Source organism: Gossypium arboreum, chromosome 8 (genome assembly GCF_025698485.1).
Source record: "Gossypium arboreum isolate Shixiya-1 chromosome 8, ASM2569848v2, whole genome shotgun sequence".
Taxonomy (NCBI): Eukaryota; Viridiplantae; Streptophyta; class Magnoliopsida; order Malvales; family Malvaceae; genus Gossypium; species Gossypium arboreum.
The window spans coordinates 64,619,388-64,691,476 of record NC_069077.1 but is presented as its reverse complement, the minus strand read 5'-3'; the positions used below and the strand labels follow the sequence as shown (position 1 = coordinate 64,691,476).

Genomic DNA, 72,089 nt, shown 5'->3' with positions numbered 1-72,089 from the left:
CATTTTGGTCATTTAGGGGTAAAATGAATTAAACTACAAAATTAAAAGCCAATTTTGCTCATCTTCAACCCCATGGTTGAATATAGCAAGGAGAAACCATGGCTAGGGTTTTTCAAGCTTCCAAGCTCGATTGTAAGTCCGTTCTAGCCTCGTTTTTAATGATTTTTACGTTTTTGGAGTCCCGGTAACTCGATTTAGCTTATGCTAGCAATAATTTAACCTAGGGTTTATATTTGGAAAAATACCAATTAGTGAAATTTGTGTATTTTGGTGTTTTATGATAGAATATGAGGTTTTAAATTATGTTAGACAACTTGTGCTACTTGGTTTTAAGCGAAAACTAGCAAAAGGGCTTAATCGGTAAAAATACCTAATGGTCATAAGCACATGTTAGAGTGAGAATTTGATGTTACCATAGGAGGGAAAAATGATCAGCATGTCATAAAACATAAGAAAATAGGCTGAAGTTTAATTTACGAGCTTTGGGGCAAAAGTGTAAATATGCAAAAATTTAGGGGCAAAACTGTACTTTTGCCAAAATATGATTTTGGGTCAATTTGAATCATGTGAATCCTAACTAGACTATATTTTAAATGATAGAGCAAGGAAAACTGAAATTCGGACTAAAATGGAGAAAATACCAAGTTGTGGACGAAATGGTAAAAGTAGCCATTTTCGCATACGAGGTAAGTTCATATGTAAATGTTGGTAACATAGTTTAAATGTTTTTATGTTATTTAAATGATATGATAATTATTATGAAATATTATACTCGTGATAATTGTTTGATAATATGTCAAATTATGTGATATACTTGGAAAATGTGAAATACTACCGAGTATCGGTATCGACATTCCGTAGGAGATGGTTGAGACACACGATTGGGAAAAAGGTCCCGTTGAACCTTAGGAATGGATTAGGATACAAGTGACATGTCACTAGGATGTTTGGGCATCCGAACTCATTGAGTTGAGTCGAGTTCACTTATGGATGCGAATGTCCGAACTCGTTGAGTTGAGTCCGAGTTCGAGAGATGTAACTGGGCATCCGAGCTCGTTGAGTTGAGTCCGAGTTCACTTATGGATGCGAACGCCTGAGCTCGTTGAGTTGAGTCTAAGTTCACTTATGGGCGGGTTAAATGGTAGCTTGGCTACATATGTGGCACTTATGTGCAAACTTTCCATGTATCCGAATTATATTCCGATGTGTTCAACGGGTAAAATTCTACTCAAATGGAGGAATACTCGAGATGAAAGGGATGTATTGGTAAGTGTTGTGAAATTAATACTTTGAACAGGTATGTACTTAACCCTCGGGTTGAAAATTCGATATAACAACAATATGGTAAGATGATAAATGAAAATGTGATATGAATGTCCCGGTGATGATTATGCAAATGATGTTTTATGTTTGCTTATATAGTTGTGTTACTTGCTATTTGCATGCGAGCTTACTAAGCATTTATGCTTACTCCCTCCTTTTCATTCCTTGTAGTGTTGACAAGCCAGCTCGGAAATCGGAAACGGTCGGAGGCACGCTCACACTATCCGTATACCATCTTGGCATAATGGCTTGTATATTTTGAGTATGGCACGTATAGCATTATAATCATTTTGTGTATATGGTCTTATGATATGGTTATTGAGTGGTATGGAAATGCTTGGTAATGATTAGCCATTGGAATGGCTAATGATGATCATATTTGGTGTTATGTATGCTAAATTGCTAGCTAATCCATGGAAACCATGAAATAGGTAAAATTTACCATAAAATAGATTAGACAGCAGCAATGACGCGAGTTTGAAAAATCACTAAAAATAGTAGAGATACAATTAGATGATGAATAATATATGGAATTGAAGAATTATGAGTCTATTTTCATATGGATGGAACAAAACAGGTATATGAGTTATATTTTATGAGATGTTTAAATTTTTGTGAAACAGGGCCAGAGCGATTTCTGGATCCCCTGTTCTGACTTTCGAAATTCACCATAAATTTTTCAAAGATAATTAGAAGTCATGATTTATATTTACAGATTCCTATTGTGTCTAGTTTTATTAGAAATAAACGGTATAGTCAGTGAAACTCTGTACAGGGAGATATTTGATTCGTAATACATAGAGGTCAGAGCAGTCAAACCCTGAAACAGGGGAGATTTTAACTAATAAACTGTACTAATTGTCTCGACCAAAAATTCTATAAAAAAAATTAGTAAATAGATATATGAGCCTATTTTTAGGGAAAATTTATGGAATTGGATTTCGAGTTCCGTAACTCGAGATATGAATTTTTAAGTGAATATGATGCAGATTGTTAGCTTGACTGAAAATTTTAAAAGTAAATTGTTTGAGCTGTTTAAGTAATGAATTAAGTCTATTAACACCTCGTGTTTGACTCCGGCGATGGTCTCGGGTACAGGGCGTTACATTTGGTGGTATCAAAGCATGTTTAGTCGGTTCTCGGACTAACCTAGCATGTGTAAAAGTTTAGCTATACATGCCACTGATCTGTGATAGTGTCATGTCTTCCGACGCGTATGAGTATAGTACCGTCTTATTTAGACAGGGTACTCTCCAACCGAGCTGCGCCGACCATGTTCAATGTTACGTGAAGGTATTTGAGTAAAATTATGATTATGATAAGTCTCGGTTTAGAAAAGTAGGAACAAAAAGTTTATGATACATATGTGATAAATATCCATACTTGCTTAATGCTCATATGATGTAGTGTATATGGCTTACTTGATAAGATGAACGAAATAAATAGAAAGTAGTAGAGGTATGAATAAAAGTCATAATATTATGATATGAATGAAAATGTCATTGTCTTGATTTGGACGTCGAATGTTGATGAATGCTAATGATATATAATTTTTATGAGATAAAGGATTATAATGAAATGAACTTATCTATGTTAAATTGTTGGACTGAATTATATGATTGTAATGATATGTACATGATGATGCACGAAATGAAAGTTGTGATTGTGATGCAAATATCTATGTTTGTTTGGTCTTATATGATGTCATGAGCATGAATTAATTTAATTAAATGAATGGATAAGTAAAGCTATCTAGAAAACATAGAATGTATGCATAAGTATATTGTCTAAATGGGACAATAGGAAAATTTGTGTAAGCCAACATGAATGTTGCATTGCCTGAATGAATGACATGATTTTGATGATGTTAATATAATGATGGAAGTTGTGTCATATGTGTATGTATAAGAAAGTCGAGTCAAAGGTCCTACAACCCCTCCCCCTTACCGAAGTGGTATGTATAATGGAATTTCATGAGATTTGTATTGAATAAGTTTCCGGCTGAGAACCCAAAGAGTTTAGTGATAGAATAATTATAAGTATGATCAGAGATTGAAAATGAGCTGATAAGTAAAGTCAGAGCCAGTAAAGTATCAGATTGATATAAAGATTATTGGAATTATGCATTGTCCCAGTTAGAGAAGGGATTCTCTTTGGTAAATCGAATTACTCAGGTGCAAGGTCGATAAAAGTGTAAATCGAAATTTATTCAAAACTGGCCTTCTTTAGTGAATGGTTTAATATGAAATTTGTGATGGCAGAACTAGTTGGGGAAATGATATTTGAAATGTGAACTATCTGAGTGTGATAGTTATGATTGGATGATTTAGCGATCTCTTTTGAGATGTTCTATGTGTTTACCCGTTCTCGAAATATTTCTATGGCTATTGATCTTGAAGAAATTCTTGTTATATGGGAATATCTTCTAATTCTGGTGTTGGATGAAAGCATTGGTAGTCTGACTGGTTTATAATTTATATTGCTCTATTTCATCAAGTATTCTATTTCATTTCGTCTGATAAGAATTGATGAGAGAATACATATGATATTATGATTCTGTTTCTTCTACTCGATGCTTCATCTTATATATATGTATGGGAAGATATATTGATCTTGTTATATTTGATTTCAGTGGGATTAAATGATGTTTTCTTTTGGACTTTCTTTCTTTGAAGAATTATCGAGTATTCTCGTATTTTCTCTATGAATTTGGTTTTCGATTCTCCGGCATAGTATCGTATCTTGGGTTTCTTTATCCTGGATCTCTTTATTCTAGATTTCTTTATTCTGGGTTTCTCTATATTGGATTTCTTTATTCGGTTTTCTTGTTATCTTTGTTCCATAATTTGTCAATTTTGACTCATGTTCGAAGTACGTTCTTCAGCTCGTGATAATCATGTCAACTATGACTATACTTCTAATTTGATCTTAGTAATGTGGTGATTTTAGTACTGGGATTTTTTCTAATTTCTATATAAGGATTTGACATTAGTAAAGGCATAGGTGATAAAAGCGCAAGTTTCAGTCGGTATGGTGAATTATTTATTTGAAAGATTTCATGTGACAATTATGTCAGGATTATTTTTTTCAAGTCTGATAATATAATTTCATTTTGTACAGATAAAAGAGTAAATAGTCTAAACGAGAAGTGTATATTTATTAGAAAGAGTTGGATATTAGTTAAAATCACTACGAATGATAAGGTTTTTGTCTTGTGAAAGTTGAAAAGTTTATTACATGTTGACAAAGTTTGGATAGATGAGAATATTGATAACCGAAGCATCTGAACTAGACTAGTCTACATTGAGTAAAGACTTCCTGACTTTCAGTAATGTACTGTTGTATGAATTGTAATGTGTTTCAAGACAGTGAGGTAATGTGATAGTTTAGAGCATTCGATGTTACATGAAATCGGAGTTGTTAAAGGGGTTAAAGCCGAACATTGGGATCTATCAAAATTATCCTTGTTAGTGTTGATATTGGGATGGAAATGAGAAGGATTATTCTTGAGGCCATATCAGAAATATTTCCATGGCGAAAAGAGGAAAACGTGATGTATCCTATTGTTAAATGTTTGGCGAGATCTATAAATCATATATGTATTGAATGAATTCCTACTCATCAGATTCATGGAATTTCAGGTCTCTTTGATTGTTGGATTTCTTGGAATTCCGGTCTCCATTAAATCATGTTGAGATTTGGGTTTTATGTCATGATATCATGGGAAACTGAGAAGGGTTGAAAATTTAAGAACAGTTGAGAGTTGAGACTGTAAGCTTTCAGATCATATGAGAAATTAAAGAGATGTATTGGAGGTACAACCTAAGTGAAAGTTCTTCGGCACCGAATATGAGATTAAGAGTGAAGACCACTTTTCTGGTAAGATTTTCGGGGACGAAAATCCCTAAAGGGGGGAGAGTTGTAATATCCTGATTTTGAGCCTAGTCGGAATAGTGGTTTCGTGACCACAAAATCTAAGATAGAAATAATTATTTTATGATTATTTTAAGGTCTATGATATGATTGCATGATTGTGTGAAAATTTCGTGAAGAAATTTTATGCATAAAGTGCTTAAATTGAAATTAGGGACTCAATCGAATAATTTGCAAAACTTGCATTCTAGAAGTTTCTAGTATGAAATTGTTTTGAAATATTAATTAGGAATTCTTAAATAGCAATTTTACCAATTGATAAGTCTATGGACAAAAATTGGACATGGATGGAATTTTTGGAAAGTTTAATAATAAGGGCATTTTGGTCATTTAGGGGTAAAATGAATTAAAATACAAAATTAAAAGCCAATTTTGCTCATCTTCAACCCCATGGCCGAATATAGCAAGGAGAAACCATGGCTAGGGTTTTCAAGCTTCAAGCTCGATTGTAAGTCCGTTCTAGCCTCGTTTTTAATGATTTTTACGTTTTGGAGTCCGGTAGCTTGATTTAGCTTATGCTAGCAATAATTTAACCTAGGGTTTATATTTGGAAAAATACCCATAGGTGAAATTTGTGTATTTTAGTGTTTTATGATAGAATATGATGTTTTAAATTATGTTAGACAACTTGTGCTACTCGGTTTTAAGCGAAAACTAGCAAAAGGGCTTAATCGGTAAAAATACCTAATAGTCATAAGTACATGTTAGAGTGAGAATTTGATGTTTCCATAGAAGGGAAAAATGATCAGCATGTCATAAAACATAAGAAAATAGGCTGAAGTTTAATTTACGAGCTTTGGGGAAAAAGTGTAAATATGCAAAAGTTTAGGGGCAAAATTGTAATTTTTCCAAAATATGATTTTGGGTCAATTTGAATAATGTGAGTCCTAACTAGAGTATATTTTAAATGATAGAGCAAGGAAAACTGAAATTCGGACTAAAATGGGGAAAATACCAAGTTGTAGACGAAATGGTAAAAGTAGCCATTTTCGCATACGAGGTAAGTTCATATGTAAATGTTGGTAACATGGTTATTATTTTAAATGTTTTTATGTTATTTAAATGATATGATAATTATTATGAAATATTATACTCGTGATAATTGTTTGATAATATGTCAAATTATGTGATATACTTAGACAATGTGAAATACTACCGAGTATCGGTATCGACATTCCGTAGGAGATGATTGAGACACATGATTGGGAAAAAGGTCCCGTTGAACCTTAGGAATGGATTAGGATACAAGTGACATGTCACTAGGATGTTTGGGCATCCGAACTCGTTGAGTTGAGTCCGAGTTCACTTATGGATGCGAATGTCCGAACTCGTTGAGTTGAGTCCGAGTTTAAGAGATGTAACTGGGCATCCGAGCTCGTTGAGTTGAGTCCGAGTTCACTTATAGATGCGAACGCCCGAGCTCATTGAGTTGAGTCCGAGTTCACTTATGGGCAGGTTACATGGTAGCTTGGCTACATATGTGGCACTTATGTGCAAACTTTCCATGTATCCGAATTATATTCCGATGTGTTCAACGGGTAAAATTCTACTCAAATGGAGGGATACTCGAGGTGAAAGGGACGTATTGGTAAGTGTTGTGAAATGAATACTTTGAACAGGTATGTACTTAACCCTCGGGTTGAAAATTCGATATAACAACAATATGGTAAGATGATAAATGAAAATGTGATATGAATGTCTCGGTGATGATTAAGCAAATGATTTTTTATGTTTGCTTATATAGTTGTGTTACTTGCTATTTGCATGTGAGCTTACTAAGCATTTATGCTTACTCCCTCCTTTTCATTTCTTGTAGTGTTGACAAGCCAGCTCGGAAATCGGAAACGGTCGGAGGCACGCTCACACTATCCGTATACCATCTTGGCATAATGGCTTGTATATTTTGGGTATGGCATGTATAGCATTATAATCATTTTGTGTATATGGTCTTATGATATGGTTATTGAGTGGTATGGAAATGCTTGGTAATGATTAGCCATTGGAACGGCTAATCATGATCATATTTGGTGTTATGTATGCTAAATTGCTAGCTAATCCATGGAAACCATGAAATAGGTAAAATTTACCATAAAATAGATTCAAACAGCAACAATGACGTGAGTTTGAAAAATCACTAAAAATAGTAGAGATACAATTAGATGATGAATAATATATGGAATTGAAGAATTATGAGTCTATTTTCATATGGATGGAACAAAATAGGTATATGAGTTATATTTTATGAGATGTTTAATTTTTGTGAAAGCTGGGCGAGCTATTTCGGATCCCTGTTCTGACTTTCGAAATTCACCATAAATTTTTCAAAGATAATTAGAAGTCATGATTTATATGTACAGATTCCTTATTGAGTCTAGTTTTATTATAAACAAACGGTATAGTCATTGAAACTCTGTACAGGGAGATATTTGATTTGTAATACATAGAGGGCAGAGGAGTCAAACCCTAAAATAGGGGAGACTTTAACTAATAAACTGTACTAGTTGGCTCAAACCAAAATTTCTATAAAAAAATTTGTGACAGCCCAAAATTGACCCTAGTCGGAATGTGGTTTCGGGACCACAAAACCGAGGCAGAAAAATAATTTAAAATTTATTTTGATGCCTATAATATGTGTATGCTCATGTATGACATTTTTGATGATTGATTTAGTGTTATAAAGGTGAATTTCACTAGAAAGGACTTAGTAGTGAACTTTGAAAGTACGATAGGGAAATGTGTGATGACTAATTAAAGCATGCATGCAAAACAATGGACTTGCATGTCAAATTCCCCTTTTTATAGGTGGTGGCCGGCCATGACCAAGAAATATGGGCTAAACATGTCATGAAACATGTTTTGTTGGGCATTAGGGAGAAATAATAAACAAATAAGCATGGGTAAGAAAAGAATGAAAAAAAAAAATGTGTGTGTGAGTGTGGTATCTCCCCCATTGCCGTGAGTTGTAAAGGAAGAAAGAAAAAAATTTGTTCATCCTTTCTTTGAGCCAAAACTAAGGGGGAAGAAGAGATTTTTGCTTCATTTTATTTGTTTAGAAGAGATCTAGAAGGAGATTTGGCTAAACTTGCACCAAGATTAAGGTATGTCCGAGGTTGTGTCATGAGATTCATGCATGTTTTAGTTGCCAACTTGATGTTCATGTTAGCCATGGTTCAAATCCTTGTTATGCCATGGAAGTGGTATTTGGTCAAAGTTGATATTGTGATAAAGCCATTGCATGCTAAGTGTGAAGCTTGATGATGATACATGCAATGATGGATTGTCTACTCTTGAAATTTCTTTGTAGCCATCTTGAGTAAGACTTTGAGTTTTCTTTTGTTTAACCATGATTGAAGTTGAAAGGGCATGATTGTGATGTAATCGGCCATGATGCATTCATGAGCATGGTTCATGCTTCTTGCATGTTAGTTAAAATTTGTGTTTTGGATGGCTATGGACACCTTGAAATTGACCATGCACATATATGTATATATATGTTTGCACATGATGTTTTGGTTATGAAGTAAGTGATGAATATGTTTGTTTAAAGAAGAAAATGTTGAAGAATGTTTGTGAAATTGCAAGTACATTCGGCCTAGAATACCTATGATGTGGAAATCTTGGAATTTATTGTTGATTTGGTGCAAGTATGACTAAGTATAATCGGCCATATGAGTGCTTGATGATGTATTATAAGTATGGAGCCACAATATGTAAAGCATTAACTAGTAAAATGCATGCTGTTTTTGTGTGGTGTTAAGTGTATAATTGGCCTCAAATTGGACATGTATGTTCGGCCTTAAGTAGCCGATTGATGGCCTTAGCTTTTCCTTGATGCTTGAATGGATTGTTTTGAATTGCTTGATGTAGTATAAAATGTGCATGACCATTGTGTACTCAAGCTAAAGGGTGGCCATATGACCATTTAAACTCCTTGTCATATTCGCCATAAGCTAGCATAATGAGGTATTAATAAATTAAATTTGTTTGAATTAGCTCAAGAGCTTAGAGGGCCACAATTGGACAAGGGAAGGAAAAGTGATCGAATAGCCGGAAAAGCCGTTCGACAACATCCGAGGTAAGTCCTCAAGAAGTGACCCTACTTGAATTATGTGAAATGAAATATGGATGTGTATTGATTATTGATTTATGTGTGTATGAGTATTTGAATGATACGGGCTAAGTCCCGGCGATTATGCTAGTGATTATATTTGTGTTTGAGCCTTAGTAACTGAAAATGAAATATGAATGTCTAATGATTATTGATGTATGTGTGCATGAGAAATTGAATGATATCCGGCTAAGTCCCAAGACGTTATTGCTGGAAATTATATCCGGTTAAGACCGAAGGCAATTGTGCTAGCGGCTACATCGGGCTAAGACCAAGGCATTCGTGCGAGTCGTTCTATCCGGGCTAAGACCAAGGCATTCGTGCGTGGTTATATCCGGTTGTATTCGAAGAAGCTTGGGCTGGAGGTGAGTGTTGGTTGCTGTAATGAATTCAATTGGTACGCTCGAAAAGCCCAAAGAATAAGGTATGTTTATCGTGCATTGGAAAGTCGACATGTTTGAGCAACATTCGCTCGATCGACTAACAATTTCAGCTATTGAATTGGTTGATACCTTGTGAAAGTATATAATGATGAAGTGTGAAGTAAGAATGATTATGTGAATGTGTATTAATGAAATGATGCATTTGGCCATGTGAATGTATTGCTTTAATTAAAGCTGATTTTATTCCTTGAGACTTACTAAGCATAAAAATGCTTACCTGTTGCTTTGGCTCTCTGTTTTATAGATTATGCTCGATAGCAATCGGATTCGGGATCATTAAAGTCGAAGTCATCCACACTATCAAAGCCTCCATTTTGGTATAAATTTTGGTTGAACTTTGAAATGGCATGTATAGGACTACCCCTTGCTGGTTTAAATATGTTGTGATGTATATGTATACGGCCATGCGAAAATGGCTCGTAAAAGTGAAGTCTGAACTTAGACTATTTGCGGTTTGTATATATATATATATATGGTGTCATGATGTGATTATGGATTGGAAATGGGAATGTTGGTCACATGATCAGCCATTGGTATGGTTAAAATGATCATATGTGAACCTATGTATGGCAAGACTAGTTGGTTCATGGAGACTACAAACTAGGTAAGACCTACCTTAAAAACAGATGCTGCCAGCTGCAGTGATGTCAATGTGAAAAATCACCAAAATTTGTAGGAATGGTATTAAATAGTGAATAAGCTATGTGAATGAACCTTGATGAGTCTATTTTCATATGGAAGAAACGAAACGGTCATAGGAGTTACTTGTTAAGAGATATTAAAGCTATTGTGAGACAGGGCCAGAACGGTTTCTGGGTCCCCTGTCGCAACTTTAAAAATTTACTATAAATTATCCAGAAAGAATTAGGAGTTGTGCCTTATATGTACAGATTCCATATTGAGTCTAGTTTCATTAGAAATAAACGACACCAGTATTAAAGCCCTGTACAGAGAGATATTCAAGTTGTAACGCGCAAAGGTCAGAGCAGTCGATCCCTGTAACATGGGTGACTTTAACTAATAAACTGTACCAATTGGCCCAACGAAAAATTCTAGAAATAAGTCCATGGAGGGATATATGAGTCTAAATTCAGGGAAAATTTACGAAACCAGTTTCCGAGTTTTGAAACTCGAGATATGATTTTTAAGGCGACGGTGATGCAGTTTTCCAGCCTAACTGGAAATGTCAAATTGGTGGGCAAAATATGTGGACTTGGCTTGTTAACCCCTCGTGTCCGACACCGGCGATGGTCTTGGGTTCGGGGTGTTACAATTTTATTGGTATCAGAGCCAGGTTTAGTCAATTCTAGGACTACCGTGATGTGTTTGGGGTCTAGCTATACATGCCATTAAATGATGAATCGATAGTGTGGTGATTTCTGACAATTTGACTTTGTGTTTGTTTATAGTAATGGATCCCGATCCCAACCGAAGCGATAGCTGATGATGTGGAGAGTGTGGCGCTGCTCGCGCAAGGGCAGGGCGGCGGACTCTCAACCTATGGCCAGCAATCCGAATGATGAGGCTAAGCAAGCCTTTTATAATGTGATGAATGAATGGTTTAACCAATACATTCGAACTAACACTACTGTTCCACAACCTCCATTCCCGACAAATGCAACCCAAGACCTACAATACCTCCGAATCGACCAAATAAGGTCAAGTAAGCCCCAATCGATAGGATTCGAAAACATGGGGCCACTTGAATTTAAAGCTATGGATGATGATGATGCCGAAGCGAGCTGAATTTTGGTTGGACAACACTATCCGGTGCTCGATGAGCTATCTTGTACACCGATGAGTGCTTAAAGTGTACCATCTCCTTGCTACGTGAGTCCGCCTACTATTGGTGGAGTACTCGACTTCGTGGTGCCTAGAGAGCAAGTGACTTGGGAATTCTTTCAAACCGAGTTCAAAAAGTATATCATCGAGATTCATCGACCAAAAGCGAAGGAATTTCTTGATCTTAAGCAAGGTTCTATGTCGATTCTCGACTACGAACGAAAATTTGTGAGGCTTAGCAGATGCAGCGAGAATGCATTTCATCCGAAGCTATTATGTGTAAACGCTTCGAGGATGGGCTGAATGATGATATAAGGATGTTCATTGGCATTCTCGAGATCGAGAGTTCGTAGTACTTGTTGAGCGAGCTTGTAAAGCGAGAAGAGCTTAGAAAGGAGAAACAAAAGTGATGTGGGAACCGGAGAATTCGAAGAGGTCCTCGGAAAGTCTCTTCAACAAGCATCGAAGAGATTTCGAGATGATGTGAGCCGGTCTAGAGGAGCTACGGGCTTTTCTAGACGAGGACGCGATCGACCCCCTGTGACCACACGAGTCACTTCGATCGCCAGTGGTGGAAATGATCGCCGAGAGAGGGCGAAGTGTCTGCATTGTGGAAAATGGCATTCGGGGAGCTGTTGGTTCCGTGATCGCTCCTGCTATAAGTGCGGATCGGTGGACCACTTTATGAAGGATTGCCCGAGGATGCTTGAACAAAATGTAAGTCAAAGTGGAAACCCGGGTGCTACCACTGCTCGAGGTAGGCCACCTAGAAATGTGGGCAATGTTAGTGGCGGTCGAGAGGATCTAGAGATGCTACCATCGATCCGAGGCTCGGGCTCTGCTAGGACTTATGCCATCGCGACGCCGAGGATGCTGCCTCTCCGGATGTCATTACCGGTACTTTCACTCTTTTCAATACTAATGTGATTGCTTTGATTGACCCTGGTTCTACTCATTCTTATATATGTGAAACCTTAGCATCCAAAGAAGACTTTGCCTATTGAGTCTCTTGAGTTTGTAATTCGGTGTCAAACCCTTGGGTCATTACGTGCTTGTCAACAAAGTGTGCAAGAAAAGTCCCTAGTGTTACGAGGTTCTTGTTTTCCGCGGACTTGATGCTTTTGCCGTTCGATGAATTGACGTTATTCTTGGTTTGGATTGGTTGACCATGCACGATGCGGTTGTAAATTGCAAAAGCAAGACTATCGATTTGAGGTCGCGAATAGCGAGATAATTCGGGTTGAGTCTACGGACTTAAAGGGTTGCCATTTGTAATATCGCAATGTTGGCCGGAAATATGTAAGAAAAGGGTGCGAAGCGTACCTTGCGTATGTGCTTGATGACAAGGAATCGTAAAAGAAACCCGAATCTGTGCTCCGTGGTTTGTGAATACCGGATGTTTTCCTTGAAGAATTGCCGAGTTTACCATTGTTCGGAAATAGAATTTGGTATCAAATTGGTACCGGTACCACTCAATTTCGATAGCTCCGTATCGTATGGCACCAACGGAATTAAAGGAGTTGAAAGCTCGGTTGCAAGAATTGGTGGATAGAGGTTTTGCTCGCCCGAGTTGTTCGCCTTGGGTGCGCCGGTGTTGTTTGTGAAAAGAAGGATGGAACCATGAGGTGTGCATCGACTATCGTCGACTTAATAAAGCGACGATAAAGAACAAATACCGTTACCACGTATCGATGACTTGTTCGATCAATGAAGGGAGCCTCGGTGTTCTCGAAAATAGATTTGAGATCGGGCTATTATCAATTGCGAATCGAGATTGGACGTACCCAAGGCGCCTTGAGCGAGATATGGTCACTATGAGTTCCTAGTGATGCCATTTGGGCTTACTAATGCCCTGCGGTATTTATGGATTTAATGAATCGGATCTTGGACCATATTTGGATCGATTCGTAGTCGTGTTCATTGATGACATCTTGGTCTATTCAAGAAATGAGACCGAACATCTTTGAACACACGAGGTTAGTCTTTGCAAATTTTACGGGATAAGCAATTATATGCTAAGTTCAGCAAGTGTGAGTTACGGTTAGAGAGGTTAGCTTCTTGGGTCATGTGGTATCTGCATCGGGTATTCGAGTCGACCGAATAAAATTTCAGCCATACTTAATTGGAAGCCTCAGAAATATTCGAGGTTCGAGCTTTTTGGGGCTTAGGTTATTACCGACGATTTGTAAAAGGTTTCTCAACGATAGCCACACCGATGACGGCTACTCCAAAAGGATGTTAAGTTCGAATGGACGGAGAAATGTCGAAAAGTTTCGATCAACTAAAACTTATTTGGTGAAGCCCCAATTCTAGTGCAACCCGAATCCGCAAAGAGTTTGTCATCTATAGTGACGCCTCCCTACTTGGGTTAGGTTGTGTATTGATGCAAGAAGGTCGAGTTGTGGCCTATGCATCGAGGCAATTAAAGCCACACGAGAAAAATTATCCGACCCATGATCTCGAATTAGCTGCCATCGTATTCGCCTTAAAGATTTGGCGACATTACTTATTTGGTGAGAAGTGCCATGTGTACTCGGATCACAAAAGTCTCAAATATTTGATGACCCAAAGAGACTTAAATCTGCGACAAAGACGTTGGCTCGAGCTGTTAAAGGATTATGAGTGGTCATTGACTATCACCGGAAAAGCGAATGTGGTTGCGGATGCCTTGAGTCGAATCGTTATTCACTCTACGAGCGATGAATGTGCACTTGTGCATTCGATCCGACGGTGTGTTAGTGGCTGAATTGAAAGCCAAACCATTATTGACACATCAAATTCGAGAAGCTCAAAAAGTCGACGACGAGTTGGCTACAAAGCGAAATTTGAGTGTGTTCGAACAAGGACTCGGAGTTTCAAATCGATGATGACGATTGTTTGAGGTTCAAAAGTCGTCGTGTGTTCCAAAGAATTGAACTCATTTCGATAATTTGAATGAAGCCCATTGTAGCCGAATGGCAATCCACCCGGAGTACGAAGATGTACAACGATTTGAAAGCGTCGGTTTTGGTGGCATGGTATGAAACGAGACATCTCCGACTTTGTTTGAGATGTTTAATATGTCAACAAGTGAAAGCGAAACATCAAGTGCCTTGAGATTACTTCACCAATCACGATACCCGAGTGGAAATGGGATCGAGTCACAATGGACTTTGTATCCGGACCGCCATTGTCGTGAGTAAGAAGGATGCGGTTTGGGTCGTGGTAGATAGATTGACTAAGTCGGCTCACTTTGTCCCCGTCGCACGGATTTTTCAATGGACAAATTAGCCGAATTGTATGCGTTCTCAGTTGTGAGATTGCACGGGTGCCTATTTCCATCGTGTCGGATAGAGATCCGAGATTTACCTCGCGATTTTGGAAAAAGTTGCAAGAAGCTTTGGGTACCAAGTTGCATTTCAGCACCGCCTTTCACCCCCAAACCGATGGTCAATCCGAGTGGATAATTCAGATACTTGAGGATATGTTGAGATGTTGCGTCCTCGAGTTTAGTGGTTCATGGGAACGGTATTTGCCGTTGATTGAATTCACTTACAACAACAGCTTTCAATCAAGTATTAAGATGGCACCTTACGAGGCTTTGTACGGTCGTAAATGCCGTACACCATTGTTTTGGACTGAGCTCGGTGAAGGTAAGATTTTCGGGGTGGATTTGATTAGAGATGCTGAACAGAAAGTGAAAGTAATCCGTGAAAGTCTGAAGATAGCCTCCGATCGTCAAAAGTCGTACTCGGATCTGAAGCGTAAGGATATCGAGTATCAGGTGGGTGATAAAGTGTTTCTCAAGGTATCGCCTTGGAAAAAGATACTCGATTCTACCGTAAGGGCAAGTTGAGCCCGAGGTTCATTGGGCCATATGAGATATCCGAGCGAGTCGGTCCGGTGGCATATCATTTGATTTTGCCCCGAACTCGAAAAGGTTCACGATGTCTTTCATGTTTCGATGCTTGACGCTATAGATCCGATCCATCGCACGTGATTAGTCCATCGAAGTTGAAATTCAAGCCAATATGAGTTATGAGGAAGAACCGATTCGTATCCTATCACGGAAGTGAAAGAGTTTGCGAAACAAGCGGGTTCCGCTAGTGAAGGTGTTATGGCTCAAGCACGGGATAGAAGAAGCTACTTGGGAAAACGAGAACTCTATGAAAGAGCGATACCCAACCCTATTTACGGTAAGATTTTCGGGACGAAAATTTCTTAAGTGGGGAGAGTTGTGACAGCCCAAAATTGACCCTAGTCGGAATGTGGTTTCGGGACCACAAAAGCGAGGCATAAAAATAATTTAAAATTTATTTTGATGCCTATAATATGTGTATGCTCATGTATGACATTTTTGATGATTGATTTAGTGTTATAAAGGTGAATTTCACTAGAAAGGACTTAGTAGTGAACTTTGAAAGTACGATAGGGAAATGTGTGATGACTAATTAAAGCATGCATGCAAAACAATGGACTTGCATGTCAAATTCCCTTTTATAGGTGGTGGCGGCCATGACCAAGAATATGGGCTAAACATGTCATGAAACATGTTTTGTTGGGCATTAGGGAGAAATAATAAACAAATAAGCATGGGTAAGAAAAGAATGAAAAAAAATGTGTGCGTGAGTGTGGTATCTCCCCATTGCCGTGAGTTGTAAAGGAAGAAAGAAAAAATTTGTTCATCCTTTCTTTGAGCCAAAACTAAGGGGAAGAAGAGATTTTGCTTCATTTTATTTGTTTAGAAGAGATCTAGAAGGAGATTTGGCTAAACTTGCACCAAGATTAAGGTATGTATGAGGTTGTGTCATGAGATTCATGCATGTTTTAGTTGCCAACTTGATGTTCATGTTAGCCATGGTTCAAATCCTTGTTATGCCATGGAAGTGGTATTTGGTCAAAGTTGATATTGTGATAAAGCCATTGCATGCTAAGTGTGAAGCTTGATGATGATGCATGCAATGATGGATTGTCTACTCTTGAAATTTCTTTGTAGCCATCTTGAGTAAGACTTTGAGTTTTCTTTTGTTTAACCATGATTGAAGTTGAAAGGGCATGATTGTGATGTATTCGCCATGATGCATTCATGAGCATGGTTCATGCTTCTTGCATGTTAGTTAAAATTTGTGTTTTGGATGGCTATGGACACCTTGAAATTGACCATGCACATATATGTATATATATGTTTGCACATGATGTTTTGGTTATGAAGTAAGTGATGAATATGTTTGTTTAAAGAAGAAAATGTTGAAGAATGTTTGTGAAATTGCAAGTACATTCGGCCTAGAATACCTATGATGTGGAAATCTTGGAATTTATTGTTGATTTGGTGCAAGTATGACTAAGTATAATCGGCCATATGAGTGCTTGATGATGTATTATAAGTATGGAGCCACAATATGTAAAGCATTAACTAGTAAAACGCATGCTGTTTTTGTGTGGTGTTAAGTGTATAATTGGCCTCAAATTGGACATGTATGTTCGGCCTTAAGTAGCCGATTGATGGCCTTAGCTTTTCCTTGATGCTTGAATGGATTGTATTGAATTGCTTGATGTAGTATAAAATGTGCATGACCATTGTGTACTCAAGCTAAAGGGTGGCCATATGACCATTTAAACTCCTTGTCATATTCGGCCATAAGCTAGCATAATGAGGTATTAATAAATTAAATTTGTTTGAATTAGCTCAAGAGCTTAGAGGGCCACAATTGGACAAGGGGAAGGAAAAAGTGATCGAATAGCCGTAAAAGCCGTTCGACAACATCCGAGGTAAGTCCTCAAGAAGTGACCCTACTTGAATTATGTGAAATGAAATATGGATGTGTATTGATTATTGATTTATGTGTGTATGAGTATTTGAATGATACGGGCTAAGTCCCAAGGCGATTATGCTAGTGATTATATTTGTGTTTGAGCCTTAGTAACGAAAATGAAATATGAATGTCTAATGATTATTGATGTATGTGTGCATGAGAAATTGAATGATATCTGGGCTAAGTCCCGAAGACGTTATTGCTGGAAATTATATCCGGGTTAAGACCCGAAGGCAATTGTGCTAGCGGCTACATCCGGGCTAAGACCCGAAGGCATTCGTGCGAGTCGTTCTATCCGGGCTAAGACCCGAAGGCATTCGTGCACGTGGTTATATCCGGTTGTATTCCGAAGAAGCTTGGGCTGGAGGTGAGTGTTGGTTGCTGTAATGAATTCAATTGGTACGCTCGAAAAGCCCAAAGAATAAGGTAGTTTATACGTGCATTGGAAAGTCGACATGTTTGAGCAACATTCGCTCGATCGACTAACGAATTTCAGCTATTGAATTGGTTGATACCTTGTGAAAGTATATAATGATGAAGTGTGAAGTAAGAATGATTATGTGAATGTGTATTAATGAAATGATGCATTTGGCCATGTGAATGTATTGCTTTAATTAAAGCTGATTTTATTCCTTGAGACTTACTAAGCATAAAATGCTTACCCGTTGCTTTGGCTCTCTTTTTATAGATTGTGCTCGATAGCAATCGGATTCGGGATCATTAAAGTCGAAGTCATCCACTCTATCAAAGCCTCCATTTTGGTATAAATTTTGGTTGAACTTTGAAATGGCATGTATAGGACTACCCTTGCTGGTTTAAATATGTTGTGATGTATATGTATACGGCCATGCGAAAATGGCTCGTAAAAGTGAAGTACGAACTTAGACTATTTGCGGTTTGTATATATATATATATATGGTGTCATGATGTGATTATGGATTGGAAATGGGAATGTTGGTCACATGATCAGCCATTGGTATGGTTAAAATGATCATATGTGAACCTATGTATGGCAAGACTAGTTGGTTCATGGAGACTACAAACTAGGTAAGACCTACCTTAAAACAGATGCTGCCAGCTGCAGTGACGTGAATGTGAAAAATCACCAAAATTTGTAGGAATGGTATTAAATAGTGAATAAGCTATGTGAATTAACCTTGATGAGTCTATTTTCATATGGAAGAAACGAAACGGTCATAGGAGTTACTTGTTAAGAGATATTAAAGCTATTGTGAGACAGGGCCAGAACGGTTTCTGGGTCCCCTGTCGCAACTTTAAAAATTTACTATAAATTATCCAGAAAGAATTAGGAGTCGTGCCTTATATGTGCAGATTCCATATTGAGTCTAGTTTCATTAGAAACAAACGGCACCAGTATTAAAGCCCTGTACAGAGAGATATTCAAGTTGTAACGCGCGAAGGTCAGAGCAGTCGATCCCTGTAACATGGGTGACTTTAACTAATAAACTGTACCAATTGGCCCAACCAAAAATTCTAGAAATAAGTCCATGGATGGATATATGAGTATAAATTCAGGGAAAATTTACGAAACCAGTTTCTGAGTTTTGAAACTCGAGATATGATTTTTAAGGCGACGGTGATGCAGTTTTCCAGCCTGACTGGAAATGTCAAATTGGTGGGCAAAATATGTGGACTTGGCTTGTTAACCCCTCGTGTCCGACACCGGCGATGGTCTCGGGTTCGGGGTGTTAAAAAATTAGTAAATAGATATATGAGTCTATTTTCAGGGAAAATTTACTGAATTGATTTCGAGTTTTGTAACTCGAGATATGAATTTTTAAGAAATTATGACGCAGATTGTTAGCTTGACTGAAAATTTTAAAAATAAATTGTTTGAGCTGTTTAAGTAATGAATTAAGTCTATTAACACCTCGTGTTCGACTCCGACGACGGTCTCGGTACGGGGTGTTACATGTTTAATCTGTCAGCAAGTTAAATCTGAGCATCAAGTGCCATCTGGGTTATTACAACCGGTTATGATTCCGTAGTGGAAATGGGATCAAGTGACCATGGATTTTGTTACAGGTTTGCCTCTGTCACTAAAAAAGAAAGACGCAATTTGGGTTGTAGTTGATCGTTTGACGAAATCAACTCATTTTATTCTGATTTAGTTTGATTATTTGCTAGATAAGCTTGTTGAGTTGTATATTTCAGATATTGTGAGATTGCATGGTGTGCCATTGTAATTAGTATTTGATAGAGACCCAAGATTTACATCGTGATTCTGGAATAAATTGCAAGATGCTCTGGGTACTAAATTGCATTTTAGCACCGCTTTTCATCTGCAAATAGATGGTCACTCAGAATAGATTATTCAGTTACTCGAGTATATGTTGAGATGTTACACTCTTGAGTTTGAAGGTACATGGGAACAGTATCTACCTCTGATTGAATTAGCTTATAATAATAGTTTTCAATCGAGCATCAAAATGGCACCGTACGAAGCCTTATATGGTAGAAAGTGTAGAACTCCGTTATACTAGTCTGAGCTCAGTGAGAATAAGATTTATGGTATTGATTTGATAAAAGAAACAGAACAGAAAGTGAAAGTAATCCGAGATAGTTTGAAAGCTGCCTTTGATTGTTAGAAATCTTATGTGGATTTAAAACAAAAAGATATTGAATTTGAGATCGGTGATAAAGTGTTTCTGAAAGTATCTGCATGGAAGAAACTGTTCCGATTTGGTAAAAAAGGGAAGTTGAGTTCGAGGTTCATTGGACCGTATGAAATCACCGAGCGAGTTGGGCCGGTTGCTTATAGATTGAGGCTACCATCTGAGTTGGAAAAGATACATAACGTATTTCACGTATCGATTCTTCGATGGTACAGATCTGATCCGTCCCATGTGATATCCCCTTCTGAAATTGAGATTCAATCTGATATGACTTACAAAGAAAATTCGATCCATATTTTAGCTTGCGAGATTAAAGAGTTGCGAAATAAGAAAATTTCTCTAGTTAAAGAGATGTGGCATCATCACGGTGTTGAAGAGGCTACGTGGGAGCCTGAAGATTCTATGAGACAACAACATCTGAATCTATTTAACGGTAAGATTTTTGGGGACGAAAATCCCTAAGGGAGAGAATTGTAACAGTTAGATTTTGACCCTAGACAGAATAGTGATTTCGTGACCACAAATCAAAGTCCAAAAAATATTTTAATATTATTTTCTATGTTTGTAATATATGAGTTTACATCTGTAAAATTTCTGTGATTTAATTTGTCTGTTTCTGTGCTTAATTATGAAAAAGGATTTAATCGCATAAAGTGTAAAAGTTTAGTGCTAAATGTTAAAGCACCTAATTGGCTTGGATTTTAAAATAAAAGTCCTTCCATGTCAAATTTACCATTTGTTTTAGTGGTGGACAAATATAGACATTAGTGGTTGAAAATTTATGTTAGCAAAATGGGAAAAAGTGATTAATAAGTAATATAATAAAATAAAACATGTTAATGGATGAAATGCTCATCCATACTTGTCGAAATTCAAAGATAAAGAAAGGAAATAAAAGCATTTAGGGTTCGGCTAGATTAAAGCTCAATTAAGGTATGGATTTTCGCCTGTTTTTGAAAATTTCCACGTTTCTGTGATCGTTGTTTCGTGTTCTTCAAAACCCATGTCTGAATTTCTGTTTCTGTTAATGATTTCATGAAATGACATTGTTGATATTATGAGTTTTGTGATGTTTTTGAATGAATTATGAAGGCTTTGTAGATATGTCATAAGTTTTGTCTTTGAGTTTTTGATGAACTCGAGCTATTTGGACTAAATTGTGAAAATGAGGTTTTGAAGGACTAAATTGTGAATTAAGCATGCTGTATGAGCTTATACAGAAGTCATGAAAATTCGGCTAGCCCTTGTTGCAAATAAATTTTGCATATGTGTGATTTTGTGAAAAAAGGACTAAATTGTCAAAGAGTGAAAATGTAAGGGCTAAAATGTAAAGTGCCCTAAATATGTGTATATGGATTAAATTAAATGTAATGAATGATTGAATGGATTAATTTGTATTGTATTAGATCAAGAACAAAGAAAATCAGACTTAGATCGGGGGAAGTCCAAAATAGTTGATAGTCGACTCATTTTATCCGAAATCTATCCGAGGTAAGTCAAATTACAATTACGTGTTAATTGAAATAAATTCTGTACATATATATACTGTAATCTGTATTGGATGGCCTTGAGTGCCAGATAAATATATTTAGAGTAAAGCATAATAATATGTTAATATCTAAAAAGCTCTGTATGTTTCTAAGAAAAGTTGACATTTGTCTGAGACATCGTGTAAGACCGTGTTTGGGAAAAAGGCCTCGATTTAGATTTACGTATAAGACCATGCCTGGGACATCGACATCGTATCTGATTTCGTGTAAGACCTTGTCTGGGACAGAGGCATCAATATTGAATTACATGTAAGACCACGTCCGGGACGTCGGCATTGTACTTGTTTATGAGCATATATATCGTTTCTGACCCATCTGATGATAGCGAACCAAAACTGAGTTTGAGTATATAAAATGTATAACCTATGCAGGTACATTTGTATCGTACTAAATTTCTGAATATGAAAAACTCTGTCTCTGTGAAATATGTATGGAAATGAAGCATGATATATATGCAAACAAAGGAACATGGTCAAGTTTATGAATTATTCTATGAAATGGTTATGAATCTTTATGATTGAATTGTACTTATATGCTTTAGTAGTTAGACCAATTTTATTTGGCTTACTAAGATCTTTGTAGCTTACTCTGTGTGTTTACTGTCTATTTTACAGTTATCGTAGTTACTGAAGGCTCAGGGATAGTTGAGGACTCTTACCACGCTATCAAACTCATTTTGGTACTCTTGAAAGTGAAAATATTTTAAAAGTATGGCATGTATAGGCTAGAAAGTTTTTGTATTAAGTTTTGAATTGTAAATATAGGTTATGCAATGAAAGTTGGCTATCAACTGGTATGTTTGTTTTAAGTTTTGGTATGGTTTGAATGAGTTTTGAATGATGATGAAATAGTTGTAATGAAGCATGTTTTGAGAATGAAATTGGCTGAATATTTTGTATGAATGTTGTTTAATTTGGCTTGTAGGAATAACCCAAAAAGGGGTGGCAATTTTGGCTTAAACCAAGCCTGATTGGTGCTACACAGTTAGAGCACATAGGCGTGCCTTGTGGCTGTGTAAGAAAAGCAGTATTCTCCTAAGAATCACACAGTCTTGACACACGGGTGTGTCATATGGCCATAGGCTAAAGTCAGTAGCTAGCTAAGTATCATACGACCATAGTACACGGGCGCGTCTATTGGCCGTGTGAAAAAGTCAGTATAGGACCTATTTTTCGTACAGCTGGTTCACATGACAGTATTTAGTGCCCGTGTGTAACACACAGCCTAGTCGTTCGGGTGTGTGAGTTTAACAGTTTGAAAGAATTGGTTAAGTTCTGAAAATTCTGAATAGGTTTGGTTTAGTTCTGACCTTTCATTAAATGTATGTTTTAGGTCTCGTAGACTATATTTAGAGATGATTTCCTATGAAATGATGTTAAATAATATATGTGATTCTGAATTGGTCAAAAATGTTCTGCCTATCTAGTAATGCCTTGTAACCCTAATTCGATGTTGGTTATGGGTTAGGGGTGTTACATTGGTAAGGTTAGATAAATTTATCTTTCCTGCAGATTTTCTTATTTTAGAATGTAAAGCTGATTATGACATACAAATTATTCTTGGAAGACTATTTCTTGCTACTGGCAAGACCCTAATTGATGTACAGAAAAGCGAGCTAACCATGAGAGTGAATGATCAGTAGGTTACTTTTAATTTGTTTGATGCATTAAATTGTGTAGATGAGAATGAGAAGCGTCACGCCATTGAGTTGATAGAAATAATAGTGGACGAATTCGCAAAATTTTGCTAATGGAAATTCTGAAAGTGAAGACGATTTGATGGAGCAATGTGACACAATAAGTTTTGAAGAGCTTGATGAATTTATGGAAGCCCAACAGATAGTGGATAGACGAGGGAAGAAATTTGAATCCCTAGATTTATCAGATTGATCTTTTAAACCTCCTAAATCATCTGTGGAGGAATCTCTCGTATTAGAGTTAAAGCCTCTACCACAACATTTGAAATATGCGTATTTGGGAAATAATAATAGTTTGCTAGTTTTAATTTCTGCTATGCTAACACCTGTGCAAGAGGATAGGTTGTTAGAAGTGTTATGACAGTTTAAAAGAGCATAGGGTTAGGCCCTTGCAGATATAAAGTGAATTAGCCCTACATTTTGTATGGACAAAATTTTGTTGGAAGATTGCCATAGCAAATCCATTGAACAGTAGACACGATTAAATCTAATTATGATGGAAGTTTTCAAGAAGGAAATTATTAAGTGGCTTGATGCTGACATTGTTTACCCAATTTTAGACAACTCGTGGGTAAGTCTTGTGCAATGTGTACCCAAGAAAGGGGGTGTCAAGGAAGTAGGTAATGACAACAATGAGCTCATACCAACTCGTACTATTACAGGATGGAGAGTGTGTATGGACTACCTCAAGCTTAACATGGCAACTAGGAAGGACCATTTCCTTTTGTCATTCATCAATGAAAAGTTGGTTAGATTAGCTGGTAAGGCTTTGTATTGCTTTCTAAATGCTTATTTAGGATATAATCATATTGCCATAGCATCTGAAGATCAAAGGAAGGCAATTTTCACATGTCCATTTCGTACTTTTGCGTTCAGGCAAATGCCATTCGAGTTATGCAATGCCCTGATAACTTTTCAGTGTTGCATGATGGCCATAGTCCCGTACATGGTGGAAAATTTCCTTGATGTTTTATGGATGACTTATTTGTGTTTGGAAATGATTTTGAAGATTGCTTAAGGAATTTGGAGATGGTTTGATGCCACTATGAAGAAACTAATCTAGTATTAAACTAGGACAAATGCCATTTCAAGGTCTATGAAGGCATTGTCCTGAGACATAGGGTGTGTAACACCCCAACCCCGGCCTAGACCTTATGGCCGAATCTGGCAATGTCACATTGAAGTGTTTTTCGTAAAATGTGATATCGTTGAAAAACCCTTTCTATATTTATTTATGTTGTGTGATTTTAATGATGATTTTAAAAAAAAAAAAAAAACATGTCGTTCATTTTAAACCTACTTCCTAATCAAAAGGTATTTACTTTAAAGACTTTTTGAATGTCAAAATATTATTTTACAGCGAAAGCTTTTTAAAACAATTACGTTCTTGCGTTTATTTTGTAAAAATGTTGTTTCTTTTTAAAACTCGTGTTCCTAAGACTAGCAGTTATAACCAAAGCAAATTAAACCCCAAATTAAGAATAAAATTCAAAGGGGCCTTATTACAAATAAAATACCCAAAAGAAAATTACTCAAAATTTAAAAATCAAATACGGAAGTACGTGCGGTTGTGTGGCCACCTTTGAGTCCCTCACAACACCAATCCACCAACGACTAGGGATTACCTGTACAGATAAACGGATGGGTGAGTTATGAAAACTGAGTGTGTAACCCTATAACAATTAACCAAACAGTGAGCTTATGCAGTCTGGGCCTAAGCCCCAATTCAATAATGGTTCAGTCTCAGTTTTGGCCTTAGCCTAGTGCAGTATCAGTATCAGTTTGGGCCAGAGCCCATCTCAGTGACAGTACAATACAGATATGCAATTAAGAGATCCTACTCAGCCAACCTCTACACTCTATCTCCGTCCAACCCTGCAATCCATGTGGGGATATAATCAACCCAGCCATCCCCACACTCCAAGTACTATCGGTTGCGACATTAGACAGTATTTGGAATAGAGTTGCCAGTACAGTAGACTTCCTCCAATCATAATAAACCCATCCCCATGCAACATATCATGCATCATTCATGTTGTGTCTTAATATCATACGTGTATACAATATGTTTAAAGTGGCAAGCTCATGTATAATCATACATCTCATAGAGCCATAACAGTCATTTTATCACACAGGGGCATAATAGTCATTTCATCGATTAAGGGTCCAGGTACACTTACCAACCCAACAGTAGGCAACTCGTGCAACCTTAATAGTCAAACAGTGAAAATGGGCACAAGGCCCATATTTGTGTGGCCTACATAGCCCAGAAATGGCCTTGGCCATGTGGGTTACACAGCCTAGCCCAATATTCTCCACACGTCCGTGTGGTTTACCCATATGGGGCCCACATGGCTCAATTAGGCCCAAAATACCCCAAAATGACCTCGGCCCATGAAATTGCTCATGGCCAGCCTCAATGATCATACACCCATGTTTAGGCATAATGACCACCACAGGAGCGAGGGTACGCCCGTGTAGCATCAACAGTCGCTTATTTCGACTTTTGCTGATCTACGATTAGGGGCAGTGTTTTTGCACACCTAATCTGATCTTTGATATGCAATGCTCCTGAGATAAACCACACCTAAAACAAATGGCAATTCCATGCCCAACATTAGTCACACTTAGGACCCATACCAAAAACAACAACAACAATCAAACTTCAGTTATGTTGCTTACCCCTATGGCTCCAAAAGATATAGCCTACGATTCTCCTTGCAAACCGAGCCCGATGCGATTTGATGCTATCAAATCAACATTCAACACAGCAGAGGATTAGGAAAATTAACATAATTAATGAAAGACATATTCCAAAACAATCGGGATACACTTTTCCCGCACTTACCAAAGAACTTACCAACCAAAAGTAGTCCACTATGAACAGAAGCAACCAACGCCAATTTTTCCCCTTTTTAAAGAACAACCGAAAGTAGAAGAGGGGAAAGGAAAAGTATTCGATAATAGCACAAAGGGAGAGGAACTACTAAGATTTGATTGAGAGAGGAAAAAAGAACAAGAAGCAATCGGCCAAGGGAAACCGATTGAGAAAGAGGGAAGAACATGAATTCGGCAAAGGAGAGAAAAGGTAACCGAATGTTGAGAGAACAAGAGCCAAAATCCAAAAGTGTTGAGAGGGAGAGAAGATGAAGTAATCGGCCAAAGAGGAAAAATCGATTGGAAAATGGGAATAATAGATATTTGTCCAAGCAAGAAATGCAAAGAAAGCAAAGAGGATGATTGATGGAAGTGCACATTAGGAAAACAACAAAGAAAAGAATAAGAAAATAACCGAAAAGGTCTATAACATATTCGGCCTCCAAACCAAAGAGTGAAAAGAACCAAAATGGTAACAGCCACCAAAATGGAGAGCAATTGACAACCCAAAGCCGAAATCTGAGTGTTGGGAGTCCAAAATAAATACCTAGGATTTTGGGGCGTTACAAGGTGTCACAACGAGGAACTGAAGTAGACAAAGCGAAAATAGAAGTGATCGAAAAATTGCCACCACCCACCAATTTTAAGGGTATTAGAAGTTTTCTAAAACATGTAGGATTTTACAAAAGATTTATCAAGGATTTTTTGAAACTCTCTAAACCCTTGTGTCCTTTACTTGAATTGAATAAACCTTTTAATTTAGATGATCAATATTTGTAAGCTTTCGAGGAACTCAACAAGTGACTTGTAGCAGCACCGATTTTGTAACACCCCTAACCCGTATCTGTCGCCAGAGTAGGGTTACGAGGTATTACCGATCAATTCACAACATATAGCATACATTTATCAAACATAAAGCATTCATTCTCAAAAATCATTCAACACAATTACATTGTCCCTTATAAGGGCCTACGAGGCTTTAAACATGCTTTAGAAGTGATTCAGGACTAAACTGATACCATATGAAAATTCTGGAAGCTTAGAAAATATTTCAACCATACAGGGATCTCACGCCCGTGTGAACAGGCCATGTACTTCACACGACTCCAGACACGCCTGTGTCTCAAGCAATGTGGAAACAGGGCATACATACTGACTTGTATCACACGGCCAAAGACACGCCCGTGTGCCAGGCGGTGTGAAAACTGGTGGGTATACTGACTTATGCAACACGGCCAAGACACATGCCCATGTGCTAGGCCGTGTGCCAATTAAGGGGGTTTACTAACTTGTACCACACGTCCAGTCACATGTCCGTGTATGAAACCATGTGAAGCTTACTGACTTCAATTCAATTTCATCACCAGGGAACACACGACCGTGTAACATGACCGTGTGTCACACACGGCTAAGACACACGCCCGTGTCTCTGCCCGTGTAGACACAACTAGGCCTTTGCAAGGCCAATTTGCCACCCCAACTTCAATGTACCTACACAAGTCAAAATGGTACCATTTCATAATACAATTAGGCAGCCAAAATCATCAACCAAATGCACAATTCATACCATTATAATTTCATCTATTCTAATTCTCAAATCACTACCATTTACTTAGCCAAATACATGCCAAAACAATATCAAACAATATGGTTCATTTATCATAATTCACTTAACCATTTTAACTTCCATAATATCTTGGTTACAACCATTCCAAAACAAACCAAAATAAGCCATCTCTCATGGCTATATTTATACAAACCAAAACATATACATTTACAAGCTGTTTCTAATAGTCAAACATACATCAATATTAACATCATTTACAAGACAACTCTTATGGCTATAATCACAACCAAAGTACCACATCTAGCCTATACATGCCATATACCATAAATGTATAATTCAAAAGTACCAACTTAGTTGTTTGATAGTGTGATGATGTTCCTGACGACTCCCAGATCCGAGCTAGCCTTGATTCACTAAGAAACATAGAAAAATAACATGACGTAAGCTTCATAGCTTAGTAAGCTTGTATGTGAATAACTTAATTCACTGAATAAATGCAAATCAACCAATTACACATGACAAAGCCTTATACACATTAACTACAAACCTTTCTCATGTCTATACAAACTCATCAAACTTTCACTATTTAATACTCAAATAGGTTCTGCACATACCTGTATCACCTCGTACTAACCTCTTTCTCAACCACATAATTTGTTTACCCGTTGAACCATTTGAAATAGAAATTAGATACTCAGGAGTCTCGTATGGTAAGTACCTATACCATTGCCCGTAGCCAAATCAAGGTAACTTATACTAAGAACTATTATCATGGCCCTAAGCCAAATCATCCGATATGCATGGCCCAAAGCCAAATCTATATAACTCGCACCCGAAGTGCTAATATCATGGCCTGAAGCCAACTCAACTTATCATCTAATCACATGACTCTAGCATCCAAATCTATTCCTAAAGTTCAACCGAGATTTCTAACTTCTCAATTCTATCGTCGAGTGTATCCGTAGATCGTATTTACAATTCATACATTAATGAAAACCTCATAATCACATTTTAGGTAATATCAAAGTATTTAACATACATTTATAATGAAATCATCACATACGAACTTACCTCGTATTCGGAATTGATGGATCGGGTCGACTACTCGATAACCTTGTTTTCCCCCTATCTAAATCCAAATTCTTTTTTTCTTGGTCTATATGAATTCAAAGTTAACTTATTTATTCATCTACTCTTTCAATTAATCCAAAAATACACATTTGGGCATTTTTACACATTAGCACCTAAACTTTCACATTTAATCAATTTAGTTCCTATTTCACAAATATACAAAATTCACACAATTCAACAAAACCCATGGTTGGTCGAATTATACATAGGTCCCTAGCAGTCCAAAACTTTCATTTATTTTACATTTCAACCACACAATTTGTACATTTCACAATTCAATCCCTTTTTGGCATTTTTGTCAAAAATCATTTTACAAAACTAATTTAACTATCAACAATGGCAACATGTTAAGTCTTTAACAATTTTGAAATCTAAGGTACGGGCTAGCTAGAATATGAAGCAACGATCTTAAAAACGTAAAAATCATCAAAAATTGAGGTGAAAATACTTACCAATTAAGCTATGAGTTGGCTAAACCCTAAATGCTCTCCCATGGATTCTTTCTCTTTTTAATTTCGGTGAAGATGGACTAAAAATGATGATGTGTATGTTTTTGTTTCATTTAATTTATCATTAATTAACTATTTTACTATTTTAACCTTTAATATACATTATTTAAAACACCTAAAATGTGTCCATATATGTCCACTAAGGTTTCAAATGGTTTAGTTACCATTTAAGGCCATCATATTTAAAAGCCAAAGCTATTTGACACCTTTAACTAATAGAACATGCAATTTATAATTTACGCGATTTAGTAATTTTTACCGAATTAAGCATTCAAATAGTAAAATTTCTTTACAAAACCTTCACACATGCATGCTATCATGTTGTAAACACATAAAATAATATTTAAATAATTTTTTGACAACGAATTTATGGTTTCGAAATCACTATTCTGATTTAGCCAAAATCGGGCTGTTACAACTCTCCCCCTTAAGGATTTTCGTCCCCGAAAATCTTACCAGTGAATAGGTTTGAGTATTGTTTTCTCATAAAATCCTCGGGTTCCCATGTAGCTTCTTCAACCCCGTGCCAATGCCATAATACTTTCACTAATGTGATTCTCTTCTTTCTCAGTTCTTTGATCTCACGAGCTAAAATTCGAATCGGTTTTTCAGCAGATGACATATCAGACTGAATTTCAACCTCGATCAGGGGAATGACATGTGAAGGGTTTGATGGGTATCGTCGAAGCATCAAAACATGAAACACATTATGTATTTTCTTTAACTTAGACGGTAAAGATAGTTGATATGCCACTGGCCCAACTTGCTTAGTAATCTCATATGGTCCGATGAAATGCGGACTCAATTTCCCTTTCTGACCAAACCGCAATATCTTTTTCCACTGTGACAGTTTCAAAAACACTTTATCCTCAATCTGGAACTCCATATGTTTCCATTTCAAGTTTGCGTACGATTTCTATCGTTCTAAAGTTACTTTCTAACTATCACGAATTACTTTCACTTTTTCTTCAGTCTCTCTGATTAGATCAACCCCGTGAATCTTATTTTTGTAAAGCTCACTTCAATATAATGGTGTTCGACATTTACGACCGTATAGAGCTTCGTACGGTGCCATCTTTATACTCGATTAGAAACTATTATTGTAAGCAAATTCAATCAGCGGTAGATATTTCTCCCAGCTACTTTCAAACTCAAGAATCCAACAACGTAACATATCCTCAAGTATCTGGGTAACTCGCTCGGATTGACCATCTATTTGCAGGTGAATCGTAGTGCTAAAATGCAACTTTGAACACAAAGCTTCTTGCAATTTCTTCCAAAATCGCAAAGTAAATTTTGGATCTCTATTTGAAACAATAGATAGGGGAACACTATGTAATCTCACAATTTCAGAAATATACAACTCAGCTAATTTATCAAGCGAGAAATCGGTACGTACGAGAATGAAATGAGTTGATTTCATCAATCTATCAACAACAACCCAGATTGAATCTTTCTTTTTCAGAGATAAGGGCAAATCCGATACGAAATCCATTGTTACTCTATCCCAATTCCACTCAGGGATCATAATAAACCTGACGGTACTTGATGCTCAGCTTTGACTTACTGGCAAATCAAACAGTTCGAAATAAATTCTGAGATATCTCGTTTCATGTCGTGCAACCAATAAAGTTGTTTCAAATCGTTATACATTTCCATACTTTCTAGATGTACTAGTAAATAACTAATATTTTCTTCGTTTAAAATCTTTCGAATAAGCTCAGAATTTCTTGGTACACATATTCTATCCCAAAACATCAAACAATCATCAGGCCCTATTCGAAACTCTGAATCAAAAGTCGACTCACACTGAGCTTATTTTACTTGCAATTCATTATCAAAATTTTGAGCCTCACAAATCTACTCTAAAAATAATGGTCTTGCTTTCAACTAGGCTACTATCGAACTATTGTCAGACAAAGCTAATTGTGTGTTCAAAGCACGTAAAGCAAATAAGGACTTTTAGCTCAAAGCATCAGCAACTACGTTTGCTTTCCCTAGATGATAGTCAATCACTAATTCATAGTCTTTTAGCAATTCTAACCATCGTTGCTGTCATAAATTCAAATCTTTCTGAGTCATCAAATGTTTCAAGCTTTTGTGGTCGGTATAAATATGGCATTTTTCACCAAATAAATAATGACGCCAAATTTTCAATGTGAATACTATCGTGGCTAACTTTAGATCATGCGTAAGGTAATTTTTTTTGTGTGGCTTCAACTGTCTTGAGGCATAAGCTACAACTTTGCCTTCATCAAAACACAACCCAGGCCATTTAATGATGCATCACTGGAAACTATGGATTCTTTACCCGACTCAGGTTGAACTAACACTGGTGCCTCTATCAATAATGCTTTCAACTACTTGAAGCTTTGCTGACACTTTTTTGACCACTCAATTTTAACATCTTTTTAAAGCAATCGTTTCATCGATGTCCCAATCATTAAGAAGCCTTTCACAAGTCGTCTATAAAAATCGGCTAGTCCCAGAAAACTACGAACTTCGAATACATTTCTCAGAAGCTTCTAATGGCAGAAATTTTGCTCGGGTCAACTTGGATACCCGTGGCTGAAACTATATGTCCTAGAAAACCAACCTCTCGTAGCCAAAACTCACATTTGCTGAACTTTGCAAACAACTATTTATCTCTCAAAGTTTGTAACACGATTCTCAAATGCTCGGTATGCTCAGATTCATCAGAGAGTAAATCAAAATGTCATCAATAAATACAACTACGAATCAGTTTAAGTACAACCTAAAAATCTGTTCTTCAAGTCCATAAAAACAATAGGTGCATTTGTTAGTCCAAAAGGCATAACAAGAAATTCGTAGTGCCTGTACCTTGTTCTAAATGCAGTCTTTGGCACATCTGAGTCTTTAACTCGCAACTGGTAATAACCCGATCTCAAATCAATTTTTGAAAACACTGTTGTCCCTTTTAACTGATCAAACAAGTCATGTATTCATGGCAAACGATATTTATTATTGATCGTCACTTTGTTGAGCTGTCGATAGTCTATACACATTCTCATCGTACCATCTTTCTTTTTTACAAATAACACCGGTGCACCTCACGGAGAGAAACTCGGTCTAGCAAAACCTTTATCTGTAAACTCTTGCAACTCAGCTTTCAATTCTTTTAACTCTCTTAGAGCCATTCTGTACGGATCTATTGATATCGGCATTGTTTCCGGTACTAATTCAATACTAAACTCAACCTCTCTGATAGGTGGTAAACCTGGTAACTCTTCAGGAAATACATTTGGATACTCGCACACAACTAATACTAATTCAATCTTTGTTTCTGTCACTTTCGTATCAAGTATATAAGCAAGATAAGCTTCACATCCCTTTCTCACAAATCTCTGAGCTAACATTGACGAGATCACAACTGGAAAACTATTAAGATCATCAGATTCAATTCTAATAGTCTCATTGTTCTGTCATTTCATTTCAATTGTCTTTCGTCTAGAATTCACTATAGCATCATGCATCGTTATCCAATCCATACCCAAAATCACCACAAATTCATCGAATGACAACATTAGATTAGCCAAAAAACAAAAATCTTGATTCATTAACGGACAATTCTTGCAGACTTTGTCAACCAAAACACATTTGCCTAAAGTGTTCGATACTCTAATCACAAATTCAGTAGACTCTATAGGCAAGGTCTTGTTAGATACTAAATTCATACATATATAAGAATGAGTTAATCCTGGATCTATCAATGCAATCACATTAGTATCATAAAGAGTGAAAGTACCGGTGATAACATTTGGAGATGAGGCTTCTTCGTGAGCGCGAATAGCGTAAGCTCTAGCAAGTGCTCTGGCCTCGAATCTCACAACTGAATCCTTTGTCTCCCCTCTACTACCACTTACATTTCTGGAAATTCTAGGTAGTCTACCTCTATTTGACGTGTTACTTGATCTCACATTCTGAACTTTATTCTTCTCATCCAGCTTAGGAAAATCTCAGATGAAGTGATCTAGCGAACCACATTTGTAACAAGCTTTATTACTTTTATTCCAACATTCTCCAAAATGTCGTCACCCATACTAATGACACTCGGGTTTGTTGTCTCTTACACTACCAACACTCGATATTGATGTAGCTTGAACTTTAGAACCCGGGTACTATTTTCTACGATCTCTGTTCGAATATTCATTTGAAGCATTTGGGCGAGCGTACGAATCTCTAGATTTCTTTGATAAAGATTGAAAAGGCTTACTCATCGATCTTTTTCTTGAGTCTCTAGCTTTTGAATCTGCTTTTCTCTTTTCTTTGCTAAGATCCTCGGCTTTACAAGCCCTTTTAAGCAAAACGACAAATTCTTTCAACTCTAGAATTCCGACTAGTAGTTTTATATCTTCATTCAACCCGTTGACGAACCGCTTACACATAATCTCTTCGGTAGAAACATATACCCTAGAAAACTTACTCAACTGTACAAATTCTCTTTAATACTCGGTTACAATCATTCGACCTTATTTTAATTCTAGAAACTCTTTGTGCTTTTGATCGAGAAATCTTTGACTAATGTATTTCTTTCAGAATTTGGATTGAAAGAAGTCCCAAGTAACCTATTCATTTGAAACCACAAATATCAACGTGTTCCACCATTGATACGCGGTGTCTCTCAACAAAGATATTACACAATTAATACATTCATCAGGAGTACAAGACAATTCATCGAATACTCAAATTGTATTTTTGAGCCAGAACTCAACTCTCTCAGCATCATCATCAGCAGTATCCCGAAACTCTTTAGCCCCATATTTACGAATCTTAACTACTAGCAATTTGTTCAAAAATATCGAATCTATAACTTGAGGAACAACAGGGATTTGTTGAGGAATAGGTAGGGGTAGAGGTTGCTGAGCAGCCGGGTTCATACGAATGTATTGAGTGAACCATTCCTTCATCAATTTCAAGAAGGCTTCTTTAGGCTCTCCTCCCTGACAGCTCGTCAAGAGTCTAGAATCAGATGGCACTATCCCTTGCGTATGAGCAGGCGCATTACTCTCAACCTCATCGACTATAACTCGATTGGGATCCATTACTACACGAAAACACAATTTAAGTTGACAAGAATCATCACACTATCACAACATACATATGGCATGTATAGGTAGACTCACATACGCTACATTATATCTAGAATCGAGTAAACTGTAACTCTGATACCAATAAAATTGTAACAACCCTAACCCATATCCATTGCTGGAGTAGAGTTACGAGGTATTACTGATCAATTCACAACATACAGCATACTTTTATCAAACATAAAGCATTCATTCTCAAAAATCATTCAACACAACCACATTGTCCCTTATAAGGGCCTACGAGGCCTTAAACATGCTTTAGAAGTGATTTGGGAATAAACTGATAACATATGAAAATTTTAGAAACATAGAAAATATTTCAATCATACAGGGGTCACACGCTGGAAACACAAAAGTTGATATACTTTTCTATACCCATTTTTACTTAAATTCATGCAAATCCAGTTAAATTCTCGTCAAAAAATAATTAAATATTATAAAATAATTAAATTGTGTTAAAAATATAAACATGGTGAATTTAGTTAATTTTATACTTAATTTTGATTAATTTTGACTACTTTCGATAGATTCGCGTAAAGGTCGAAAATTGGCTCGGCTAACACTACTGAAAACACAAAACTGAGAAGCAATTTGAAGTTTCGAGGCACATTAATTTCAAGCCTAAGACGGTCCAGAAATGTTTTTTAATTCATAATTTAATTAATTTTAATTTATTCCCCATTTAATTTGGGTTAAATAAATTATTTTTAGTTAATTATGGAGAAAAGGTGCAGTTGAACCGCACTGATTCAACCATATTGAGTGAACCGAACCAGCCACTACTTGGGCAACCGAGAACCGTCCATATGCTAACCCAAATAATCATTTTAGCTGATTAAATATGCTTTCAAAACGGCCCTTGAAGAACTATCAAAAGGCATTCAAACCCCTCCTTTAATTGTGGCTTTATGAAACTGCCCCAAGCTTAAAATAGCAAAGTTGAAACTCTCAACTTTACCATGTGTGTGGCCGGCCAAGGGAGGTCTCTTAGGATTTTTTTTTTTGTTGCTATTTTTATCTGCCATATTAAGCTATAAAATCCACCCCTTTCTGATCATTCAAAGCATCCCTCATCCATCCTTCATTCCACAACATTCTCTCACACCCTATCTCACTTTTCTCTCATTATTCTATCCCATTTCCCTCTTGTTCAAATGCCAATTTCTTCTCTTGGGAAAGAGGCTCTCATCAGCCATTTTGTAGTTGCAATTAAATGTTCATAAGCCACCTTGATAGCCAAGGGCAACGAAGAACGAAGAATGGAGCAACTAGTCAAGCCACAGAGAAACACCAGATTTGTTTCTAGTTCCCTATCTCTTTAATTTTTGTTGTTGTTTTGACAAACATGTTTATGAATATTTATGCTATTGAAATGGTTATTTTAATCAATTTATCTTAAACTTAAGTTTGTGTTGGGTTGATTATATTCTGCTTGCTTGAATTGTTAAAATGATGTTTATGCTGTTATAGGCCTCGGTAAATTCCTTGGTTAAGTAAAATCATGCCTAAGTTATTCTTGCGTTATGACTGTGAGGCAGCTGATAAATTAATTATTTAAATGGATTGCAATTGTAATTAATTGACACAGTACTTAATCAGTACATGTTTATTCTTCTAAGGTAGCTGAAGGTTAAATTAGCAATGTATCTGGCGATATTATTGCCTTGCATAACTTGCAAGATTATTGTGATTAAACTGTTTCAAGGCAGGGATGCCTTGTTACCTCACATAGTCTTTTATATATTGATTAGATTTAATTAATCTTTTGAATTGACATAGGGATATGCAAGAGATTAGTTTAGTTTAATGAGTATGTATGTGCAATAACATGTTTTCTTACTAGAATCTGTTTAGTCGGTTGAATTAACATAGGGATATGTCAAGAGATGAATGGACTTTTGTATATGAGTTTGTTCATAAGTTAGCAAATTACTGTGTTGCTGTGAATTTATTTGTAACAATTTAAACATGAGTTTAATAATTCTGAGTTCAAGAAATATAATTAATCCATCACAAGTATGTTACCTGGATTAAATCTTATTTGAAATCATGCATTAGAACTTCTTTGTTTTATTTTTAATTATTTACTTAGTTTTTATAAATAGTTTTTGACCATCTTTTAAAACCAAATTATTTTTACCTTACCAAAGTGTTTTACAATTAATTTCATAAATAATTCTTTTTACAGTCCCCGTAGGTACGATAACTCGGCATTTACTTGTCACTTTATTACTTTTTGTGATTGTGTACACTTGCACATTTCCGTCGTTCCAATTTTTTGGCACCGTTGCCGGGGACTGTTTTAAAAAAAAGTCATGATTTGTGAATTTGTTAGTTTTACATTTTAGTTTATTTTTCTGTTTAATTTTTAACTTAATTAATTTTTCTTTGATAATTTGAGATGTTTATGAGTATTGACCAGATTATTGACTTACTTCCTGTAGACCTTGAGATAGAACAAACCTTTCGACAGGGAAGAAGACAAGCGAACCAGAGAAGGACTGAAGGAATGAATTTTGAGAATATGAATCAAGGAGCAAGGTGAGCAAACCTTGCTCAAAATCCTATCCTTATTGTTGACGATAGGGATAGAGCCTTAAGACAATATGTTGTACCAGTATTTATCGATCTTAATCTGGGCATTAGGAGACCCGGAATCAAGGTACAACAATTAGAGCTGAAGTCAGTCATGTTCCAGATGCTTCAGACGGTGGGCCAATTTAGTGGAATGCCTACTAAAGATCCTTATCTTCACCTAAGACTATTTATGAAGGTAAGCGACGCTTTCAAATTAGCTGGGGTTCCCGAAGAGGCATTACGATTGAAGCTGTTCTCGTACTCACTAAGGGACAGAGCTCGAGCCTGGTTGAATTCATTGCCACCAAACTTAATTTCTAGTGGCAAGAGTTAGCCGAAAGATTCCTCATGAAGTATTTCCCACCAAGCAAGAACGCTAAGTTGAGAAACAAGATCACTGCCTTCCAACAAATGGATGATGAGTCCTTGTATGAGGCATAGGAACGATACAAAGAACTATTACGAAAATGTCCTCACCATGGAATTCCATATTGCATCCAACTTGAGACATTTTATAATGGTCTCAATGCTCACACGAGGATAGTACTGGACGCTTCTGCTAATGGTGCTCTCCTTTCTAAGTCTTATAATGAGGCTTACGAGATCATTGAGAGGATCGCGAGTAACAATTATCAATGGCCAACCAATTGAGCCGTGTTAAGAAGACGAGTCGCTGAAATACATGAAGTGGACGCTCTCACTTCACTTGCATCTTAGGTATCTTTAATCTCTTCAATGCTTAAGAATCTAACCACTAATGGGTCTAACAGTTTTGCAGCCCAACCACCTCACCAATTTGAGAGTATATCTTGTATTTATTGTGGGGAAGGACATTTGTTCAAAGAATGTCCATTGAACCCCAAATCCGTATATTGCATGGGTAACCAAAACTAAAATTGAGGAAGGCAAGGACTACAATCCAACTTCTATAACCCATTGTGATGAAGCCATCCGAAACCAAGGGGTTAGAACCAGTAACAACTGCGCTCAACCTAGGCCGACTCAGCCGCTTAGTTTATCCCAACAAGCTCAGAAACCCGCTCAGGCTGAATCATCCAATAGCTTAGAGAATTTATTAAATACATACATGGCGAAAAACGATGCAACTCTAAGGAATTTGGAGAATCAAGTGGGCCAGCTTGCCACTGAACTCAGGAACCAACCACAAGGTGCTTTACCTAGTGATACGAAGAATCCAAGAAAATCGGGGAAGGAACATTGCAAAGTGTTAACATCGAGGAGCAGAAAGACAGTAGAGCCCAACACTATCGAAGCTGAAATGGGGACAGCTGATGCTTAAAACTTAGAGGAAGTTCAACCGAGTGTTGAAATTCCAGTTTCAGAAGAACTAGAATTTGTAAAACCCGACAAGGTAATTCTAGAACCAGCTAATTCTAATCAACTAACAAATCCGTTAGATGCAAAATTGCCGCAGAAAATGAATCAACCAGTTTCAGTAAAGAAACCTCCACCACCCTTCCCTCAAATACTTCAGAACCAGAAACAGGAAATTAAATTCAAGAAATTCCTAGACGTACTCACATCAACATTTCGTTGGTTGAAGCACTTGAACAAATGTCGAACTATGTCAAATTCATGAAGGATGTCCTGTCCAAAAAACGAAGACTTTAAGAATTTGAGACGGTAGCTCTGACGGAGGAATGCATCGCTTATCTTCAAGACAAACTACTCCTAAAGCTGAAGGATCCTAGATGTTTTACCATACCTTGAAACATTGGAGCAACATATTGTGGTAAGGCACTATATGACTTGGGTGTAATTATAAACTTGATGTCTATGTCAATATTTAGAAAGTTGGGGATAGGTGAAGTTAGACCTACTATGGTTACACTTTAACTAGAAGATCGATCCTTAGCACATCCAGAAGGAAAAATCGAGGATGTATTGGTACATGTAGATAAATTTATCTTCCCTGCTGATTTTTTTTATCCTAGACTTTGAAGTAGACAAAGAAGTGCCAATTATCCTAGGAAGACCATTCTTAGCAACCGGAATGACCCTTATTGATGTACAGAAGGGTAAGTTTACGACGCGTGTTCAGGATGATCAGGTAACATTTAATGTTTTTAAGTCTATGCAATTTCCTGACATAATTGATGATTGTTCTGCAGTATCCGATTTAGAGGATTTAATAGTGGAAAAGGAGCTCAACTATGTTGAGGATCCGTTGGAACAAATTTTGACATCAGATCCTCCAAATGATGAAGAGGAAGATGAATACTTAGCTTTGTTAGAAGCTAATCAAAGAAGATTTAATCTGCAATCTCATTTTGAATCTTTGGAGTTAGAGAAGAGGGAGTATGCCCAACCAAAAGCATCAATCGAGGAAACACCTAAATTAGAACTCAAGGTATTACCTTCACATTTAAAATACATTTATTTAGGTAATGCTTCTACTCTGCCTGTGATTGTTTCAGTAGAATTAACTACTAAGCAATAAGAGAAACTCATCTCGATGTTGAAACAATTCAAGAAGGCTATCGGATGGACCATAGCCGACATCTGCAGTATTAGTCCATCTATATGCATGCACAAGATTATCCTGGAAGATGGCGAAAAGGGGACGATTGATGGACAACGAAGATTGAACCCCATCATTGAAGGACATGGCGAAAAAGGAGATTATCAAGTGGTTAGATACGGGTACCATTTATCCCATCTCAGACAGTTCGTGGGTAAGTCCGATCCAGTGCATGCCAAAGAAGGGAGGTATCACAGTCGTAGAGAATGAGAATAACTAGTTAATACCAACTAGAACAGTTACGGGATGGAGGATTTTCATCGATTACCGAAAGCTGAACAAGGCAACTAGGAAAGATCACTTTCCTTTGTCATTCTTGGATCAGATGTTGGATAGACTCACGGGGCGAGACTATTACTGTTTCCTTGATGGATACTTGGAGTATAATCAGATTACAGTAGCACTGAAAGATCAGCACAAGACAATGTTCACCTTCCCGTATGGTAAATTTTCATTTAGATGCATGCCATTTGGATTATGTAATGCACCTGCTACATTTCAAAGATGTATGATGTCTAATTTTACTGACATGGATGAGAAGTACTTGTAATTTTTTATGGATGACTTTTCAGTATTCAGAGATACCTACGATGATTGCTTAGCCAATCTAGCTAAGGTACTAAGGTAATGCAAAGAAACGAACCTAGTACTCAACTGGGAAAAGTGCCATTTCATGGTGCGAGAAGGAATTGTTCTACGGCATCAGATAACGAGACATGGGATTGATGTAAATAAAGCCAAGGTAGTTGTTATCGAAAAACTCCCACCTCCAACATTTGTAAAGGATGTTAGGAGCTTTTTGGGCCACGCCGATTTCTATCGAATATTTATCAAGGACTTCTCCAAAATTGCTAAACCCTTATGCAAACTATTGGAGAAGGACACGACGTTCAAGTTCGATGATGGATGCTTAAAAGCTTTCAAGGATTTGAAGAGTCGATTAGTTACAACACCCACAATCGTCACACCGGACTGGGATTTGCCATTTGAATTAATGTGTGAAGCAAACGACTTCGTGATAGGAGCTGTCATGGGCTAGCGAAGGAACAAAGTTTTCCATCCCATCTACTATGAAAGCCAGACTCTTACAAGAGCTTAACTGAACTATACGGTACTAGAAAAAGAGTTACTTGCTATTGTATTTGCTTTTGACAAATTTTGATCCTATCTTGTAGGTACCAAAGTAACTATTTATATGGACCACTCGACAATTAAGTACTTACTTGCCAAGAAAGATACTAAGCCAAGACTGATCCAATGGGTGCTTCTACTTCAAGAGTTCGATCTAGAAATTCAAGATCGAAAAGGAGTATAAAACCAAGAAGCAGATCACTTCTCCAGATTGGAGCCGTAAGAAGGGAATTCTCCAATTATACCAATTCAGGAAACGTTTCTAGAAGAACACATACTGAAGGTAAGTCATGTCCATAGTACCCATTGGTTTGCTGATATTGCTAACTATTTAGCTTGTGGTTTGATGCCAATTGATAAGACTTATCAACAAAGGACAAAGTTTCTTCACGATGTGAAGTACTATTTTTGGGAAGAGCCATATTTGTTTAAAAGGTGTGCAGATCAGATGATTAGGAGATGCGTGGCAGAAGATGAAGTACAAAAGATTTAATACCATTGTCACTCAACTCCGAGTGGGGGGCACTTTGGAGGTACTCGTACAACTGCCAAAATATTACAAGTCAAATTCTTTTGGCCAACACTATTCAAGGATGCATATGCATACGTAAAGAGCTGTGATCGATGTCAAAGGGTCAGAAATGAGATGCCTCGAACAAACATCATTGAGGTAGAATTGTTTGATGTATGGGGTATTGACTTTCTTGGTCCTTTCCGTCCGTCTTTTGGTCACAAGTATATATTGGTAGCAGTAGACTATGTGTCCAAGTGGGTCGAGGCTGAAGCTTATCTAAAAAACGATGCTAGGGTTGTAATTAAGGTCTTACAGAAACAAGTGTTCACAAGGTTTGGAACCCCAAGAGCCGTCATTAGTGATGAAGGGTCCCACTTCATGAACAAGTGGTTAAGATGGTTATTAGACAAGCACGGAGTGAAACACAAGGTTGCAACAGCTTACCATCCGCAGACGAATGGGCAAGCTGAACTGGCAAATAAGGAAATCAAAGGCATACTTGAGAAGGTAGTTTTCCCAAATCGACGAGATTGGTCCAAATGGCTGGATGATGCTTTATGGTCTTACAGAACAGCATACAAGACGTCTTTAGGGATGTCACCCTACAGGTTGGTCTTTGGGAAAGCATGTCATCTACCCTTAGAGTTAGAGCACATGGCTTACTTGGCTCTTCGACAACTCAACTTGGATCTTAAGCTTGCTAAAGAGAAATGGATTCTCCAACTCAATGAGCTAGAGGAATTCTGGCTATTCTCCTACGAAAATGCCAAATTACTCAAGGAGAGACTTAAGAAATGGCATGACAAGCACATTCGAGTTCGAGAATTTGAAGCAGGTCAGTGAGTTTTGTTATTTAATTCCAGACTAAAGTTCTTTCCAAGTAAGCTAAAATCACGTTGGTCCGATCCATTTACTATTCGTCGCGTCTATCCATACGGAGTTGTCGAGCTCCAAGGTAAGGGAGGTAATTTTCAAGTTAACGCTCAGCGGCTGAAACATTATTGGGGAGATAAGTTTGAACGAAATGAAATTTCATTCATTTTATCAGATGTTTAACATTTTCTTATTTTCCTTTTTAATAAATGATTTAGTGTATATTTTCGGGATTAGCATGTTTAAATAAATTCTATCTAGGAGATTGGAACTTAAGCGGGATCACTGGTGACCACTCCAATCTTTCCTGGAAATTGATTTTAACATAATTTTCCTAAAAATTATTTTCTAAATAGAAATTTCAATTTTTGATTTTTCAAATAAAAGGGTCAATTTTGATCCAAGTCTTAAATTGCAGCTCAATTCCAAATTTTCATTAAGTCTAGGACTTAATTGAATCATTTTTAAAATCTGGTTGCTCTTTTCGTAAATAATAAAAACTAGATGCCTCTTTTTGTAAATATTTTCAAAAGGCTTCTAGAATAAATGTTTTAGTTTAAAAATGATAATTATTAATATATAATTATATCCGTTATAATATATATTAATTATTATCGATTTTAGGATTTTGATAAGTTTTAATGAGAATAAGAAGATAATCTTTAATATATAATTATATCTATTATAATTTATATATTAATCTTTATCAATTAGCATAGTATTAGGATTAGTTTTTCATATCTTATCTTTGTTTAAATAAATAGCAATTAATAATTTAACATGCATATATGTAATTATTAATTGTTGTTATCTTGCATACGATTAGAATTTAGAATTTTTAAATTGTTTTAAGAATTCTACTTTAATTCCTATTTTTCCCTCTATAAATACCACCCATCTTCTCATTCATCTAACACTCAAAACCCAAAGCACTAAAACACCAAAGTGCCGAAGTCCTTAGCCACAATAGCACCCAGTAGTCGGCCAGCACACGCCCATCTCGCGCACACCACGTGCGCATTGCCTCGTGCTGCTTCAACCTCAGCTCACGCCAGGCCTTTATCCCGCGCGTCCTATGTGCGACCAAGTGCTACTTGCTGCTGAACGTCTGTGTCGCTACTTACTTCCAGCCCTGCTGCGCATCACTGCTCCCACACACACCACGCCCGCACGCCCTAGCTGCTTGTGCGGCATTCTTCATTTATCTACCCTAAGCCAACAAACCCTCCAACCCTCCTTATAAATTCCCATCTTTTCCTTCATTTTTATTATTATTTCCTAGAGTTCTTATATTTTTACAAAAAACGGTGGTGAGACCAATTTTTCTCTCAAACTTTTAATTTTATTCAGTTATTTAATTTCTCAGTTTGTTGAATTATTAATTCTTATAAATTAAATTTTTGAGAAAATAATTTTTCCCATCTTATGATCAGGTTAAACATGCCTCACAAGAGAACTCGTGCTTCCGCTCAAATTGATGAAACACAAAACAAATTCCATTGTGAAGAAGCCAGAGTGAGATACAAAGGTATCTTCAAAAATCAATAGATGCATCCAGAAAAAGGCTTTACATTAAAGGAAAGCAACTATAGAGACTTTATGGCAAGTATTCGTCAAGTTGCTAAAACCCTCAATTGGGAGCTATTTTGTGAAAAGAGACCTAGTGTGGATGAGGAGCTAGTTCGTGAGTTCTATGCAAATTTAACTTCAAGCGAGATGACAAAAGTCCCAGTTCACAGAATCAAGGTACCGATAAATTCAAATGCTATTAATAAGTTCTTTGAATTACCAGATTTCGAAAAGGACGAATATTCCACATTGATGAGCAATATCAAGCCTGAAAATTTGCAAGAAATTCTCAAGGAACTGACAGTTCAAGGTTCTACATGGATTGTGTCAAAACAAGGAATCCACACTTGTCAAAGAGAATATTTGACGCCACTCGCGAATGTATGGTTTTACTTCGTCCAATTCAGCCTTATGCCTAGCTCACATGGTACTACAATCTCATTGGAGCGAATGGTCTTATTGTACTCGATCCTAACTTGAAAGACCATTGATGTAGGGAAGATCATCTTGAGAGAAATACGAAATTGTGCTGTTAAACGCTCTGGCCCTGCTCACTTCCCCTTTACATTAACAATTTTATGCTTGAAAGCTGAAATTCTTGCGATTGTATGGAAGACGGGGTATAGCCAAGGCATAACCACAGATTGGGACCTTTATCAAGTAGGTGAAGACTCAGTTCTACAGAAACAAGTTGAAGTAAGTGAGGATCCGGAAGACCCTGATGAAGAAAAAGATCCCATGATGCAATCATTTGAAGTCCCTGATAAAGTAGAATCAGTGGAGCCAGAAGCTGAACCTGATATTGAAACTTCAATGTTTAGAGCTCAACCGCCTAGCCCAGCCCTTCAAGATGAGCTATCAAAATTGATGGACTTAATGCAACATATGCAATGGCAGCAACAAACCTATTAGAGATACTCAAAAATAAGGGATGACTCGATGAGAAGTGCTTTTAAGAAAATATACAATGACCCGTTTATTTTTGTGCCTGAGTTTCCAGATTTCATATTTGAACCATGGATTCCATTATCAAATAAGGAGTGAAGCGATTCATTCAAAGGCAATAGTTATGGAGCAAAGGATGAGTCAAATTCGAAAGGGTCTGCAAATAAATAAATGGAGGATCTTGACTTTACTTTATTTTTATTCTTCCACTATTTTTAGGATTAAGTTTAATTAGGAATCTTTTATTTTTTGCATAATAAAACAAAAGAGGAAAATCACTAATAAAATGTGAGCAAGTCACAAAGTATAAAGTGTGGTAATAGATATATACATGTCTAGGATTGGATTTAGAAAGAGCTTGGTACTTAAGCAGTCAAATTGACTCACCTCCTCTTTTCTAAAATCCTACCTGGTGTATAGTATCTGTTCACATTAAACAATGAGGACATTGTTCATTTTAAGATGGGGGACTGAAAATTTGAATTGTTTCCACTCAGAATAAAATTTTTCTTTTAATTATGATTAGGATATATTTTGTTCAAAAATTTGAATTTTGTTAAATATGCTCAATTTGAGTATGAATAAAGTTCTATTATTTCAATAAATTATTATGTTAGCTTAATAATGACATGAATGTATTTTTAATAAAGCATGCAAATTCGTACTAGAAAATTTTTAGTTCTTTAGGAAAGTTAGGTATGCATGAAAGTTTAAGTCTTTAGAATTGACTTAGTAGTTTCTTGAGGCGAAATCCTAGGGAGCATGGAACGTTGGAAATTATTTAGGCAATTATTGTTTGGACTGATTGAGCCTTTCAAGCCCACCATGGTAAAATTTTATCCTTTGAAACCCAACTTTGAGACTATATGGACTAATTTTATTTCGACCCCTGCAATAATTAGCCATTACTTTTCGCTTAATGATCTTAAAATTGTCCTAAATGCTAGACTCAGTAATATTCAAATGTACTTTGAAAATAAGTTTGGGGGAGTTGAAAAGAAATATCAATTGCTCGAGAATTGCAGTACACAAATTAAGTGCTCTTGACTAAAAAAATAAAAAAAAAAGAGAGCACATGTATTTGAAAGAGATGTACAAAAGAGCATATGAAAGTCAAGTTGGTGTATCGAAGGTAAAAACTCCGAAGGTTTGATTGACGCTGAGTCTAAGGTTTTTTTAAACCAAAATTTATCCACCTTGCACCTACCCTTAGCCTAGCCACATTACAACCTTGATAAAGACCTATTGATTCAAAGTCTTCATGCTACCTACATTAGTGGAGAGAAATTGCTACGATCAACATATGAAGACTTAAGTTAAGCTTAGTGATTGCAGCTTAGTCTTGAATAAAGAAATAAAAATCAAATTGGTAAGGGTTAACATGTCTTTGTTACAAAAGCGTTTAGTCTAAATTTTTCTATTATAATAAGTTGTTGAACTTAATTTGAACAATATGCATACTTAAGTAGCATAACTATCAGATTTATTGTCTTTGAGCATAAGTATTTTAAATTCATAAATTTGGGGAAAATGTTGTCTGAAGGAATTTTTCAAAGGTGTTTCCGAGAGATTCTTTTCAAAATTTGTGCATTACTCGGGATGAGCAATGAATTAAGTTTGGGGGTGTGGAAACACAAAAATTTATATACTTTTTCATACCCATTTTTACTTAAATTCATGCAAATCCGGTTAAATTCTTGTCGAAAAATAATTAAATTTTATAAAATATTTAAATTGTGGTAAAAATATAAACATGGTGAATTTAGTTAATTTTATACTTAGTTTTGGTTAATTTTGACTATTTTCGACAAATTCGCGCAAAGGGCAAAACTTGGCTCGGCTAACACTGCTAAAAGCACAAAATCGAGAAGCAATTTAAAGTTTCGAGGCACATTAATTTCCAGCCTAAGATGGTCCAGAAATGTGTTTTAATTCATAATTTAATTAATTTTAATTTATTCCCCATTTAATTTTGGTTAAATAAATTATTTTTAATTAATTATGGAGAAAGGGTCCAGTTGAACTGCACTAGTTGAACCATATTGAGTGAACCGAACCAGCCACTAATTGGGCAGCCCAGAACCGTCCACGTGCTGATGCTAATCAGCATTTTAGCTGATTAAATATACTTGCAAAAAGGCCCTTGAAGAACTATCAAAATGCATTTAAACCCCTCATTTAATTGTGGCTTTATGAAATTGCCCTAAGCTTAAAATTGTAAAGTTGAAACTCTCAACTTTTCCATCTGTGTGGCCGGCCAAGGGAGGTCTCTTGGGCTGATTATTTTTGCTATTTTTAGCTGCCATATTCAGCTATAAAGCCACCCCTTGCTGATCATTCAAAGCATCCCTCATCCATCCTTCATTCCACAACATTCTCTCATTCCCTCTTTCACTTTTCTCTCATTTTTCCATCCCATTTATCTCTTGTTCAAGTGCCGATTTATTCTCTTGGGAAAGAGGCTCTCATCAGCCATTTTGGAGCTGTAATTAAATGTTCATAAGCCACCTTGATAGCTGAGGGCAATGAAGAACGAAGAACGGAGCAACTAGTCAAGCCACAGAGAAACACCAGATTTGCTTCTTGTTCATTGTCTCTTTAATTTTTGTTGTTGTTTTAATGAACATGTTTATGAATATTTATGCTATTGAAATGGTTGTTTTAATCAATTTAGCTTAAACTTAAGTTTGTGTTGGGTTGATTATGTTCTGCCTGCTTGAATTGTCAAAATGATGTTTATGCTGTTATAAGCCTCGGTAAATTGCTTGGCTAAGTAGAATCATACCTAAGTTATTCTTGCGTTACGACTATGAGGTAGCTAATGAATTAAGTATTTAAATGAATTGCAATTGTAATTAATTGACACAGTACTTAATCAGTGCATGTTTATTCTTCTAAGGTAGCTGAAGGTTAAATTAGCAATGTATCTGGTGATATTATTGCCTTGCATAATTTGCAAGATTATTATGATTAAACTATTTCAAGGTAGCGATGCCTTGTTACCTCACATAGTCTTTTATATGCTGATTAGATTTAATTAATCTTTTGAATTGACATAGGGATATGAAAGAGATTAGTTCAGTTTAATGAGAATGTATATGCAATAACATGTTTGCTTACTAGAATCTATTTAGTCGGTTGAATTGACATAGGAATATGTCAAGAGATGAATGGATTTTTGTATGTGAGTTTGTTCATAAGTTAGCAAATTACCGGGTTGCTGTGAATTTATTTATAACAGTGTAAACATGAGTTTAATAATTCTGAGTTCAAGAAATATATTTAATCCAACACAAGTATGTTACCTTGATTAAATCTTATTTGAAATCGTGCATTAGAACTCCTTTGTTTTATTTAATTATTTACTTAGTTTTTTTAAATAGTTTTTCACAATCTTTTAAAACCAAATTATTTTTACCTGACCAAAGTGTTATACAATTAATTTCATAAATAATTCTTTTACAGTCCCTGTGGGTACGATAACTCAACATTTACTTGTCCCTTTATTACTTGTTGCGATTGTGTACACTTGTACATTTTCGTCATTCAACACGCTAGTGTGAACAGGCCGTGTGCCTCACACGGCTTCAGACATGACTGTGTCTCAGGCCGTGTAGAAACAGGACATACATACTAACTTGTATCACACGGCCGAAGACACGCCCGTGCTCCAGGCTATGTGAAAACTAGAGGGTATAATGACTTATGCAACACTGCCAAGGCACACGCTCGTGTGTGTGTACCTTGGCCGTGTGCCAATTAGGGGGTATACTGACTTGTACCACACAGCCAGTCACACGCCCATGTGGAAGACCGTGTAACACCCTGAATTTGGGCCTAGAAGTTTTGGGCCTTGAGCATGGGAGCGGTTGAAGGCAGCTTATAATATTCTGTTGTGCGTGAAAATTTTGTAGTTGAAGGCTTGTTTTAGTGGTTAAGTGTGCTGAGAAGTGTTGGAGAAGTCCTGGGTTCAAACCTGGACTCTAGCAAAAATTTTGGTTTAAGGTGAATCAAACCCTGGGTGTAGTAGGTAGGCCTTAAGAATATTGTTGGAGAAATTGTGACACAAAAAAGCCTTATGGCTTAGTGGCAAGTAGCATGTGGAGCATTTAAGGGGAGGCATGGGTTCGAACCCCATGGCAAGCAAAGAGCATTTATTTTGCTAGCAGGGCAGCAAGAGTTAGTGTTGAATTTAAACTCTGATGATGGAGGGATCCCACATCGGGAAGCTAACATAAGAGTGGATGCGAAGCTGGCTTTAAATAGAGAGAACCATGAGGAGAGTAAAGGTACACTTCTTGGCTGATCCCTTTCGCTTTGTGGCGTGCTCGGTTGGGTTGGGCGCCGGCTAAGAGTGCTCGGAGCGTGGATTAACTCCAGTCTTTAATCAGGTGTGTATTTCTCACTACTCTAGCTGTAGGATGGCTACTTCGGGCCGCGATGGGCTGAAAGGGGCCATGTGGGCCCAATGGGCCTACGGGCCCAATTAGATAAGTTGTTTGATTGTGTAGTAAATATTGGACTAGGCTAGGTGAATCTCATATCTGTGGCTAGATTTGGGCTAAAAGGGCCACACGAGTGTGTGGGCCCATTTGGGCCGATAAGGGCTTTAGGCCCATTTGTATTGTTATCCCTGTTTAGAATACTTCAGTTTACCAAATTACTGAAATACCCCCAGTTGTAAAATTACCAAAGTACCCCCGGTATATAAAATTACCCAAATATCCTCGAATTGTAAAATTACTGAAATACCCTCAGTTTGCAAAATTACTGAAATACCCTTGACATGTAAAATTATCAAAGTACCCTCGAATTACAAAAATTATTGTTTTACCCTCGATTTACAGAATTACTATTTTACCCTCGATTTATAAAATTACCGTTTTACCCTTGATTTACAAAATTACCATTTTACCCTCGATTTATAGAATTATTATTTTAGCCTCGATTTATAGAATAACCGTTTTATCCTCAATTTACAAAATTACTGTTTTACCCTCGATTTACAGAATTACCGTTTTACCCTCGATTGACAGAATTTGTGACATCCCTAATTTAACCCTTGTCGAGATGTGGTTTCGGGACTACAAAATCGAGTTATAAAACTTATTAAATATTAAAATTCATATCTACTATGTGTGATAGTGCATGTGTGAAATTTTGATGCTTAAATTCTGTTAGTTGAATGTGAATTTTAGTCAAAGGGCTTATGTGAGACATTTGTGAAATAGGTTAGGTAAATATAAAGTGATCTATTAATGCATGTATTCAAAATGTGGACTTGCATGCCAAAATACCCATTTTGGGATAGTGGCGGTCATGATATTGTTTTATATATAATATGTATTTTTTATTTAACATTTTATATTACAAATGAATTAATAAATAAAAGGAGATATTAGATAATAGTTAGTGGGAGGAGAAACCAAAGTTGGTCCAACCTTGTCCTCCATTAGTAGCTTAAAGTGAGGGAGAAGAAAGTTTTGTTGTTTGATTTTTGGCTTAGATGATGGCTAGAATGAGGTATGTATTGAATAATTCTTGAAAATTTATTCATAATTGAGATGATTAGTTCAAATTTTACTTATCCCATAGATTAAACTTAGGTTTTGAGGTTGGAAATTTGGTCAAGAAGCTTGAAACTCATAGTAGATATTTTTTTTGTGACATTAAGATGGTTGGTTATATATTGACTTATTAGCTTTGAAAGTTGAATGACATTGGTTAATTTGTTCATGTGGGTATTCGCCTTGTGAATGTTATGGAATAAGTTTCAATTATGTACATATGTGATTTTGAATAATCGGTCATTTATCTAGTATATGTATAAATGGTAAATTGTTTTTAACTTGAAAGTTGAGATTAGTGTATTTAAAGAGAGTTTCCGAATGTGGTCCTTGAAGATGTTTTAATGAATAAAATGTGTAGTTGAGTTATAACATTCGGTTAAGGATTAAGGGTTCTAGCAAGTTTGGTATAATGTATAGTCGTAAATCGCCTTGTATTTGACGTTTTTTTTAAGGATAGGAAACAGCTAATTAAGATGTTGTTGGATAAAATTCTAGTTAGGTTATGTTAAACCATTTGGCATTTCTTTATGTATTGTATATGAGAGTGGGAAAAGATTAGTAATTATTCTAAGTGAGTTATGATCTTAATAGGTGCAAAATAGAATCGGCTATAATTATGATGGAGTGATTCGGTCGTTGTTTGGCATAGGTGAAACCATTATGAAATTGCTACTTTGACCTTGGAATGAAAATTTTAAATGGAGGTTAAATTTGTTTGGTTAGGGCCGAATAGGGTTTATAAGTTAATGGTATGCTATATATATATATAGTTAAATTTGTGTATATGAAAGAGTGGTAAGTAATGTGAATTTTTGTTTGTGCATGCAAATTAGGTATTGGTATAATAAGCATAAAAGTTAGTCATGGCATATTTTATAAACATATTATGCATTGAAGTTATATGATTGTCAAATGTGACTATTAAAGAAGTAATGTTGAATAAGTAATTAAACAAATTCATTTGTTTTAACTAAGCTCATGAGCAAAGAGGATCTAAATCAGATAAGGAAAGGAGAAAGCAATCGAGTAGCCTATCCATGATTGTTCAAATAAATCCGAGGTAAGTCTTTGAGTAATGGAACTTAGCTTAAGATTTGATAAACGATGATATATATTTATATGAACATAATAAATAAAATGTGACCTAATGGTTCTACTTGAATTACATATTTAAATAAATAAGTTTCTAGCATATAAGTTTAGTTATAATGAAGAATGATATGGAATACGGTTAAAGATGGGACTATGAATTGGTGTAATTACCTATAGTAAAATGATAAGGAATAAGTTACTTCTATGAGCCTTAGCCGATTGGTTATTAGAAAAGTGATATTAAATTATGATTTGTATGTGATAATAAGAAGTACTTATATATGATGATATGTTTTAAACTCAAATGGTAAGTTCTTAAGTGTTTGGACTTGGAAATTTAAGAGCAAATTGTAATAATCTGCTTAGGACAGCAGCAATAGCGTGATTTTTGAAAATCACCATAAATTGTTGGAGTGGAATTAGAGACTGAATAAAATATGTAATCAAAGATCAATGAGTCTAGTTTCTTATAAAATAAACAGTGCAAGCAAAGGAATTTCCTATAGAGAGATATTTAAAGTTGTGTGTGACGATTAATAGAATGAATCTGAAATCCCTGTTACGTTTTTAGAAAATAATTATAAATAGTAAAAAAATTTATAAGATAAAATTTATATTCTTAGACTCCTTAATGAGTATAGTTTCAAATGAAATAAACAAGAACATATTTTTAAATCTGTACAATGAGAAATTTGATTCGTAGTGAAGAGTGGTCAGTATAGTCAAACAGTGAAATAGGGGAAACTTTAAGAAAATTCTGGTTTTGATTGGCCAAATCAAAAATCCTGAAAATTTTATGGATAGAAGATACATGAGTCTATTTTCGGGAAAAATTTACAGCACTACATTTGGAGTTTCGTAGCTCTAGTTACAAATAATTTAATGATTGTTGCTCAAGAAAACAACTTGTAGTGAATCTGTGATTTTGTTGTAAACATTGATGAAACTAATTGAGTTGCTTATAAGCTATTGCTGAATTGATGTACAAGATAAATATATAGGTGGTGAGGCCAAAATGGCTAAAATATAAATGTGTGCAAGTTATCCAAATGGCTATTATATAATCGTAAGCAATGTATATGTAATATGTGTTGATAGTTTTATAAATTGAAGGTGTGGTGACTTATATGTTGTTTAGCCGAATAGTTGTCATGAAAAGAATGTAAGTCATGTGTGTATTTTCTTGTTTAGTTGGAAGTTTATTGAAAGGGATATATATATATATATATATATAAATATGTGTTGAAGTCGAATGCTATTATGACATGAAGTTAAGGTACATGCTATACGCTTATATTCGAATGAGGTTAATGAATTACAATGGTGATAGTTTGTGTGAAATGTGGTAACATGTGATTAAATATACATGGAATTTGGAAAGTATCGGGTTAAGACTCATTGATTGCGTGATGTGGCCTAATGGCTCTTGTGAAATGAGACTAGCTATATTGAGATCTGAATAAGTTCGAATGAAGTGATACCTTATTAATGTGTTCCGTGTTGGAAAAATCGAAGGCATGTGAATTGATGTGTATACAACTTTGTGAATTAACTATGATGATATATCGGGCTTAAAGTCCCATGAGCTTGGTCTCGTAAGCTGGATTCGAATTTTTTTAAAACCTAGCAGGCTATGGCTAAGTGCCTTGAATTATTTTAAACCGAAGAACATTTGTATATCTTTAAGATAAGGATTTAATTAGTTTCATAAAATTTACTAATTAGAGTTGTATTCGCAGGATGTGCAAATACAAGGTATGGATTGCGTTTGGTCATTTATGTATATGTGATAAGGAATATGTTTGGTCCTTTATATCGTATCTGAAACTTTAATACTTTTCATGATTTGATTATTTGAAATATTAATGTGAATATGAACTAAAGAACTAAGCTCCTAAATACATATATACAATTATGTATGTGCACGAAATGAGTGCATATGATTAAGTGGTTAAAGGTATTGAAAGATTGAATTGGTAATTGGTAATTATGGAAACGGTAAGTGTACAAAGGTTAAGTATATGGTAAGTGATACTTACTTGCTATGTGAACTCGATTTCGTTTGTATTACAAATGTACTTGGGGAATCACTTATGAGATGGTTATAAGTTATATTCAACGAGTATTGACTCTATCAAATTGTTTATGTAAGATGAAAACATGAATATGTGCTTCCAAATATGGAAACCGAATGTGATTATAGTGTTATGTTTTAGTTCAACTGATTAAACTAAAAGTAGCATTGATGTTTTTAAATGCGAAGGGGTATATACTCTTAAATTTGGATGAAATAGATGAATTACATATGCATACATAGGGTTTAATATATTTGACCGAATGGTGATATATCTTGACATTTCAAAACGTGATTTGTGTAAGGCCTAATCTTAAGCGACTTAGTAATAAATCAACGATTACGGATGATCGCACATTAAGTTGGCGGTATGTATTATGTACTTGTGTAGGCTTATTAAGCCCATCGAGACTTCACTTGGATTTTGTGTAAGTTATAAATGTATTTAATCTAGCAAAGTTAATTGTTTTACTTAAGACTTACTAAGCCTTGAAAGCTTACTCTGTTGTTACGTTTCTCTATTTTATAGATTATCAAATTTGGCCTTTGCACGGGGATCGTCAACAACTCGTCACACTATCACTATCCACTGTTTGGTACTGCTATGTTCTGGATTATTTTATGGCATGTATAGAATAAACTAGTAGTGGAATAATATTCTGGTTAATGTATATAAGCCATGCGAAAATGGCATCTTTTGAATGTGTAGTTATGGAAGTTTAATTTTATCCCTAGCTGTATTTAGCATTTATCTAAATGAATGATCTTTATTTCAAGAAAAAAAAGTTAAAAAATTTTACTGTTCTGACATGAGTTACAAGTCTGGTAATACCCCTTTCCTATTCCGACAACGGTTACGGGATAGGGGTGTTACATTTTATTTGGTATCAGAGCTACGATTTAGTCGATTCTAGGACTAACGTAGCACGTGCGAGTCTAGTTATACATGTCATATATTAATAAAATAATAGTGTGATGATTTCTGACAGAAAAAATGTATTTTTCGTACTGTAATGAATCTCTATCCCTATCGAGCTGTAACAAGCATGATGGCTGGTAATGTGTTTCAGACTCAAAGTTCAACAGGCTTGTGCCAGTGACGAGTTCAGGTTATACCTAGTGGGCTGAATGTTGGAAAACTATTAAAGAGACTAGCACTATGAAGCTTATGCTATACGGTATCCGAATTCGTTCACTAAATTAAGTTTGTTCAGGTATGTGAGTGTTATTTACGAAATGCGTATGGGAAATGATGATATATCTATGTGTTCAGTTTCCATAGAAATTTATATTCATAGAAGTGTGTGTGGTACCCATGTGATTCGATCATTGAAATTATAGAAATTAAGTTGGATAGTGAAACGAAAATGTGATCTTTGTATGTGGCTATTGAACCGAAATTTGAATGGTTGATAAGCATGTAGTGCTTGTATTCGAGTAATGTAAATGATATACTAATGTGTTATGTTATATATATATGTGTGTGCATTAGAATTGAGAGTTATATCCGGACTAAGTACCGAAGAGCATTCGTGCTGGTGTTATATCCGGGCTAAGTCTCGAAGAGCATTCGTGCTGGTGTTATATCCGGGCTAAGTCCCGAAGAGCATTCATGCTGGTGTTATATCCGGGATAAGTCCTGAAGGGCATTCGTGTCGGTGATATGTAATCAGGCCTTCATGCCTAGCAGGCTTTGTGCTGGTGATGTGTATTCGGGCCTTCGTTCCTAGCAGGCTTCGTGCCGGTGATGTGTATTTGGGTCTTCGTGCCTAGCAGGCTTAATGCCGGTGATTCAAGCAAAGTTTAAGTGTTCATTACTATATGAATTCAAAGTTAAATGAAAGGACACGTTTAAACTGTACTTATATGATGTTTTATAGACTTGGTTAAGTTATTTCAATGTGTAATAACGAATGAATATAGGCACTACGGGTACAAATGAATTGAGGAACTGTGTGTGCGAATTCTTTAACCGAGCACTATGTGTGCGAGATCGGTCAGTGGGCACTGTGTGTGCGAATTCTTTAACCGAGCAATATGTGTGTGAGATCGATCAGTGGGCAATGTGTGTGCGGATTTCGTTTCATGTAAGATCTCGTCTAGGACGACGGCATTTAATTGTGATAGTGTGTAAGACCGTGTTTAGTACACTGGCATCACTTGTGTTAAGCTTTATGCCTATTCGACTGTATACGGGTAATTTTAAATATGATTGGATGTATTGAATGAACTAAATGTTCAGGTACGTGGAACTTGATCTTCTTTTGGAAATAAGTTAAGTTGAATATTTAGTTATGATAATGTTATAAAGGATATTCATTAGGATGTTTAAGAACATGTATACTTCCGGCCATGTTACGGCTTATATATATATATATATATATATATGAATGAAAATGTGGGTTATGAATACCTGAGTTGATGTTATGTATTTGTTTTAAAACAAGAGGACGTTATCCTAACGTAGTCGCTAGTAAGATTTTCAGGGACGAAAATCCCTAAAGAGGGGGAGAGTAGGGACATCCCTAATTTGACCCTAGTCGAGATGTGGTTTCGGGACCACAAAATCGAGTTATAAAATTTATTAAATATTAAAATTCATATCTACTATGTGTGATAGTGCATGTGTGAAATTTTGATGCTTAAATCATGTTAGTTGAATGTGAATTTTAGTCAAAGGGCTTATGTGAGACATTTGTGAAATAGGTTAGGTAAATATAAAGTGATCTATTAATGCATGTATTCAAAAATGTGGACTTGCATGTCAAAATACCCATTTTTGGGATAGTGGCCGGTCATGAAATTATTTTATATATAATATGTATTTTGATTTAACATTTTATATTACAAATGAATTAATAAATAAAAGGAGATATTAGATAATAGTTAGTGGGAGGAGAAACCAAAGTTGGTTCATCCTTGTCCTCCATTGCCGTAGCTTAAAGTGAGGAGAAGAAAGTTTTGTTGTTTGATTTTGGCTTAGATGATGGCTAGAATGAGGTATGTATTGAATAATTCTTGAAAATTTATGCATAATTGAGATGATTAGTTCAAATTTTACTTATCCCATAGATTAAACTTAGGTTTTTGAGGTTGGAAATTTGGTCAATAAGCTTGAAACTCATAGTAGATATTTTTTTTTTGTGACATTAAGATGGTTGGTTATATATTGACTTCTTAGCTTTGAAAGTTGAATGACATTGGTTAATTCGTTCATGTGGGTATTCGGCCTTGTGAATGTTATGGAATAAGTTTCAATTATGTACATATGAGATTTTTGAATAAGCGGTCATTTATCTAGTATATGTATAAATGGTAAATTGTTTTTAACTTGAAAGTTGAGATTAGTGTATTTAAAGAGAGTTGCCGAATGTGGTCCTTGAAGATGTTTTAATGAATAAAATGTGTAGTTGAGTTATAACATTCGGTTAAGGATTAAGGGTTCTAGCAAGTTTGGTATAATGTATAGTTGTAAATCGCCTTGTATTTGACGTTTTTTTTTAAGGATAGGAAACGGCTAATTAAGATGTTGTTGGATAAAATTCTAGTTAGGTTATGTTAAAGCATTCGGCATTTCTTATAGTATTGTATACGAGAGTGGGAAAAGATTAGTAATTATTCTAAGTGAGTTATGATCTTAATAGGAGCAAAATAGAATCGGCTATAATTATGATGGAGTGATTCGGTCGTTGTTTGGCATAGGTGAAACCATTATGAAATTGCTACTTTGATCTTGGAATAAAAATTTTAAATGGAGGTTAAATTTGTTTGGGTAGGGCCGAATAGGGTTTATAAGTTAATGGTATGCTATATATATATATAGTTAAATTTGTGTATATGAAAGAGTGGTAAGTAATGTGAATTTTTGTTTGTGCATGCAAATTAGGTATTGGTATAATAAGCATAAAAGTTAGTCATGGCATATTTTATAAACATATTATGCATTGAAGTTATATGATTGTCAAATGTTACTATTAAAGAAGTAATGTTGAATAAGTAATTAAACAAATTCATTTGTTTTAATTAAGCTCATGAGCAAAGAGGATCTAAATCAGATAAGGGAAAGGAGAAAGCAATTGAGTAGCCTATCTGCAATTGTTCAAATAAATCCGAGGTAAGTCTTTGAGTAATGGAACTTAGCTTAAGATTTGATAAACGATGATATATATTTATATGAACATAATAAATAAAATGTGACCTAATGGTTCTACTTGAATTACATATTTAAATAAATAAGTTTCTAGCATATAAGTTTAGTTATAATGAAGAATGATATGGAATACGGGTAAAGATGGGACTATGAATTGGTGTAATTACCTATAGTAAAATGATAAGGAATAAGTTACTTCTATGAGCCTTAGCCGATTGGTTATTAGAAAAGTGATATTTAAATTATGATTTGTATGTGATAATAAGAAGTACTTATATATGATGATATGTTTTAAACTCAAATGGTAAGTTCTTAAGTGTTTGGACTTGGAAATTTAATAGCAAATTGTAATAATCTGCTTAGGACAGCAGCAGTAGCGTGATTATTGAAAATCACCATAAATTGTTGGAGTGGAATTAGAGACTGAATAAAATATGTAATCAAAGATCAATGAGTCTAGTTTCTTATAAAATAAACAGTACAAGCAAAGGAATTTCCTATAGAGAGATATTTAAAGTTGTGTGTGACAGTGTGTAGAATGAATCAAATCCCTGTTCTGTTTTTAGAAAATCATTATAAATAGTACAAAAATTTTTATAAGATAAAATTTATAGTCTTAGACTCCTTAATGAGTCTAGTTTCAAATGAAATAAACAAGAACATATTTTGAAATCTTTACAATCAGAAATTTGATTCGTAGTGAAGAGTGGTCAGTATAGTCAAACAGTGAAATAGGGGAAATTTTAAGAAAATTCTGGTTTTGATTGGCAAAATCAAAAATCCTGAAAATTTTATGGATAGAAGATATATGAGTTTATTTTGGGGGAAAATTGACGGCACTACATTTGGATTGTCGTAGCTCCAGTTACAAATAATTTAATGATTGTTGCTCAAGAAAACAGCTTGTAGTGAATCTGTGATTTTGTTGTAAACATTGATGAAACTAATTGAGTTGCTTATAAGCTATTGCTGAATTGATGTACAAGATAAATATATAGGTGGTGAGGCCAAAATGGCTAAAATATAAATGTGTGCAAGTTATCCAAATGGCTATTATATAATCGTAAGCAATATATATGTAATATGTGTTGGTAGTTTTATAAATTGATGGTGTGGTGACTTATATGTTGTTTAGCCGAATAGTTGTCATGAGAAGAATGTAAGTCATGTGTGTATTTTCTTGTTTAGTTGGAAGTTTATTGAAAGGGATATATATATATATATATGTATATATAAATATGTGTTGAAGTCGAATGCTATTATGACATGAAGTTAAGGTACATGCTATACGCTTATATTCGAATGAGGTTAATGAATTACAATGGTGATAGTTTGTGTGAAATGTGGTAAAATGTGATTAGATATACATGGAATTTAGAAAGTATCCGGGTTAAGACTCGCTGACTGCGTGATGTGGCCTAATGGCTCTTGTGAAATGAGACTAGCTATATTGAGATACGAATAAGTTCGAATGAAGTGATACCTTATTAATGTGTTTCCGTGTTGGAAAAATCGAAGGCATGTGAATTGATGTGTATACAACTTTGTGAATTAATTATGATGATATATCAGGGCTTAAAGTCCATGAGCTTGGTCTTGTAAGCTGGATTCGGATTTTTTTTAAAACCTAGCAGGCTATGGCTAAGTGCCTTGAATTATTTTAAACCGAAGAACATTTGTATATCTTTAAGATAAGGATTTAATTAGTTTCATAAAAATTTACTAATTAGAGTTGTATTCGGCAGGATGTGCAAATACAAGGTATGGATTGCGTTTGGTCATTTATGTATATGTGATAAGGAATATGTTTGGTCCTTTATATACGTATACGAAACTTTAATACTTTCCATGATTTGATTATTTGAAATATTAATGTGAATATGAACTAAAGAACTAAGCTCCTAAATACATATATACAATTATGTATGTGCACGAAATGAGTGCATATGATTAAGTGGTTAAAGGTATTGAAAGATTGAATTGGTAATTGGTAATTATGGAAACGGTAAGTGTACAAAGGTTAAGTATATGGTAAGTGATACTTACTTGCTATGTGAACTCGATTTCGTTTGTATTACAAATGTACTTAGGGAATCACTTATGAGATGGTTATAAGTTATATTCAATGAGTATTGACTCTATCAAATTGTTTATGTAAGAAGAAAACATGAATATGTGCTTCCAATTATGGAAACCGAATGTGATTATAGTGTTATATTTTAGTTCGACTGATTAAACTAAAAGTAGCATTGATGTTTTTAAATGCGAAGGGGTATATACTCTTAAATTTGGATGAAATAGATGAATTACATGTGCATACATAGGGTTTAATCTATTTGACCGAATGGTGATATATCTTGACATTTCAAAACGTGATTTGTGTAAGGCCTAATCTTAAGCGACTTAGTAATAAATCAACAGTTACGGATGATCAGCACATTAAGTTGGCCAGGTATGTATTATGTACTTGTGTAGGCTTATTAAGCCCATCGAGACATCAGTTGGATTTTGTGTAAGTTATAAATGTATTTAATCTAGCAAAGTTAATTGTTTTACTTAAGACTTACTAAGCCTTTAAAGCTTACTCTGTTGTTACGTTTCTCTATTTTATAGATTATCAAATTTGGCCTTTGCTCGAGGATCGTCAACAACTCGTCACACTATTACTATCCACTGTTTGGTACTGCTATGTTCTGGATTATTTTATGGCATGTATAGAATAAACTAGTAGCGGAATAATATTCTGGTTAATGTATATAAGCCATGCGAAAATGGCATCTTTTGAATGTGTAGTTATGGAAGTTTAATTTTATTCCTAGCTGTATTTAGCATTTATCTAAATGAATGATCTTTATTTCAAGAAAAAAAGTTAAAAATTTTCTTTGTTCGACATGAGTTACAAGTCTGGTAATACCCCTTTCCTATTCCGACAACGGTTACGGGATAGGGGTGTTACAGCATTATTGTTTTACCCTCGATTTACAAAATTACTGTTTTACCCTCGATTTATAGAATTACTGTTTTACCCTCGATTTATAAAATTACCATTTTACCCCTAGGGTGTTAAATGATTGTTTTGCCCTTGTGGGCAAGTGACTGACTTGGACTGTGTGGTTGATGGATTTGATTGTGAATATATGTTGGTGATATGAATGACTTGAATGTGACTGTTTGATTCAAGTATGGGCATGATATTTTGATTCTGTATGTTGTATGCCATGACATGTATATCTGTTGCATGGGACACAGGTTTGTATTGATGGAGGAAGCGTTCTGGCAGCCTTGCTGCAATCTGGTGGCCTTGCCACATAATCTGTTCTGGTGAGTTCATCACAATATCTGGTAGCCTCGCTGCAATCTGGTGGCTTCACCACATATATATATCTGTTCTGGTGGCCTAGCCACAATATCTGTATCTGGTGACTTCGTCACAATATCTAGCAGCCACGTTGCAATTTCTGTGGTGTGTAGCAGTTGGGTGGGTCGAGTAGTCTCCCCACATGGTGTAAGGTTGGTACGGGGGTGTATATGACTGGATTGGGTTGGGATTGCATTCACATTCTGATTTTGATTCTGTTACCTGATACTGATTCTGATTCTGATTCTAATTCTAGTTGTGATAATGTTTCTTATTCTATAATAGGTTAAAGCCCATCTGGTACTGTCTGTTATAGTGGGCTAAGGCCCAATTGATACTGAAACTATAAGTAAGGCTGGGGCTAGACTTTTAATTCTTTTATATAACTGACTGTTCCTTTTTATAGTAAGGGATTTCACACTGAGTTTTTGTAAACTCACCTCGTTTATTAACCTTTTAGGTAATTTCCAGCCTTAGACGGATCGGAGCTACGAGGGGCTCGGAGGAAGCCACACACACTGTTTATTTTATAGTTTTGATTATTACTTTTAAATGTTTTATGTGGGTTGTAGTAAAGCCGTTGTAATTTTCTGGACTTCAAATGTGAAATTTTACTTATTGTTCTTATAATTGCTAGTATTAGAACACGGTTTTCCAAAGCAACTACTATTGTTCAAAACATCACGTATCCGCAATTGTTTTTAAATCAAGCTTTTGCAACTACCAAGATTTTTACAAAGTTGTTAAGAATGTTATTCAGCTGAGGTTTCTAACAAGGTTTAAAAAGGGTATAGGTTTTTAATTATTAAGAAGGGTTTTTAATGGAAACATGGTTTTCGAAAAACATTTCAATGTGACATCCCAGATTCGAGCCAAACTTCCAGGCCGGGTTTGGGGTGTTACAGATCGTGTGGAGCTTATTGACTTCAATTTAATTTCATCACTAGGGGACACATGGATGTGTAACATGACCGTGTGTTACACACGGCTAAGAGACACACCCATTTCTCTTCTTGTGTGGACACAAGTAGGCCATTTGCAAGGCCAATTTGCCACCCCAACTTCAATGTACCTACATAAGAAAAAAATGGCTAAGTGACATTTACTTGTCACATTATTACTTGTTTCGATTGTGTACACCTGCACATTTCCATTGTTCAACACGATAGTGTGAACAGGCCATGTGCCTCACACGGCTTCAGACATGACTATGTCTCAGGCCGTGTCGAAACAGGGCATACATACTGACTTGTATCACATGGCCGAAGACACGTCCGTGTGCCAGGCTATGTGAAACCTAGAGGGTATACTGACTTATGCAACACGACCAAGGCACATGCTCGTGTGTGTGTACCTTGGCTGCCAATTAGAGGGGTATACTAACTTGTACCACATGGCCAGTCACACGCCCATGAGGGAGATCGTGTGGATCTTACTGAATTCAATTCAAGTTCATCACCAGGGGACACATGGATGTGTAACATGACTGTGTGTCACACAAGGCTAAGAGACACACCCGTGTCTCTACTTGTATGGACAAAAGTAGTCCATTTGCAAGGCCAATTTGCCACCCCAACTTCAATGTACCTACATAAGACAAAAATGGCTAAGTGACATTTACTTGACACTTTATTCCTGTTGCGATTATGTACACTTGCACATTTCCATCGTTCAAAACGTTAGTGTGAACAGGCCGTGTGCCTCACACGGCTTCAGACATGACTGTGTCTCATGCTGTGTAGAAACAGGGCATACATATTGACTTGTATCAAACGGCCGAAGACATGCCCGTGTGCCAGACTGTGTGAAAACTAGAGGGTATACTGACTTATGCAACACGGCCAAGGCACACGCTCGTATGTGTGTACCTTGGTCATGTGCGAATTAGAAGGGTATACTAACTTGTACCACACGGCCAGTCACACGCCCATGTGGGAGATCGTGTGGAGCTTACTGACTTGAATTCAATTTCATCATCAGGGGACACATAGATATGTAATATGACCGTGTATCACACACGGATAAGAGACACACTCGTGTCTCTACTTGTGTGGACAAAATTAGGCTATTTGCAAGGCCAATTTGCCACCCCAACTTCAATGTACCTACATAAGACAGAAATGGCTAAGTGACATTTACTTGTCACTTTATTACTTGTTGCGATTGTGTACACTTGTACATTATCGTCGTTCAACACGCTAGTGTGAATAGGCCGTGTGCCTCACACGGCTTCAAACATGACTGTGTCTTAGGCCATGTAGAAACATGGCATATATACTGACTTGTATCACACGACCGAATACACGCCCGTGTGCTAGGCAGTGTGAAAACTAGAGGGTATACTGACTTATGCAACACGACCAAGGCACACGTTCGTGTGTGTGTACCTTGGCCATGTGCCAATTAGGGGGTATACTGACTTGTACCACATGGCCAGTCACAGGCCCATGTGGGAGATCGTGTGGAGCTTACTAACTTCAATTCAATTTCATCACCAGGGGGCACATGGATGTGTAACATGACCGTGTGTCACACACATCTAAGAGACACACCCGTGTCTCTGCTTGTGTGGACAAAAGTAGGCCATTTGCAAGGCTAATTTGCCACCCCAACTTCAATATACCTACATAAGAAAAAAATGGCTAAGTGAAATTTACTTGTCACTTTATTACTTGTTGTGATTGTGTACACTTGCACATTTTCGTCATTCAACACGCTAGTGTGAACAGGCCGTGTGCCTCACACGGCTTCAGACATGACTGTGTCTCAGGCCGTGTAGAAAGAGGGCATACATACTAACTTATATCACACGGCCGAAGACTCGCCCAGGTGCCAGGCTGTGTGAAAACTAGAGGGCATACTGACTTATGCAACACGACCAAAGCACATGCTCGTGTGTGTGTACCTTGGCCGTGTGCCAATTAGGGGAGTATACTGACTTGTACCACACGACCAGTCACACGCCCATGTGGGAGATCGTGTGGAGCTTGCTGAATTCAATTCAATTTCTTCACCAGGGGACACATGGATGTGTAACATGACCGTGTGTCACACACGGCTAAGAGACACACCTGTGTCTCTGCTTGTGTGGACAAAAGTAGGCCATTTGCAAGGCCAATTTGCCACCCCAACTTCAATGTACCTACATAAGATAAAAATGGTACCATTTCATAATATAATTAGGCAGCCAAAATCATCAACCAAATGCATAATTCATACCATTATAATTTCATCTATTCCAATTCTCAAATCACTACCATTTACTTAGCCAAATACATGCCAAAACAATATCAAACAATATGTTTCAGTTACCATAATTCACATAACCATTTTAACCTCTATAATATATTGGTTACAACTATGTCAAAACAAACCAAAATAAGCCATCTCTCATGGCTATATTTGTACAAACTAAAACAATAAATTTACAAGCCATTTTTAATAGTCAAACACACATCAATTTTAACATCATTTACAAGCCAACTTTTATGGCTATAATCACAACTAAAGTACTACATCTAGCCTATACATGCCATATACCATAAATGTATAATTAAAAAGTACCAACTCAGATTTTTGATAGTGTGATGATGTTCTCGAGGACTCCCAGATCCGAGCTAGCCTTGATTCACTAAAAACCATAGAAAAATAGCATGAAGTAAGCTTCATAGCCCGTTGCTAAATCAAGGTAACTTATCCGAAGAATTATTATAATGTCCCGAAGCCAAATCATCTGATATGCATGACCCAAAGCTAAATCGGTATAACTCGTACTCGAAGTGTTAATATCATGGCCCGAAGCTAACTCAACTTATCATCTAATCACATGACACTAGTATCCAAATATATTCCTAAAGTTCAATCGAAATTTCTGACTTGTCAATTCTATCGTCGAATGTATCCGTAGATTGTATTTACAATTCATACATTAATGAAAATCTCATAATCACATTTTAGGTAATATCAAAGTATTTAGCATGTATAGTCTAGATAAAGTAAAATGTGTTTTTAAGTTATGAATATTTAGCCATGTGATATGACTTGGTTTCGGTTGTGATTATGAATGACTTATGAGTATAAATTATGTGATGCGATATTGTCAATATAATGTGTTCATGGATGGTCAAATAGAATTGGCCAATTTGGTAAGATTTTGGTATATACTTATTTGAGGAATTGATAAGATTATGGCATGAGATTGAATGTAGTAAATTGAGGTTGTGAAACATATGTTTTGTGTATGACATTGGCTTATGTTTTGACATGTTTTGGTATGGATTATAAGCATGAAATTTGTTGTTAATAATATGCCATCAATGATGAATGTTTTGGGATTGAAATTGGTTGAAATTATGGTGCATTTGATGCTTATTTGGTGCTTGTAGGGAGGACCCAAAGTGGGTGGCATATTGGCCTTGTAAATGGCCTATTTTTGCCCACACAGGCATGTGTCTCTACCATGTTGCTCGAGGGCCATTTTGAAATGAGCCTGAGTAGACCACACGGTCGCATAGACGGGCGTGTGCCAAACCGTTTGTCCAAGTCAGTTTTGAGCACGGGCTAGACACATGGGCGTGTGACTGGCCATGCGACCCAAGTCAGTAGCCTCCCTAATTTTCACATGGCCTAGCACACGAGTGTGTCATATGGCAGTGTGGAAAAGTCATTATGTATGCTCTGTTTCACTACGGCCTACACGCACGGGCGTGTCTAATGTCGTGTGAGGCACATGACCTCTTCACACGGTCGTGTAACCTTTGTAACTTATAAAATTGTTATGTTTTGAAAAAAATTTATATGTGTTCAGTTTAGTCTTGACCTCTTTCTAATGCATGATTAAGGTTTTGTTGACCTAAGAAAGGGACCTCATGTTGATATTTGACTTTGATATGATAATGTATGACTATTGACTGCGAAATGATTGCAAAATGTTTCGATATGCTCGGTGATGCCTCTTAACCCTAGTCTACGACGGATACGAGTTAGGGGTGTTACATTTGGTTGGTATCAGAGCTACGATTTAGTCGATTCTAGGACTAACGTAGTGTATGTAAGTCTAGCTATACATGCCATATTTGTAAACTGGGGTAGTGTGATGATTCCTGACAATGAAAATGTGTTTTTATATAGTAAATGGATCCCGGATAAGCCATAGCTGATGATGTTGAAAATAATGCGCCTGCTCCCGCTCAAGGGGCAACGCCATCTGATACTAAACTTGCTACTAGTAGCCACAATGGAGAGGCTAAACAAGCCTTTTACCAAATGATGAATGATTAGTTCACTTAGTATATTAGAACCAATCCGGCTGTACCACAACCTTCGCCCCTGCCTAATCCTTTACAAGTTCCAGTTGTGCCACAAGCTGTAGATCTAATTCATCTGAATAAGCCTCCAGTTGATAAGATTAGAAAATATGGGGCTGAAGAGTTTTGAGCAACTACCAATGATGATATTGACAGAGCTGAGTTTTGGCTCGAGAATACAATATGGTTGTTTGATGAAATGTCATGTACTCCCAAAGAATGCCTTAAATGTGACGTTTCACTTCTAAGAGATACGGTGTATCATTAGTGAAGGACCTTGATATCAGTGGTTCTGAGAGAACGAGTCACCTGGGATTTCTTTCAAGTTGAATTTTGAAAGAAATACATCAATCATAGATTCATCGATCAGAAATGTAAAGAGTTTCTTGAGTTAAAATAGGGTTGATGTCTGTTACAAAATAGTAGCGAGAATTTGTGAGATTGAGCCAATCACGAGAATGTGTCTCAACCGAAGCAATAATGCGTAAAAGGTTTAAAGATGGCTTGAATGAAGACATCAAGTTGTTATTTGGGATTCTGGAGATAAAATAGTTCGTTGTGCTTGTTGAGCGAGCATGTAAAGCTGAAGAACTCGGGAAAGTGAAAAGAAAAGTCGATTCAGAAGCTAGAGATATGAGAAAGAGATTAGCAAGTATATTATTTCAGTCTACGTCAAAGAAATTCCGAGATGATTATAACTGTTCAAACGCTAATATGGGACCTTCGGGTAAAGATGTTAATAGATCACATTCGAGTTTCAGAGCTCCAGCTACTTCTGTTGCTAGTATTGGAAATGTTCGATCTGATCGACTCGAGTGTAGACATTATGGTAAAAGACATTCGAAAAGTTGTAGATTGAATGACCGAGCTTGTTTTAGATATGGATCCTTAGATCCCTTTATCCGTGAATGTCCTGAGTCTATAAAGCAATAGATTGTGAAAAATCTGAGGTTTAGTGGCAATACAGCTCGAGGTAGACCGCCCAAAAATACGAGTAATATGAGTGGTAGCCAGAGGAGAACTAAAGGTACAACTGTTAGATCTGAGGCTCGTGTACCTGCCAGAGCCTACGCCATTCGAGCTCGTGAGGAAGCTTCGTCTCCAGATGTGATTAAGGGTACATTTACTCTTTACGATACTTTTGGGATTGCATTGATAGATCTCGAATCAACACATTTTTATATATGCATGAACTTAGTTAGTAGTAAGACTTTGCCTGTAGAGTCTACTGAATTTGTAATTAGAGTGTCGAACCTCTTAGGCTAGTGTGTTTTGGTTGACAAAGTGTGTAAAAATTATCCATTAATGATTCGAGATTCATGTTTTTCGGTTGATTTGATGTTATTACCATTCAATGAATTTGATATAATTCTGGGTATGGATTGGTTAACTTTGCACGATGATATTGTAAATTGCAAATAGAAGACTATTGATTTGCGATGTCAGAATGATAAGATTATTCGAATTGAGTTTAATGATCTTAATAGTTTATCGGCAGTGATTTCTTTGATGTTAGCTCAAAAATATGTGAGAAAGGGTTGTGAAGCCTACTTTGCTTATGTGATTGATTTGAAAGTGATAGAAAAGAAAATTGAATCAGTGCCTGTTGTTTGTGAATTCCCTGATGTGTTTACTGAAGAACTTCCGAGATTAGCTTTGATTCGAGAAGTTGTGTTTGGCATTGAATTAGTGCCAAGAACTACTCCAATTTTGATAGCTCCTTATAAAATGGCTCTGACCGAGTTAAAAGAATTAAAGTCTCAGTTGCAAGAGTTGACTGATAGAGGATTCAGAAGATCGTGTTTCTTACCTTGGGGTACTCCCGTTCTATTTACGAAAAAGAAAGATGATACGATGAGAATGTGGGGCTACAATGTTTTCAAAGATAGATCTGAGGTTGGGTTATTATCAGTTGAGAGTAAAGGATTCAGACATTCCAAAAATTACTTTTTGAATGAGGTACGGACACTATGAGTGTTTAGTTATGCCTTTTAGATTAATGAATGCACCTGTTGTTTTTATGGATTTGATGAACAGAATTTTTAGACTGTATTTAGATCGATTTGTTGTCGTATTCATTGATGACATTTTGATATATTCTCGTAATGAATCTGAGCATGCCGAACATTTGAGAATAGTGTTACAGACTTTGCGTGATAAGCAGTTGTGTCAACATTCGGTATCCGAGTTGATCCGAACAAAATTTTAGCTATCTTAGATTGGAAGCCTCCAAGAATTGTTTCTGAAGTCTGTACTTTTCTAGGACTTTCCTATTATTATAGACTATTTGTGAAAGGCTTTTCTATGATTGCTATTCTGTTGAAGAAATTTCTTCAGAAAGATGTGAAATTTGAATGGTCCGAAAAGTGTCAGAAAAGCTTTGATCAGTTGAAAGCCTTATTGACAAAAACTCTGGTATTAGTATAACCAGAATTGGGTAAAGAATTTGTAATATATAGTGATGCATTGTTGAATGGTCTGGGTTGCATTTTGATGCAGAAAGGTAAAGTTGTAGCTTATTCCTTAAGACAGTTAAAGCCGCATGAAAAGAACTATCCGACACAAGATATGGAATTGGCAGCTATTGTGTTTGCTTTGAAGATTTGGCAGCACTATCTGCTTGGTGAGAAATGCCATGTTTATTCTGATCATAAAAGTTTGAAATATCTGATGACTAAGAATGATTTGAACCTACAACAAAGAAGATGGTTAGAACTGCTAAAAGATTATAAGCTTGTTATCGATTATCATCCGGGAAAAGTAAATGTTGTTGCTGATGCTTTGAGTCAGAAATCATTGTTTGCATTGCATGAGATGAATACTTATTTAGTTCAGTCTGATGATGGTTCAATTTTAGCGAATTGAAAGTGAAATTGTTGTTTTTACAATAGATGATTGATGCTCAGAAAGTTGATAGTGAGATAATAGTAAAATGAGCTCAGTGTTATTTGAATTCTGTTTCTGAATATTGAATTGATAATGACGATTGTTTGAGATTTCAAGGTCTAATTTGTGTTCTGAGAAATTCAGAGTTGATTTAGATGGTTTTGAATGAAGCTCACAACAGTTGTTTATCTGTACATTTAGGTAGTACGAAAATGTAAATGATCCGAACCATTATTACTGGTGGTCTGGAATCAAAAGAGATATCTCAACTTTGTTTCGAAATGTTTGATCTACCAGCAAGGTAAAGATGAACATCAGGTACCATCTAGTTTGTTACAACCGATTACGATTCCAGAATGAAAATGGGATAGAATAACGATAGATTTTGTTTCGGGTTTACCCTTATCTCTGAGAAAGAAAGATGCGGTTTGGGTTGTGGTTGACCGGTTGATGAAATCGGCTCATTTTATTCCGGTACGATCTGATTACTCGCTTGATAAATTCATTGAGTTATACATTTCCAATATTAGAAGATTGCACGGGGTACCATTGTCTATTGTGTCAGATAGAGATCCGAGATTCACTTCGCGATTTTGGAAGAAACTACAAGAGGCTTTAGGCACGAAATTACACTTTAGTACTGCTTTTCACCCACAGATGGTGGTCAATCCGAGCGGATTATTTAGATTCTTGAGGATAGTTGAGATGTTGCATTCTTGAGTTTGAAGGTACATGGGAACAGTAATTTTCGTTGATTGAATTTGCTTATAATAATAGTTTTCAATCAAGCATTAAAGTAGCGCCGTACGAAGCCTTATATGGTAGAAAATGTCGTACACCATTGTATTGGTCAGAGCTCAGTGAAAATAAGATACATGGGATTGACTTAATAAAAGAGATTGAACAGAAAGTTAAAACAATCCGAGAAAGTCTGAAAGCAGCTTCCAATCATAAAAAATCATATGCATATTTGAAACGAAAAGATATTGAATTTAATATCAGCGACAAAGTATTTCTGAAAGTGTCTCCACGGAATAAAGTACTTCGGTTCGACCATAAAGGCAAATTGAGTTCAAGATTCATAGGGTCGTATAAGATTATAGAGCGTATCGAACCGGTTGCATATAGATTGTTATTACCACCTGAGTTAGAAAGATTTATAATGTATGTCACGTATCGATGCTTTGATGATACAGATCTGATACCTCACATGTGATTTCCCCATCTGAGATAGAAATTCAGTTCGATATGACTTATGAAGAATAACCGTTCCCTATATTGGCTCGCGAGGCTAAAGAATTGAGAAATAAGAAAATTTTGTTAGTAAAAGTAATGTGGCATCGACACGGTGTTGAAGATGGGAGCCCGAAGATGCTATGAGACAGCAATATTTGAATCTGTTCAAAGGTAAGATTTTAGGGGACGAAAATCCCTAAGGGGGGAGAGTTGTAATAGCCTGATTTAGACCCCAGTCGAAATAGTGTTTTTGAGACCATAAATCTGAGTCAGAAGAATATTTTAATATTATTTTTCATGCTTATAATATGTGAATTGATATCTGTGAAAGTTTCGTGTGAAAATTTTACCGTTTGTGTGTCGAATTTTTGAAAAAGGACTTAATCGCGTAAATTGTAAAAGTGACTAGATAATTGTTAAAGTGCTAAATTGCTATGTTCTTTCAATATGGAGGCCTTGAAATGAAATTTGGCCATTAAATAATGGCAAGGATGGTAATGGACAACCATTATAAAGCCTTTACATTATTTCATTAAGGTTAATAAGGTAATTAGTTAATAAATGATGTTATAATTAAAACAAAAATAAAAATTTGTTCATCCATTATCTTCTATAGCCCAAAAATACAAAGAAAAATAAAGAAAAAAAGACTAAGCTAGGGTTCGGCCTTTGTCTTCTTTGATTAAGGTATGAATTTTGTTCGGTTTTTTATAGTTTCTATGTTTTTGTGATGGTTGCTTAGTAATCTTTCAAGCCCATCCTCAATTTCTGAATTTGATGATGATTTTGAGTTGTGCCATTGTTGATAATGTGAGTTTTATGAAGTTAGATGATAGAAAATGAAAGATATGTGTTAGATTACTTTGTTTTGTATTGGGATTTTAGATGAATTTGAGTATTTTGGACTAAAATGTGAAAAAGAGAAATTGAGGGCTAAAATGTGAAATAAATGAAATATATGGACTTATTTGGGCTAGAAGAAAATTTGGCTAGGCATGTGTGAAAAGAAATTATGCATATTTTGTGATTTTATGAAATAGGGACTAAAATGTGAAAATGTAAAAATGTCAGGGCTAATTTGTAAAATGCCCTGAATATGTGTTTATGGATTTATTTGAATGAATGTGAGATTGAATAAGTCAAATTTGAATGTGTTTAGATCAAGAACTAAAGAAAATAGAATTAGATCGGGGAAAGTCGAAAGTCGAAAGTCATTGAAGAGCCGTTTGTTTCGGCTCATTTTAGTAAGAGGTAAGTTGATATACAAATAAATGTGTTTGAATTGATTTTTTTTTGTGTTTATATGATATTGAATTGTGATAAATGATTATAGAAGCTGAATATGTGCAATGGAGAAAGTTTCGATAATGGAACGAAGTCTAAAAGCCCTATATAAACCATAGGAATAGTTAAGATACATATGTCATGACATAAGATTTCGATATGTGATTTCGTGTAAGACCACGTCTGGGACATTGGCATCATATTTGACTTCATGTAAGACCCTATCTAGGATAGTGGCATCGATATTTGATTACACGTAAGACCATGTCTGGGACGTTGGCATTGTACGAGTTTTTCAAGCTATCCGAGTATCCTTAATGATTCTGAACAGTTCAATGGGCACTTCGAGAAATGAACAACTATGTGAATGTATATCCTATTCAGGTACATTTTAAATGTATAACATGATTGAAAATGAAAGGTAAGTATTTGTACAATTGTGTACATATGATATATGTAAGAGAATTATGGTTAAATGAGATATATGAGACTTATGGATATGTGATTATATATTTTGCCATAAGTTA

General features: G+C 36.0%; 1 non-coding gene across 1 annotated transcript; it reads right to left on the bottom strand.

Annotated features, from left to right (window-relative positions):
• Positions 1–37,410: 37,410 nt before the first annotated feature.
• LOC128280001 (small nucleolar RNA R71) lies at positions 37,411–37,517 on the bottom strand. Its single transcript, XR_008270183.1, has one exon. It is a non-coding gene; the product is annotated as a small nucleolar RNA R71 (small nucleolar RNA).
• Between the last annotated feature and the right edge of the window lie 34,572 nt (positions 37,518–72,089).